This window comes from Cannabis sativa, chromosome 2, assembly GCF_029168945.1.
Source record: "Cannabis sativa cultivar Pink pepper isolate KNU-18-1 chromosome 2, ASM2916894v1, whole genome shotgun sequence".
NCBI classification, from domain to species: domain Eukaryota; kingdom Viridiplantae; phylum Streptophyta; class Magnoliopsida; order Rosales; family Cannabaceae; genus Cannabis; species Cannabis sativa.
In genome coordinates, this window is record NC_083602.1 from 54752624 (window position 1) to 54824712 (window position 72089).

General features: G+C 36.1%; 4 protein-coding genes and 2 long non-coding RNA genes across 8 annotated transcripts in view; 4 read left to right on the forward strand and 2 right to left on the reverse strand.

The window, feature by feature from the left end:
• The window catches only part of LOC115719161 (uncharacterized), a 1079-nt gene extending 807 nt beyond the window's left edge, over positions 1–272 (reverse strand). Inside the window, exon 1 of the mRNA XM_030648091.2 lies at positions 90–272. Coding sequence (XP_030503951.2) covers positions 90–129 — 40 coding nt within the window. The 5' untranslated portion in view covers positions 130–272. The remainder of the gene's footprint in view (positions 1–89) is intronic.
• Positions 273–25449: 25177 nt separating this feature from the next.
• LOC133033993 (uncharacterized) lies at positions 25450–30883 on the forward strand. The gene is made up of 4 exons (XR_009685981.1): positions 25450–25775; positions 25895–25936; positions 26353–26400; positions 30740–30883. It is a non-coding gene; the product is annotated as an uncharacterized LOC133033993 (long non-coding RNA).
• A 380-nt stretch (positions 30884–31263) lies between these two features.
• Positions 31264–31496, forward strand: LOC133033994 (uncharacterized). The gene is made up of 2 exons (XR_009685982.1): positions 31264–31325; positions 31404–31496. It is a non-coding gene; the product is annotated as an uncharacterized LOC133033994 (long non-coding RNA).
• Positions 31497–33239: 1743 nt separating this feature from the next.
• Positions 33240–34168, forward strand: LOC133033995 (uncharacterized). The gene is made up of 4 exons (XM_061109029.1): positions 33240–33366; positions 33468–33569; positions 33649–33826; positions 33926–34168. The coding sequence occupies exons 1-4, from the start codon at positions 33323–33325 to the stop codon at positions 34022–34024; spliced, it is 423 nt and encodes a 140-aa protein (XP_060965012.1). The 5' UTR covers positions 33240–33322; the 3' UTR covers positions 34025–34168.
• Positions 34169–38581: 4413 nt separating this feature from the next.
• Positions 38582–52535, forward strand: LOC115718490 (probable protein phosphatase 2C 26). Of its 3 annotated transcripts, XM_030647288.2 has the most exons (11): positions 38582–38875; positions 39178–39229; positions 39322–39401; positions 50589–50670; positions 50868–50938; positions 51032–51111; positions 51214–51311; positions 51636–51759; positions 51851–51933; positions 52042–52090; positions 52180–52535. In XM_030647288.2, the coding sequence occupies exons 1-11, from the start codon at positions 38727–38729 to the stop codon at positions 52230–52232; spliced, it is 921 nt and encodes a 306-aa protein (XP_030503148.2). In that variant the 5' UTR covers positions 38582–38726; the 3' UTR covers positions 52233–52535. The 3 variants fall into 3 exon arrangements, 2 of the variants coding, with proteins under 2 accessions (XP_030503148.2, XP_060966615.1); XR_004011938.2 differs by lacking the exon at positions 52180–52535 and having other exon boundaries at positions 51856–51933; XM_061110632.1 differs by lacking the exons at positions 38582–38875; positions 39178–39229 and adding an exon at positions 50408–50437 and having other exon boundaries at positions 39323–39401.
• Positions 52536–52665: 130 nt separating this feature from the next.
• LOC133035005 (uncharacterized) lies at positions 52666–55127 on the reverse strand. Its single transcript, XM_061110631.1, has 2 exons — positions 53935–55127; positions 52666–53293 (listed from the first exon to the last, which is right to left on the reverse strand). Exons 1-2 carry the CDS (start codon positions 54706–54708, stop codon positions 53078–53080), a joined length of 990 nt encoding a protein of 329 aa, XP_060966614.1. The 5' UTR covers positions 54709–55127; the 3' UTR covers positions 52666–53077.
• Between the last annotated feature and the right edge of the window lie 16962 nt (positions 55128–72089).

Consider the following 72089-nt stretch of genomic DNA (forward strand, 5'->3'; position numbering starts at 1 on the left):
AAAATCTGAACGAAGTAAAATGCAATTATCTTGCTCTCATACGGAAGAAAAGAGTAATGATGAAGTTTAAGAAGAAGAAAAGGAAAAACCTTGTAGTAGATCAGCTGGAGAAATGGGCACGGCGTTCATGGCTGGATCACCAAAGGAAGTTAAGAACAAAGAAGTCACAAAATTATTAAATATGAATTTTTAATGGTCATTGCTCACCGGAGAGAAAATAGATAGCAGTAGGGTCCCTATTCCTATTAATTTATCTTTTAGGTGCCCAAATTAATTTCTCCAGCATATAAGGAATAGATAGCACCAGGGTCCCTATTCCTATTAATTTATCTTTTAGGTACCCAAATTAATTTATCTTGTCAATGGAGCTTGGCTCGAGTTATTTCCTAAAGCTATCCTTTGTTCCTCTCAGACTAGCACCGCGGATCATAGACCTTTATGTCTACTCTCTGAAGGGCAGGAGGTCAAGTTTAAGAGATGTTTCAAGTTTGAAGAGAAGTGGACGAGGGATGATAGAAGCAATTTGGTGGTTGCCAATGCTTGGGGCTCCGTTGATCATCCTTGGGCCCCTTCTAGAATCTTCAAGAAACTTGGTGCGACTCGAGTGGCCCTACTGCATTGGAATAGAACTCAATTTGGTAAGTTAGATTGGGCCATTAAGGAGCTGGAGACTAAGCTTGACAATATACAGAAGCTACCTGTTGGTGTCCGAGATTGGAACGTGGAATGTGATATTCGCCGTTCCCTAAATGAAAATTTGGCCAGGAAAGCGATTTATTGGAAACAACGGGCTAGAATCTCCTGCCTGAAGGATGGTGATAAATGCTCTAAATTTTTTTTTCTCTCGGCTGCAATAAGAGGAAGAAGAAATGCCATTGAAAGTATTTTGAGCAAGGATAACGCCTGGGTTAATGATAGAGAATTAATTGGTCTTGAATTCTTAGACTTTTTCAAGAGTACATTTACAGGTTCTGATTGTGAAAGGGCAATTGATTGCACCCAGTTGTTCCATAAGAGGATCTCTCAGGAGGATTATGAGGGGGTCATTTTATGCCCCTCTCGAGACGAAATCAGATCCACTCTTTTTTTCCATGAATAATCATAAGGCTCCTGGACCGGATGGAATGTCAGTGCGCTTTTTCAAGCACTATTGGGAGTCTGTTGGAGATGACTTTTGTGATGCAATGTCTGATTTTTTTGTTCAAGGCAATATGCACAAGGGTATAAACACTACGAACATTGTACTAATCCCTAAAGGCCAGAACCCAAAAAGACCTAATAACTTCAGGCCCATTTCTCTCTGCAATGTGATGTATAAAGTCATATCCAAAATAGTAGCAAATAGAATTAAACCCGCCCTCCCCTCTCTTATTTTCCCTACGCAGGCTGCTTTTTTCGTGGGTAGGAATATCCAAGATAATAATGTGATTATGCAAGAGATTATCCACTCATTCAACCGGAAAAAAGGGAAGGAGGGGTACTTTGCCATTAAAATTGATCTCGTCAAAGCTTATGATAGATTGAGTTGGAAGTGCATAGATCATAATCTTGACTGTTTTGGGTTCCCTCAGAAGTTCCGCCATTGGGTTTCTCAGTGCATCTCCACCACCACTCTCAACATTTGCCTAAATGGGGGTCAGGTTGGTAAGATTATGCCTTCTTGTGGGATTATGCAGGGTGACCCTCTCTCCCCCTATCTCTTCATATGTGCTGCTGAAGTTTTATCTAGACTATTAGAAGAGGCCCTTGGAAAGGGGAATATTCAAGGCATTCGGCTGAGTAGGGGTGGTCCGATCCTTTCCTATATTTTCTTTGCTGACGATCTTATTCTAGTAGGGCGTGCCAATTTGAGAGAAGCTCAAAGTTACTGGAGCTGCCTTGAGAAATTTTGTGATTGGTCAGGCCAAAAAGTTAATAAACTCAAAACGTCTATCTTCTTCGGCAAGAATACCCTGGAGGGCATGAGAAGGGGTATTAAGGACACCTTGGGAATTAACTCTCCGGATGGGGTCGTTAAGTATCTAGGTCTTCCCCTATTTAGATCTAAACAAAAGGATGCTGATTTCAACTTTATTCTGGACAATCTTACCTCTAAAATGCAAGGATGGAAGGCAAAAACTTTATCCAAGGAGGGCCAGGCGACCCTTATCAAGTCTGTGGGCTTGGCTTTGCCAATCTATGCCATGCAGACTACTAAGCTCTCTAACCGGCTTGTTAATAGGATTGATGGTCTTATCCGAGATTTTTGGTGGGGATTTGAGAAAGGGAACCATGGTCTTCACCTAAGAGCGTGGGATAAGCTTTGTCTCCCCAAGTCCTTGGGGGGTCTTGGTTTTCAGAAAACTAAGGAAATGAACATTGCTTTCTTAGCCAAGTGGGGATGGAAAATTTTGAATGGGTGCCAATCTCTGTGCTGCAAGATCTTGGAGGCTAAGTATCTCAAGGGAAAGGATTTTCTCAGTTGTAACTACAAGGACTCTGATTCTTTGTTTTGGAAAAATATTGTAAAAGCCAACACAATTATGAGAAAATGGGCATGTAAAGTGGTCGCTAATGGGAGAGATATTTGTATCTGGAGGGATCCTTGGATTCCTCATTGCAAAGGTTTCGTTCCAAAACCAAAGGATGTGGTGTTTATGGATAACACTAGGGTGACTGAACTCTTGTTATCTAGAGGAGAGTGGGACTTACAGAAGCTAAACAGTCTGTTTGACCAAGAGACTGTTTCAGCCATCTTAAAAGGAGGCAATCCATCGGGCCACGGTACGGATAGATGGATTTGGACTTTGGAAAGTAACGGGAAATTCTCGTACAAATCAGCTTTGTAACACCCTAACTAAACATAGGCGTATTACGTGATTTTTAAACATACTGTGCAGCTCGTTGCTAATCAACGAGGTTTATGGAAAAACGTGATTAATTAAAATTTTGCTTTTTAATTAAACTTATAAAACAATATTACAAAAGACTCGGGATCCCGATTATAAAATCATTTACAAAAAGATTTAACTGTTTAACTGATACATAAAATAACTAATGTCGCCTAGCGACCAGTTACAAAAATCAGCCTTGCTGTCCCGATGATCGTACGCTCCAGGCCTAACCGCCCCGACATGTACAACCTTCATAAGCTCGCTCACGGTCCATCAGCTTTAGCCTTGCCTTTACCTACACATAAACGTAGAACTGTGAGTCGACAGACTCAGTAAGAAAAGCATAATAATACTCATACATAAATCCCGGTCATGATCAGACGCCCATACCCCTGATCACAACCCTAACTGCCGTGTCCAACACGATACTGAGTCCCGCTACTGCCGTGTCCAACACGGTACTGAGCCACTACTGCCATGTCCAACATGGTACCGAGTTCTGAACGTTCATAGGGACGGTACTATTGACACGTAACAACCTGATCGGTCGAACCGGTCATACTCCGGCTGCTGGTCATACTCCAGCCTGTACCGACGTGTTACTATATCCTCCTGATCGGTCGAACCGGTCATACTCCGGCTGCTGGTCATACTCCAGCCTGTACCGACGGGATACGTCAATAGTACGGAACCACCAACCAAGTGTCAGCCTGATCGGTCGAAACCGGTCATACTCCGGCTGCTGGTCATACTCCAGCCTGTACCGACGTGACAGGGTTGGATGGTTCGAAGCCAACATACATAACTAATGTAATCTAACAGGCTTCCTACATGCACGCTAAACATGTAATCTACATATGCATACTGTTATACTAATCTTACCTGGATTCCGAATTCAGGTGTGCCGGTCAACCTGAGTGGAACTAACAGCTCGGCGGATCACATGCTCCTAAACCGTAAAAATCACAACAGCGATAAGTGACACGCTAAATCACAACGGGGACCAAGGTTTTAAAGCCAAACTTAACCTACTGCCACTTAATACAAAAATACCCCCAAACTAGCAGAGAACAAACTGTCTGAAAACCCGAAACTAGCAGGAAACGACAAGTTGAGAAAAACTGATTTCTCACCCTGCTGCAAAATCCGGGTAACCGGTTTTACACGCAGTGTAAAACCGGTTAGCCGGTTTTACCCAGAAAAACCACAAAATTCAATTCTCCAACCAAAACGTTTCCAAACTCAACCAAACTTTCCAGACCTGCTAATTAGACCCTAATAAATATTTTCCAAGTGATAAAACAAAGCTTCATGCACAAAATCAAAATCCACCATTAAAGCTCCAAGCTTTGAGTTCAAAACTCAAACTTGGTTAAATCTAACAAACAAGCATCCAAACCAACTCAAATCTACTTAAACATGCATAAAATCACCTCTGAAAACTACAGTAAACATCACAAAACAGCAGCAACAGATTTCAACAATTTTCTTCAAAAATCACATTTTTGCATAGAAAAAGCTATAGCTTGCTCAACCTAACTAACATGCTTCCAAAACAATTTAAATAACCCTAATCTAACAAGCTTACACCTCTGAAAACAAGGACAATTTCACAGCAGCAACAACAACTATAACTCATGCATTTCACTCAATATTTCACCATTTTTTTCAAGAAAATAAAGAGGAACAATTAGGAAATACATACCACAATCAAGAGTTCCCAAAGTTATGAAGAATCTAGCTTGAAATTTGATGAAAAACCAGCCTTTGAATCACATGCACCCAGCCGAAAAAGAGAAGGAAAAGAGAGAGGTTTTCTTTTTCAAATTTTTTCTATTTTCTTACTAAGTGTTGAAAATGAAAGGAAAAAGAATTAAAAGCCAATTATACCATTTTACTTCAGCCAATAATTAAACAAATAAACCTTTATTTTCAAATAAACAAATCACTAAAAGACAAAACACTAATGGGGCAAAAAGACCATTTTGCCCCTCCACCATAAAACCACATAAATCATACTAAAGGGGTATTTTTGGGAAATTCTAAATTCCCGGCCATTCCCGACATTCCCAATGTCTAATAAACCGTCCCAAACTACTAACATACTAAGTTGTGATTTCTACTGAGCCAAACGTCGGGTTCCAAAATACCGGGCACCGAAAATGCAAAATATGAAAACTACTGAATGACATAGCAATGCATTTCTGAATTCCATAAATAACATCATAATAAATTATTTAAATAGCTATAAATAATTTTCATAATTAATCATGATTAACTGCTAATTTCCAAATTAACTAAGCGGGCTTTACAACTATTCCCCCTTAAAAGGATTTCGTCCTCGAAATCTAACCTTAATAACTCTGGATATTGAGCTCTCATATCTGACTCTAGCTCCCAGGTGGCTTCTTCCACCTTACTGTTTCTCCAGAGAACCTTGACCAATGCTATGGTCTTATTCCGAAGGACTTTATCCTTTCTATCCAGGATCTGCACTGGCTGTTCCTCATAAGTCATGTCTGGCTGTAGCTCAAGACTCTCATAACTGAGTATATGAGAGGGATCTGAAACGTATTTTCTCAACATCGAGACATGGAATACGTTGTGAACTGCTGATAAGGCTGGAGGCAATGCTAACCGATATGCCACTTGACCTATCTTCTCGAGAATCTCGAAAGGTCCTGTAAATCTAGGGCATAACTTGCCTCTTTTCCCGAAACGTTTAATCCCCTTCATCGGAGATACCCGTAAAAACACATGGTCCCCTACTTGGAACTCAACATCTCTGCATTTCGGATCTGCGTAACTCTTCTGTCTGCTCTGTGAGGCAAGCATTCTAGCTTTTATCTTCTCTATTGCCTCATTGGTCCGCTGCACTGACTCTGGACCTAGATATTTCCTCTCCCCTGTCTCATCCCAGTGGATAGGGATCTACATTTCCTACCGTATAACAGTTCATAGGGAGCCATCCCTATCGTACTCTGATAACTGTTGTTGTACGAAAATTCTATCAACGGTAGATACTTATTCCATGAGCCTTCAAAATCCATAACACAGGCTCTCAACATGTCCTCCAATATCTGAATTGTCCTTTCGGACTGACCATCTGTCTGAGGATGGAATGCTGTACTAAATTTCAGCTTTGTACCCATTGCCCGTTGCAAACTTTGCCAAAATTTGGAGGTGAACTTCGGATCCCTGTCCGAAACTATAGACTTCGGTACCCCGTGAAGTCTTACTATCTCTCTGACATACAGTTCTGCCAACTGATCCACTGAAAATGTTGTTCTAACCGGCAGAAAATGAGCAGATTTCGTAAATCGATCCACCACTACCCAAATAGAATCAAATAAACCCGTGGTCCTAGGTAACCCGACCACAAAATCCATCGTAATATCCTCCCATTTCCATTCTGGTAGGGTTAGAGGCTGCAACAACCCTGCTGGTCTCTGATGTTCAGCCTTAATCTGCTGACAAGTGAGGCATCTCGATACGAATTCTACCAAATTCTTCTTCATACCGCCCCACCAGAAGTACGGTTTCAAATCTTGGTACATCTTAGTGGTGCCGGGATGTAGAGAATACGGGGTAGAATGAGCCTCCTCAAAGATCTCATTTCTAAGTTCCACACTATTCGGAACACAAACCCTGGCTTTATACAAAAGCATCCCACTGTCTGACACTGAAAAGTCCTTGGCTTGACCAGCCAACACCTCATCTCGGGCCTTTACTAACTCTGGATCTGCCATCTGAGCGGCTTTTATTCTTTCCAACAGATCAGATTGCAGCGTTAAGTTGTGAAGCTGACCTACCACAAACTCAATGCTGGATCTAACCATATCCTCTGCTAGCTGAGGTGAGATCTGAACCATACTAGCTACTTGCCCGGGACCCTTTCTGCTCAGGGCATCGGCCACTACATTGGCTTTTCCGGGGTGATAGAGGATCTCACAATCGTAATCCTTCACTAATTCCAACCAACGCCTTTGTCTCATATTCAAATCCTTCTGAGTAAAGAAATACTTGAGACTTTTATGGTCGGTATAGATCTCACACTTCTCTCCGTAAAGGTAATGCCGCCAAATCTTCAATGCGAAAACCACCGCGGCCAACTCTAGGTCATGAGTCGGGTATCGCTGTTCATAATCCTTTAACTGACGGGAGGCATAAGCGATGACCCGATCGGCTTGCATCAATACACACCCCAAACCCTGTTTGGATGCGTCACAATAAACTACGAATTTCTCTTTATCCGAAGGCAAAGCTAGCACTGGAGCGGTAATCAACCTCTGCTTTAGCTCCTGAAAACTAGCTTCGCACTTGTCTGACCAAATAAATCGCTGATTTTTCTTTGTAAGTTCGGTTAGGGGCATTGAAATTTTAGAGAACCCTTCGACGAACCTACGGTAGTACCCAGCTAAACCTAAGAAGCTTCTGATCTCTGTCACTGTCTTCGGTCTCGGCCAATCCCTGACGGATTCAATCTTCCCGGGATCCACCTTGATCCCATCTTTGCTCACAATGTGCCCTAGGAAGGACACCTGAGATAGCCAGAACTCACATTTCTTGAACTTGGCATAAAGCTTATGTTCTCGAAGTCGTTGCAGTACCATCTGAAGATGTAACTCATGCTCCTCTTCTGATTGAGAGTACACGAGGATGTCGTCGATGAACACAATCACACAGATATCAAGGAAATCCTTAAATACTCTATTCATCAAGTCCATGAATGCTGCAGGAGCATTGGTTAATCCGAATGACATAACCAGAAATTCGTAATGTCCATACCTAGTGCGGAAAGCCGTCTTCGGAATGTCCTCCTCTCGGATTCTCAACTGATGATAACCCGAACGGAGATCAATCTTAGAAAAGACCGTCTTCCCCTGAGGCTGATCGAACAAATCATCGATCCTAGGTAATGGATATTTATTCTTCACCGTCAGCTTGTTCAATTCCCTGTAGTCGATGCACATCCTCATAGATCCATCTTTCTTCTTGACGAATAAAACCGGGGCTACCCAGGGTGACACACTGGGCCGAAAGAACCCTATGTCAAGCAACCCTTGGAGCTGAATCTTTAATTCCTCAAGTTCAGCTGGAGCCATTCTATACGGGGCTTTGGAAACCGGTTCCACCCCTGGTGCCAAATCTATCACGAAGTCAATCTCCCGCTGAGGTGGTAACCCTGGAAGTTCTTCGGGAAAAACATCCAAAAATTCCCGAACCACTTTAATGTCCTCTGGCCGAATGGTATCTGGCCGAGTGGTGTCCACCACCACGGCCAGAAACCCTAAACCACTGCCATGCAATAATTCTCTAGCTGACATGGCCGAAATCATCGGGATCCGAGATCCCTGAACTGAACCAACAAACACAAATGGTTCTTCACTTTCCGGTTGGAAGATCACCATCTTCCTTTTACAATCAATGCTCGCCGAATATTTAGATAGGAAATCCATTCCTAAAATAATGTCGAACTCTACTGAACTCATCTCTATCAAGTCAGCACTTAACTCTCTACCATCTATCCTGATCGGCATAGACCTAATCCACCTATTGGAGATAACCAATTCTCCGCCAGGTAATAGGGTTCCAAACCCTGATTCATAACTATCATACGGCCTACCAAATTTACTAAAGATTCTGGCAGTCACACAAAAAGGAACCTTGACCCAAGCACTCACCCGAAGGATGCCTCTTACTAATGAGACACTCCAGTAAGAATAACGGGTCTCCACACTACCTTGACGACCACCTTGATTCTGGTTCCCTCGGAACCTCTTGTTCTGCTCTGAGCCACCAGATGCAGTGGATGATTTCCTCCTCTAGTCCATGGCCGAACCACTACCTCCCCTGCTGAAACCTGATGCAGGAGGGGTAGGAGCCCCGCCACATACTGGAGTCCTAACTGATTCCACGTACATCTAACTGCGTCCTCAGCTTGCACTGCCTTCTCCACTATCACAGCATAGGTGGTCTTGTCGTCGGTAGTAACCATAAGGTCATACTTGATCTTCACATTAATTCCATCAAGATATTTTCTTTCTTACTGAAATCGGTTGGCATAAATCCCGAGGCCAACCTCGCCGACCGATCGAACTGAGTAGTATACTCGGTCACGCTCATATTCTCTCGCTGGGTCAGGTGGGCGAACTCTTTCCTCTTGGCGCTTCTGACCGCCTCGTTATAATACTTGGCGTTGAAGAGTTCCTGGAACCTTTCCCATGTCATGGTGGTGACGTCGTGAATCTGAAACACCATGTCCCACCAGACAAGAGCGTTTTCCTGGAACTGGAAAGTGGCACACACCACTCTGTCGTTCCCGGTGACACCCATAAAGTTCAGGATTTTGGTGATCACCGCTAGCCACTGCTCGACCTTCATCCCATCCGGACACCGCCGGAAAGACGGGGAGGTGCTTGCTTCCGAACCGTTCATACAAGGGTTCCATTCACCTTGCCGCTACCACTACCTCGGCACGAGCGGCAGGGCGGGTGCCACTTTGGAACTTCGGCACCGGCTGCGAAGCACCTGCTGTCTCAATCTCTAAATCTCATTATCTTGCTCCTCTATTCTGGCTTGCATTTCAGCAAACCTAACTTCCCAATTCTGGGCTTCCTGATTGACTTGGGCAGCTTGAGGCGAGTTAACATCACCCCGACCGCGAGCCACCGCCCAGGACCTCTACCTCGGCCCATAACACTTGAGGGGTGCGAGCTCCTCGACCTTGATCTGACCCGACTGAGATGCCCTGACTCCTAATATTTCGTCTGGCGTCCATCTAGTCTGAACCGCCTCGAAATCCCGAGTTGGCACTTCAGGTCACGATCATCGAGAGCTTACTAATGCCGCTTAATTTGGAAATTAAAAACAAAACATGCGCCTATTCTACTATCAGGCTACTAACATGCTTCCTATCAGGCTTTTCTTATTTCATAATAAATAAATAAACTACTAAAGCAATAAAAGCTTACTGAACCGTAGAACGAGCTAACTGCTGATGATGATTGTACATGTCGTGACGATCTTCGGAAGACAACCTGGCGGCTTTGATACCAAATTGTAACACCCTAACTAAACATAGGCGTATTACGTGATTTTTAAACATACTGTGCAGCTCGTTGCTAATCAACGAGGTTTATGGAAAAACGTGATTAATTAAAATTTTGCTTTTTAATTAAACTTATAAAACAATATTACAAAAGACTCGGGATCCCGATTATAAAATCATTTACAAAAAGATTTAACTGTTTAACTGATACATAAAATAACTAATGTCGCCTAGCGACCAGTTACAAAAATCAGCCTTGCTGTCCCGATGATCGTACGCTCCAGGCCTAACCGCCCCGACATGTACAACCTTCATAAGCTCGCTCACGGTCCATCAGCTTTAGCCTTGCCTTTACCTACACATAAACGTAGAACTGTGAGTCGACAGACTCAGTAAGAAAAGCATAATAATACTCATACATAAATCCCGGTCATGATCAGACGCCCATACCCCTGATCACAACCCTAACTGCCGTGTCCAACACGATACTGAGTCCCGCTACTGCCGTGTCCAACACGGTACTGAGCCAATACTGCCATGTCCAACATGGTACCGAGTTCTGAACGTTCATAGGGACGGTACTATTGACACGTAACAACCTGATCGGTCGAACCGGTCATACTCCGGCTGCTTGGTCATACTCCGGCACATGCAGGAACGTGTTACTATATCCTCTGATCGGTCGAACCGGTCATACTCCGGATTCTTTGGTCATACTCCAGCCTGTACCGACGGGATACGTCAATAGTACGGAACCATCAACCAAGTGTCAGCCTGATCGGTCGAACCGGTCATACTCCGGCTGCTGGTCATACTCCAGCCTGTACCGACGTGACAGGGTTGGATGGTTCGAAGCCAACATACATAACTAATGTAATCTAACAGGCTTCCTACATGCACGCTAAACATGTAATCTACATATGCATACTGTTATACTAATCTTACCTGGATTCCGAATTCAGGTGTGCCGGTCAACCTGAGTGGAACTAACAGCTCGGCGGATTACAGGCTCCTAAACCGTAAAAATCACAACACCGATAAGTGACACGCTAAATCACAACGGGGACAAAGGTTTTAAAACCAAACTTAACCTACTGCCACTTAATACAAAAATACCCCCAAACTAGCAGAGAACAAACTGTCTGAAAACCCGAAACTAGCACGAAACGACAAGTTGAGAAAAACCGGTTTCTCACCCTACTGCAAAATCCGGGTAACCGGTTTTACCCAGAAAAACCACAAAATTCAATTCTCCAACCAAAACGTTTCCAAACTCAACCAAACTTTCCAGACCTGCTAATTAGACCCTAATAAACATTTTCCAAGTGATAAAACAAAGCTTCATGCACAAAATCAAAATCCACCATTAAAGCTCCAAGCTTTGAGTTCAAAACTCAAACTTGGTTAAATCTAACAAACAAGCATCCAAACCAACTCAAATCTACTTAAACATGCATAAAATCACCTCTGAAAACTACAGTAAACATCACAAAACAGCAGCAACAGATTTCAACAATTTTCTTCAAAAATCACATTTTTGCATAGAAAAAGCTATAGCTTGCTCAACCTAATTAACATGCTTCCAAAACAATTTAAATAACCCTAATCTAACAAGCTTACACCTCTGAAAACAAGGACAATTTCACAGCAGCAACAACAACTATAACTCATGCATTTCACTCAATATTTCACCATTTTTTTCAAGAAAACAAAGAGGAACAATTAGGAAATACATACCACAATCAAGAGTTCCCAAAGTTATGAAGAATCTAGCTTGAAATTTGATGAAAAACCAGCCTTTGAATCACATGCACCCAGCCGAAAAAGAGAAGGAAAAGAGAGAGGTTTTCTTTTTCAAATTTTTTCTATTTTCTTACTAAGTGTTGAAAATGAAAGGAAAAAGAATTAAAAGCCAATTATACCATTTTACTTCAGCCAATAATTAAACAAATAAACCTTTATTTTCAAATAAACAAATCACTAAAAGACAAAACACTAATGGGGCAAAAAGACCATTTTGCCCCTCCACCATAAAACCACATAAATCATACTAAAGGGGTATTTTTGGGAAATTCTAAATTCCCGGCCATTCCCGACATTCCCAATGTCTAATAAACCGTCCCAAACTACTAACATACTAAGTTGTGATTTCTACTGAGCCAAACGCCGGGTTCCAAAATACCGGGCACCGAAAATGCAAAATATGAAAACTACTGAATGACATAGCAATGCATTTCTGAATTCCATAAATAACATCATAATAAATTATTTAAATAGCTATAAATAATTTTCATAATTAATCATGATTAACTGCTAATTTCCAAATTAACTAAGCGGGCTTTACAACTATTCCCCCTTAAAAGGATTTCGTCCTCGAAATCTAACCTTAATAACTCTGGATATTGAGCTCTCATATCTGACTCTAGCTCCCAGGTGGCTTCTTCCACCTTACTGTTTCTCCAGAGAACCTTGACCAATGCTATGGTCTTATTCCGAAGGACTTTATCCTTTCTATCCAGGATCTGCACTGGCTGTTCCTCATAAGTCATGTCTGGCTGTAGCTCAAGACTCTCATAACTGAGTATATGAGAGGGATCTGAAACGTATTTTCTCAACATCGAGACATGGAATACGTTGTGAACTGCGATAAAGTGGAGGCAATGCTAACCGATATGCCACTTGACCTATCTTCTCGAGAATCTCGAAAGGTCCTGTAAATCTAGGGCATAACTTGCCTCTTTTCCTGAAACGTTTAATCCCCTTCATCGGAGATACCCGTAAAAACACATGGTCCCTTACTTGGAACTCAACATCTCTGCGTTTCGGATCTGCGTAACTCTTCTGTCTGCTCTGTGAGGCAAGCATTCTAGCTTTTATCTTCTCTATTGCCTCATTGGTCCGCTGCACTGACTCTGGACCTAGATATTTCCTCTCCCCTGTCTCATCCCAGTGGATAGGGATCTACATTTCCTACCGTATAACAGTTCATAGGGAGCCATCCCTATCGTACTCTGATAACTGTTGTTGTACGAAAATTCTATCAACGGTAGATACTTATTCCATGAGCCTTCAAAATCCATAACACAGGCTCTCAACATGTCCTCCAATATCTGAATTGTCCTTTCGGACTGACCATCTGTCTGAGGATGGAATGTTGTACTAAATTTCAACTTTGTACCCATTGCCCGTTGCAAACTTTGCCAAAATTTGGAGGTGAACTTCGGATCCCTGTCTGAAACTATAGACTTCGGTACCCCGTGAAGTCTTACTATCTCTCTGACATACAGTTCTGCCAACTGATCCACTGAAAATGTTGTTCTAACCTGCAGAAAATGAGCAGATTTCGTAAATCGATCCACCACTACCCAAATAGAATCAAATAAACCCGTGGTCCTAGGTAACCCGACCACAAAATCCATCGTAATATCCTCCCATTTCCATTTTGGTAGGGTTAGAGGCTGCAACAACCCTGCTGGTCTCTGATGTTCAGCCTTAATCTGCTGACAAGTGAGGCATCTCGATACGAATTCTACCAAATTCTTCTTCATACCGCCCCACCAGAAGTACGGTTTCAAATCTTGGTACATCTTAGTGGTGCTGGGATGTAGAGAATACGGGGTAGAATGAGCCTCCTCAAAGATCTCATTTCTAAGTTCCACACTATTCGGAACACAAACCCTGGCTTTATACAAAAGCATCCCACTGTCTGACACTGAAAAGTCCTTGGCTTGACCAGCCAACACCTCATCTTGGGCCTTTTTTAACTCTGGATCTGCCATCTGAGCGGCTTTTATTCTTTCCAACAGATCAGATTGCAGCGTTAAGTTGTGAAGCTGACCTACCACAAACTCAATGTTGGATCTAACCATATCCTCTGCTAGCTGAGGTGAGATCTGAACCATACTAGCTACTTGCCCGGGACCCTTTCTGCTCAGGGCATCGGCCACTACATCGGCTTTTCCGGGGTGATAGAGGATCTCACAATCGTAATCCTTCACTAATTCCAACCAACGCCTTTGTCTCATATTCAAATCCTTCTGAGTAAAGAAATACTTGAGACTTTTATGGTCGGTATAGATCTCACACTTCTCTCCGTAAAGGTAATGCCGCCAAATCTTCAATGCGAAAACCACCGCGGCCAACTCTAGGTCATGAGTCGGGTATCGCTGTTCATAATCCTTTAACTGACGGGAGGCATAAGCGATGACCCGATCGGCTTGCATCAATACACACCCCAAACCCTGTTTGGATGCGTCACAATAAACTACGAATTTCTCTTTATCCGAAGGCAAAGCTAGCACTGGAGCGGTAATCAACCTCTGCTTTAGCTCCTAAAAACTAGCTTCGCACTTGTCTGACCATATAAATCGCTGATTTTTCTTTGTAAGTTCGGTTAGGGGCATTGAAATTTTAGAGAACCCTTCGACGAACCTACGGTAGTACCCAGCTAAACCTAAGAAGCTTCTGATCTCTGTCACTGTCTTCGGTCTCGGCCAATCCCTGACGGATTCAACCTTCCCGGGATCCACCTTGATCCCATCTTTGCTCACAATGTGCCCTAGGAAGGACACCTGAGATAGCCAGAACTCACATTTCTTGAACTTGGCATAAAGCTTATGTTCTCGAAGTCGTTGCAGTACCATCTGAAGATGTAACTCATGCTCCTCTTCTGATTGAGAGTACACGAGGATGTCGTCGATGAACACAATCACACAGATATCAAGGAAATCCTTGAATACTCTATTCATCAAGTCCATGAATGCTGCAGGAGCATTGGTTAATCCGAATGACATAACCAGAAATTCGTAATGTCCATACCTAGTGCGGAAAGCCGTCTTCAGAATGTCCTCCTCTCGGATTCTCAACTGATGATAACCCGAACGGAGATCAATCTTAGAAAAGACCGTCTTCCCCTGAGGCTGATCGAACAAATCATCGATCCTAGGTAATGGATATTTATTCTTCACCGTCAGCTTGTTCAATTCCCTGTAGTCGATGCACATCCTCATAGATCCATCTTTCTTCTTGACGAATAAAACCGGGGCTACCCAGGGTGACACACTGGGCCGAAAGAACCCTATGTCAAGCAACCCTTGGAGCTGAATCTTTAATTCCTCAAGTTCAGCTGGAGCCATTCTATACGGGGCTTTGGAAACCGGTTCCACCCCTGGTGCCAAATCTATCACGAAGTCAATCTCCCGCTGAGGTGGTAACCCTGGAAGTTCTTCGGGAAAAACATCCAAAAATTCCCGAACCACTTTAATGTCCTCTGGCCGAATGGTATCTGGCCGAGTGGTGTCCACCACCACGGCCAGAAACCCTAAACCACTGCCATGCAATAATTCTCTAGCTGACATGGCCGAAATCATCGGGATCCGAGATCCCTGAACTGAACCAACAAACACAAATGGTTCTTCACTTTCCGGTTGGAAGATCACCATCTTCCTTTTACAATCAATGCTCGCCGAATATTTAGATAGGAAATCCATTCCTAAAATAATGTCGAACTCTACTGAACTCATCTCTATCAAGTCAGCACTTAACTCTCTACCATCTATCCTGATCGGTATAGACCTAATCCACCTATTGGAGATAACCAATTCTCCGCCAGGTAATAGGGTTCCAAACCCTGATTCATAACTATCATACGGCCTACCAAATTTACTAAAGATTCTGGCAGTCACACAAAAAGGAACCTTGACCCAAGCACTCACCCGAAGGATGCCTCTTACTAATGAGACACTCTAGTAAGAATAACGGGTCTCCACACTACCTTGACGACCACCTTGATTCTGGTTCCCTCGGAACCTCTTGTTCTGCTCTGAGCCACCAGATGCAGTGGATGATTTCCTCCTCTAGTCCATGGCCGAACCACTACCTCCCCTGCTGAAACCTGATGCAGGAGGGGTAGGAGCCCCGCCACATACTGGAGTCCTAACTGATTCCACGTACATCTAACTGCGTCCTCAGCTTGCACTGCCTTCTCCACTATCACAGCATAGGTGGTCTTGTCGTCGGTAGTAACCATAAGGTCATACTTGATCTTCACATTAAGTCCATCAAGATATTTTTCTTTCTTACTGAAATCGGTTGGCACAAATCCCGAGGCTAACCTCGCCGACCGATCGAACTGAGTAGTATACTCGGTCACGCTCATATTCTCTCGCTGGGTTAGGTGGGCGAACTCTTTCCTTTTGGCGCTTCTGACCGCCTTGTTATAATACTTGGCGTTGAAGAGTTCCTGGAACCTTTCCCAGGTCATGGTGGTGACGTCGTGAATCTGAAACACCATGTCCCACCAGACAAGAGCGTTTTCCTGGAACTGGAAAGTGGCACACACCACTCTGTCGTTCCCGGTGACACCCATAAAGTTCAGGATTTTGGTGATCACCGCTAGCCACTGCTCGACCTTCATCCCATCTGGACCTGCCAGAAAGACAGGAGGTGCTTGCTTCCGGAACCGTTCATACAAGGGTTCCATTCACCTTGCCGCTACCACTACCTCGGCCTGAGCAGCAGGGGCGGGTGCCACTGGAACTTCTGGCACCGGCTCTGCAGAAGCACCCTGCTGCCTCAATCTCTGCATCTCATTATCTTGCTCCTCTATTCTGGCTTGCATTTCAGCAAACCTAACTTCCCAATTCTGGGCTTCCTGATTGACTTGGGCAGCTTGAGGCGAGTTAACATCACCCCGACCGCGAGCCCTGCCCCTGGGACCTCTACCTCGGCCCATAACACTTGAGGGGTACTGAGCTCCTCGACCTTGATCTGACCCGACTGAGATGCCCTAACTCCTAATATTTCGTCTGGCGTCCATCTAGTCTGAACCGCCTCAAAATCCCGAGTTGGCACTTCAGGTCACGATCATCGAGAGCTTACTAATGCCGCTTAATTTGGAAATTAAAAACCAAACATGCGCCTATTCTACTATCAGGCTACTAACATGCTTCCTATCAGGCTTTTCTTATTTCATAATAAATAAATAAACTACTAAAGCAATAAAAGCTTACTGAACCGTAGAACGAGCTAACTGCTGATGATGATTGTACATGTCGTGACGATCTTCGGAAGACAACCTGGCGGCTTTGATACCAAATTGTAACACCCTAACTAAACATAGGCGTATTACGTGATTTTTAAACATACTGTGCAGCTCGTTGCTAATCAACGAGGTTTATGGAAAAACGTGATTAATTAAAATTTTGCTTTTTAATTAAACTTATAAAACAATATTACAAAAGACTCGGGATCCCGATTATAAAATCATTTACAAAAAGATTTAACTGTTTAACTGATACATAAAATAACTAATGTCGCCTAGCGACCAGTTACAAAAATCAGCCTTGCTGTCCCGATGATCGTACGCTCCAGGCCTAACCGCCCCGACATGTACAACCTTCATAAGCTCGCTCACGGTCCATCAGCTTTAGCCTTGCCTTTACCTACACATAAACGTAGAACTGTGAGTCGACAGACTCAGTAAGAAAAGCATAATAATACTCATACATAAATCCCGGTCATGATCAGACGCCCATACCCCTGATCACAACCCTAACTGCCGTGTCCAACACGATACTGAGTCCCGCTACTGCCGTGTCCAACACGGTACTGAGCCAATACTGCCATGTCCAACATGGTACCGAGTTCTGAACGTTCATAGGGACGGTACTATTGACACGTAACAACCTGATCGGTCGAACCGGTCATACTCCGGCTGCTGGTCATACTCCAGCCTGTACCGACGTGTTACTATATCCTCCTGATCGGTCGAACCGGTCATACTCCGGCTGCTGGTCATACTCCAGCCTGTACCGACGGGATACGTCAATAGTACGGAACCACCAACCAAGTGTCAGCCTGATCGGTCGAACCGGTCATACTCCGGCTGCTGGTCATACTCCAGCCTGTACCGACGTGACAGGGTTGGATGGTTCGAAGCCAACATACATAACTAATGTAATCTAACAGGCTTCCTACATGCACGCTAAACATGTAATCTACATATGCATACTGTTATACTAATCTTACCTGGATTCCGAATTCAGGTGTGCCGGTCAACCTGAGTGGAACTAACAGCTCGGCGGATTACAGGCTCCTAAACCGTAAAAATCACAACACCGATAAGTGACACGCTAAATCACAACGGGGACAAAGGTTTTAAAACCAAACTTAACCTACTGCCACTTAATACAAAAATACCCCCAAACTAGCAGAGAACAAACTGTCTGAAAACCCGAAACTAGTAGGAAACGACAAGTTGAGAAAAACCGGTTTCTCACCCTGCTGCAAAATCCGGGTAACCGGTTTTACCCAGAAAAACCACAAAATTCAATTCTCCAACCAAAACGTTTCCAAACTCAACCAAACTTTCCAGACCTGCTAATTAGACCCTAATAAACATTTTCCAAGTGATAAAACAAAGCTTCATGCACAAAATCAAAATCCACCATTAAAGCTCCAAGCTTTGAGTTCAAAACTCAAACTTGGTTAAATCTAACAAACAAGCATCCAAACCAACTCAAATCTACTTAAACATGCATAAAATCACCTCTGAAAACTACAGTAAACATCACAAAACAGCAGCAACAGATTTCAACAATTTTCTTCAAAAATCACATTTTTGCATAGAAAAAGCTATAGCTTGCTCAACCTAATTAACATGCTTCCAAAACAATTTAAATAACCCTAATCTAACAAGCTTACACCTCTGAAAACAAGGACAATTTCACAGCAGCAACAACAACTATAACTCATGCATTTCACTCAATATTTCACCATTTTTTTCAAGAAAACAAAGAGGAACAATTAGGAAATACATACCACAATCAAGAGTTCCCAAAGTTATGAAGAATCTAGCTTGAAATTTGATGAAAAACCAGCCTTTGAATCACATGCACCCAGCCGAAAAAGAGAAGGAAAAGAGAGAGGTTTTCTTTTTCAAATTTTTTCTATTTTCTTACTAAGTGTTGAAAATGAAAGGAAAAAGAATTAAAAGCCAATTATACCATTTTACTTCAGCCAATAATTAAACAAATAAACCTTTATTTTCAAATAAACAAATCACTAAAAGACAAAACACTAATGGGGCAAAAAGACCATTTTGCCCCTCCACCATAAAACCACATAAATCATACTAAAGGGGTATTTTTGGGAAATTCTAAATTCCCGGCCATTCCCGACATTCCCAATGTCTAATAAACCGTCCCAAACTACTAACATACTAAGTTGTGATTTCTACTGAGCCAAACGCTGGGTTCCAAAATACCGGGCACCGGAAATGCAAAATATGAAAACTACTGAATGACATAGCAATGCATTTCTGAATTCCATAAATAACAGCATAATAAATTATTTAAATAGCTATAAATAATTTTCATAATTAATCATGATTAACTGCTAATTTCCAAATTAACTAAGCGGGCTTTACAAGCTTACTTATCTCAGGCTCTAGAGAGAGCCCCACACTGTGAGGTTGCCCCGTCGCTGTGGAATAAGCTTTGGAATACCAATATTTTGGAGCGACATAAGGTTCTTTGGTGGTGTATCCTTTCAAATGCGCTCCCTGTTAGAAATGAGATTAGCAAACGTTTTCAGATCGTAGATTCTAGTTGTCCTTTGTGTGGTTTGAGGGAAGAATCTATTGAACACTTATTCCTCTCGTGTGAGGTGGCGATGCATTTGTGGCGATCCTCACCTTAGGGAATTTACCCCGTTTGTGATGCTGGTATTCGTGTCTGGGACTGGGTTAAATTCATTTGGGATCTTAGAAATAGGGGGATCCGGGTTGAGGAACTCTTCCTTTATGCTTCAATTGTTGTTGACACTTTATGGAGGGTGCAAAATGAAAAGGTTCACAATAATTCTCCCCCTGATATGTTGAAATGTATTGACAATGTTTGCACCTCTTTTGCAGAGTTACATGCTTCTCTTATTCCCAACCCTTCGCCGATCCTACGAGAGTCCTGGACTCCTCCTCCCCAGGATTGGATAAAAGTAAATTGTGATGTTAGAGTGGGCTTAGAGAGTATGTGCATAGCGATTGTCACAAGGAATTATCTGGGTAAGGTGATTTGGATTCATTCTGCTCGGTTGGATTTCTCAGATGCTTTATGCGGAGAAGCTGCGGCTTGTTGTTTGGCTGTGTCGTCAGCTGCGGAATTAGGATATAAGTATGTTATTGTGGAGAGTGATTCGAGACTAGTGATCAATGCACTCAATAAGAAAGTGTCACATTGGGCCCTTGATAACTATGTCTCCTTTTGTATTAGATCATCTCCCTCTTTTTCTAGTTGTAACTTTTCTAATGTTAGCAGGAATTGTAATTTTGTTGCCCATAATGTGGCTGGGCGTTTACCCACCAACTGTACGGTTCTATTTTGTTATCCCCTGTTCCGGAGGAACTACTGTGTAATGACCGTGAGGTCTAACAACTCTTGTTTTATTGAATGAAAACGCTTATTTAAAAAAAATAAGCTTTTAATTGGTTAAATAAATTTTGTGCTTGGTATTACTAATGAAAGTTTATTTAATATACTTAAAAAAAAATCGCAATTTTAAAAAAATACTCTTTTAAATATATTATACAATACCATCCTATTAATTTCTCACTTTATCCAAATAAACCCTTACTATTTATTTTTTTTCAAAACCTAAAAGAACCTTAAAAAAAATCTAATCTCTCTCTCTACATCACCATCAGTCGCCCCCATACCTTCTAGCCCACTTCGCCCACCCGAGCGAAGAACGACCACCGTCTGACCCCACTCCACCCACCCGCGCGAAGAACGAAGGACCCATTTGTGCGAAGGTCCTGTCTGTCGAAGATTCTCTCTCCTTCTCCTTCGAAGATCCTTCTTCGTCCTTCGCTGATCCTTCTCCGTCCTTCACTGATCCTTCTCCTTGTACGAAGGACTCATCCACCCGCGCGAAGGACCCATCTGTGCCCGTTCCTCAACCATCAGAGTCTGTCTTCTGTCCGATTCGCCTCCCATCTTGTTGGATCTGCCTCATTCTTTAAAAGAAAGGTATTGTTCAAAAAAAGAAAGTTTGTTGTTAGTTAATTTTTTTGTAGTTGATTTAGAGCAATTATATATTGTTTGTGCTAAAATACACTTAGTTTTGATGATTTTTTTTTTTTTAATTTTTAGTCGATTTTATATGGTGTTTATGGTATTTTCTGATCTAGTGTGGTGGTGGTTGAGGAAAATGAAAATGGTGTATGTTCTCGATTATTTGTCAAAAAAATCTCGATAGGTTATCGATAAGATTTAGCTTTTGGTGATGGTCGTTGAAGATAGCTATTGTCAATAGGTTATCGATATGTTGTAGACAGGTTCTCCATCGATAAAGGATTGAAAAAAATTTGTAATTATATCTTTTTAATTAATTCTCGCTTGAATATCGATTAATTATCGATAGGTTGTCGATAAGAGTGATAATCATTAAGTTTAGCTTTTATCGAAATATTCTCGACAATTGAATCATTGCAAAGAAAATATAAATTTATTTTTTATTGATTCTCACTTAAATATCGATTAATTATTGACGAGTTGTCGATAGGCTTTCGATATGATTGAGAATTTTTTTTCGCTAAGTTGGTTATCATTGCGATTATCGATGGATTATCGACAGAATATCAATATGTTCTTGACAAGTTATAGTTTTTAACTAGTTTTGCAAAAAGTTAGAATTTTTAATATTATTTATAGATTATCGACGGGATTGTTGATATGAATAAATGCTCATCAACTAAAGCAATTTTGTTTTTGATCTTGTTGTTTTTATAGGTATGCTTAATATTTGGTGATTCAAGAACCCAAATCAACTTAATTGGATTAGGTAGGTATTATTCTATAATTTTAATTTATTTAATATATAATCAAAATTAAAAGAGTTTGAATATCTTAGATATTCATCTGTATTGAAGTAAGTTTTGCGATTACTTATACTGCGGTTGGATGGGTGGAACAATATGTCTGTTACATGAGTTTGAATATCTTAAATATTCATCCATATCGAAATAGGTTTTGTGATTATTTACACTGTGGTCAGATGGATGATTATTTTTTTATTGTAATGTATTGTTTCTTTTTTTATATAGTAAGTTTAAAATTTTTGGGAGCATTAAATTATAGTTGTGATGCTGCCGAAATTTCGGTAGGAGAACAACTATAATTTTTTTGTCATGCTGGTTATTGTTGCTTGATTATCGACATATTCTCGATAGGATTAATTAGTTTTTTAGTTTTCATGTTTGGTGATTGTTTAGTGATTATCAATGGGTTCTCAGTAGATTCTCGATAGGATTTAGTGTTTTTTTTTTATCATGTTTGCTCTTACGTGTTTTTTTTATTATTGTATTCTTTATCTTTTAAAGATGGCTTCAAAACTTATTGTTCCCACTTCAGCCCACTTTTAGGCCTTGTGACATATAGAGAGAGTGGAATATTCACTTCAATCGTTCAAAAGTTTAAAAACATGAATGATTAATTGATAGGATTAATGGAACCCCTTTCGACCAATTTTGAAAGGCTAAAACTTTCGCTTTCTCTTCAATTTTGGTGCACCAATTAATTATGTACAAAATGAAGGTTCAAGTTGAGAAGGCGGAGTGGCGGATGAAGTATATGGTTTTACATTGGCAGAAACGAGGCAAGATTTGGCGTGGCTGAGTTCGCTCTCATAACCAAGTTGAATTTCGTGCAAGGTCCATCCATTGAGGAGAAGGATGCTCACTTGGGAAATGACCGATTGTTGAACCTTTATTTCAATAAATTTGGGAACGTGAGATTGCCGAGGATGTTTACAAGCTAGGGTTCTGCTTGTTCATGGAGGGAGTCCTCATAGGTCGTGAGAGGAATACAAATATTACGAGTGGTATACTAAGTTTTGTTGAGGATATTAACTTCTTTTTTCAGATTTCTTGAGGTGTGCTTCTTTTAGTCGACTTATGTATTCTGTTCAGAAAGACATGATGAAAATGAAGGCTACGTTAAATAAGAATGAAGTCACTAAATCAACGGGGTACACAATTTATGGCTACGCACCAACATTACAATATTGGACCTACGAGGCAATTTTAAAAATTCACTTTTAATCATTGGATACAAGTACCCAGAATGCTTAGCTGAAGCAGTAAAGAAATTAATGGAAGTTATTGTTGGAATTTATTTTACCAGGATCTTAGATCTACTCACAAGTATGTTTATTAACATCCTAAATAAGAACTTTCTAAAACGATAAATTAAACACGTATAAAGTTTAAGAAACCTTACATTGGGTGCAGCGGAATATAATGACTCCTTCCGTTCAGATATCTAGCCCTTGATTCCTTTATGTAGCAGAGCATTATCAATATCTGAACCTGGATCTCTTTCTCTGAATCTTTGATGCTGAAACCTCCTTCTTGTTGAAAGTCTTTCTTCACGATCTTCCTCACTATGATTGAGGTATCACTTGCTGTGTGTGGGCACTACTCATACACTAAAGATTTCGAAATTTGAGAGGGAAGAAAGAGAGAGTGGGTTCGGCCAAAGATAGGGAGAGAGAAGGCTCAGTTTTTTCTGAATCAGAAGTGTCAGAAGAAAAGTGTAAATTTCCTGAAGCCTTCACTATCTATTTATAGCATTCCACTAGGGTTAGGTTTGAATTATTTGGCCTTAAAATAATGAAAATATCAGAGGGAAAACCCTACTAAAGTGGCCGGCCATGCAAGGTGGATTTGGGCCTCACTTTTTGCAATTTTGCAGTTTTATCTTTTCTGCATCTGATTTTCTCAAAAACGTCAATTTTCAAATTCAACCATTTAAATGACAATTCTAACTATTTAATAACTATAAATAATTATTAAATAATATTGTCATTTATTATATTTATTAATTGAACCATAAAAAGTATCATAATTAACAAATATGCCCCTAAAACTCTTTCTTTACAATTTCGCCCTTACTTAGTGAAAAATTCACAAATAGACATAGTCTAATTTGAGAATTATAATTGATTAATCAAAACCAATTACATGAGTCTTACAAGCAATATTATCTCAACTAGTGCGGGGACCATGGGTCTATATAACCGAGCTTCCAATAAGTAGATCAAGAATTTAGCACTAAAATTCACTAACTTATTAATTCTTCGTTGAATCCATGCATAGAACTTAGAATTGCACTCTCAGTATATAGAATGCTCTATATGTTCCACCATATAGACACATCATTAGTTATCCATTGTTATAATCCTAATTTGATCACTGATCCTCTATATGAATGATCTACACTGTAAAGGGATTAAATTACCGTTACACCCTACAATGTATTTATTTCTTAAAACACTTGACCCCGTATAAATGGTATTTCAGCTTATGTGAAATGAGTACTCCACCATTTATGTTCGTTTGGTCAAGCTCGAAGGAGATCATCCTTTGCTTACTATTCGCCAGATAGAAGCTATAGATTCCATGTTTATGATAGCACTCCCACTCAATTGCACTACCGTGTTCCCAAAATGTATGTTTCACCCTGACCTAAAAGTAGGCTTAACTAACAAATCAAAGAACACGAATAGCCTTTCAAGATTGAGCCTAATCATATCAGGATTAAGATCATTTGATCTAGGATCAACTAGGTGATATTGACTTGAATAGATATTACGGTAAGTTTAATAAATCTAAGTCAAAGTTCAATATCGGTCCCTTCCGATGCATACTCCATGCATCCAACCTGAGCTTTACTTTAACCAATGCTCTGGAAAGAACATAGCACTTCTCCAAATGCAAGTAAACTCTGTTGTAGATTATCATATCAGTAAAACCCTATGTCTGATAAATCTAGGAAACTTTATTCACATAGTCATGTTTACTTTCCAATGTGTTGACAGCACAATAAACAGGATCAAGTATGTGAAAAGGGTTTCAGATGAATTTATACATTATGTACATATAATCATGAAATAAATCATGTGAACCATGCAACATTAAATGTTATTTCTGATCTATATTAATAAGTAAATCTGATTATATTGAAATGAGTTTTATTTAGGGCATAAAACCCAACAGTTATGACATTCTAAAAGAAATACTTGCTCCAATATTTTCTAAAAGGGTATGATTTTTTTTTTCTGTTATTATTGTATTGTTTATCTTTTATTGATATCATTGATAAGTTGTGTTTTTTTTTTTTCTCTGTTGCATTTAGTCTAGTTTTGATAGGTTTGCGAAAGGATTCTACTACTACAATGTTAGCCTTTAGAGGCAGTTTTTTCAACCCCATTTATAAAAAGGGAAGCTAAAGGGTGTGAAAATACCCGCTATGTTCGAAATTGACATTTAGAGGCGGTTTTTTGATAAAAACCGTAGGTATAAAATTGCATTATACCATTTAGAGACGGTTGGAAATTAATTTTTTTTTTTTTTTCTGAATTACCCTATGCCGTCGGTTCCTTCATAGGAACCGACGGCATAGGGTACTACGTAAACGACACGTGTACCACATGCGTCGCGTCGGTTCTATGGAAAGGCCGACGCCATAGGGTCGATCAGACTATAACCCTTTTGCTCGACCTTCCTTCTTCCTCCCCACTTCACTCAGCAACCCAGAAAAACCAGAGACCCATTTCTCTCAGCCAAAACCCTCGCCTCCACCACCTTCTCCCCACCCTATCTCCCTCATTTCTCAACCATTTCAGCCCATTTTTTTTTTAAAATCCTCCATTTTCGATACTTAATAACATACACCTAAAAAGTTCTGATTTTTTAGCCTCTAAAAGTGTCATCCGAACCCAAATAGTAAACTTTGGGTGTGAAATCCGGCCACCCATTTTTGTTGAGAAATTGTTCAATCTCAACCTCGTTTAAGGTATAAATATTGCTTATTCTTATTGTATTATGTATATTGTTTTATTTTATGTTTTTGTAAATTATTATTTGAGTTTTTTTTTATTTTATTAGTAATATTATTGTGTTTTATGTGTATAGTGTCGGGATTTTTTACGGTGGTCGTCGGATTGCGGTTATTAGGTAATAATTTATACCACAATGTATAGTATATATATGTATTTGTATATTTTATTGAATATTTGTATATAATGTGTGTATATATTGTGTGTGTATATAGTGTGTGTATATTTTTTATGAAAATAAATTTTGTAATTGTATTTTATATATTTTTTGCAATGTATATTTATTGTGAATAAAATGACATTGGAGGGATTTTATTAGTTTCAAAAAAAAAAATTAGTTTAGAAATAAAAATTTTAAAATGGAATTAGTGTGTGATATAATTTTATTTTTTGAGATAATAGTGTGAGATATAATTGATTATATATATGTATGTATAATTTAGTAACTAAGTAACTTGTTACAATTTTTTATAACTAGTTATAAGTTATGAAATAATTAATTTTGTAATTTCGTTGTATTTCTTTATATTATAGGGGTTCGGCATAATTTTGTGTGTAGCGTATTTGGGCTTGCAATTATAGGTATATACTTTTACTAACTTTTTCTTAATATATAATTAATTATCAATGCATGTTAGTTGAGTTTGAATATCTTAAATATTCATCCGTAGTGAAGTAGGTTACGCGAATACATGTCTTGCGGTCGGAGGGGTGGATTAATTTTGTAGTGTTTATCTGTGTTGTTTGTTATTTTAGGCACTTGTAAAATTTTTGGGAACGTCCAATTACGGTAGTTATCTTCCGAAATTTCGGTAGAATTAGGATAAATCTTACTAAAACCATTCATAATATAGTTAATTATAACATAGTAATAAGAAGTTAGGTCACATAAAAAATAATAATATTCACATTTATGAAAACTTTTTAATTTTACCAACATTATAATCAACTAAACAACCTAATAACATGAACTAATGTAAAACGAAAATTTGAGTAATTTTTAGATTAATATGAATAAATTGTGTGAGAGACTTAGTTAGTTACATTGTGTAATTAGTAACTAGATATAATTAGTTACTAAATAAATTAACAAAATAAACATATAAAATCCTTCTTTTTTTATTTTTTTCTTTCATTTGAGAGGTTCAATGTGGATTTTTATTTTTCAAAGAAAATAAAGAGCAAAAGTTAATTAAAAGGGGAAAATATTAGTTAATACCTTTATTGCTTTACCAAAAATTTTTCCCCTCAATTTTATTTATTAAAAATATTTAACATTTTAATAACATTCTAATCAACAAAACAACCTAATAATATGAACTAATCTAAAACGAGAATTTAAGTAATTTATAAATTAATATGAATAAATTGTGAGAAACTTAGTTAGTTACATTGTGTAATTAGTAACTAGTTATAATTAGTTACTACATACTGAGATTTTTTTCTTAGGATTTTCGTTATGGATAAATCATGGATGCGTGAGGAGAGAGACACACTGCAATTTCAAGTAGGGTTTGATGCATTTATAGAGTTTGCCCTAAAAAATTCTAAAAATCTCGAACGTATTCATTGTCCATGTGTAGATTATTGTAATGTATCTAAAGGGAATATTACAATGATTAAGGACCATGTGTATTTACGAGGTTTCAATAGAAGTTATACTAATTGGTATTACCATGGCGAACATTTACCTAATGATCCATATCCATTAGGAAAGCGTGGAGTAGATGATATTGAGGGTAATAATTTCGATGATCATCCATTGGACTTGCTTGACAAAGCACATGGGGAATTTCTTAATGATCCTGAAAAATTCGATAATTCTCTTAGTGATGTACATAAACCGTTGTTCGATGGTTGTAAAAAACTAAGATTACCAATAGTGGTAAAGTTATACAACATCAAAGCAGAAAATAGAGTGGGCGATAAATGTTTAACTCAATTTTCTACTACTTTTAAAGATATCTTTCTATTTGACAATAATCTACAAATGAAGTGAAAAAGACTTTAAATTCCATAGGATTGAATTATGAAAAAATTCATGCATGTCCGAACGATTGCATTTTATATCGTAAGGAATATGCAGACATGAATTATTGCCCGACTTGCGGTTTATCCCGCCATAAAGTAAACAAGAGTAAGGAGAATAGGAAACTTATCCCCAAAAAAGTGATGTGGTACATGCCTTTGATTCGCGGCGAAACGATTATATCGTAGTGCGAGAACATTCGAAAATTTGATTTGGCATGAGATCAAAAGAGTGAAAGATAGAAAACTTAAACATCCTACAGATTCCCAAGCTTGGAAAAAAGTAAACTACATAAACCACGAATTCAAATGCGAACCAAGACACATTCGTCTCGGTACGTACGCGGATGGAGTAAATCCATATAGATCTCTAAGTAGTCGTCATAGTTCATGGCTTTGTCTTCCTAGTTATGTACAATCTTCCTCCCTGGTTAGTGATGAAGAGGAAATTTAACATGCTTTCTTTAATGATATCAGGCCCGCAACAACCTGGACATAATATCGATGTATATTTGGAACCATTGATTGACGATTTAATAGAATTGTATGAGAACGGGGTTCAGGTCTATGATGGTTTTAAAAAGAATTTTTTAATCGAAAATTTGTGTTGTTGTGGTGTCGGTGATTTCCCTGCTTATAGTAATTTATCGAGGCTTAAGCACAAAAGGTTACGAAGGTTGTCCGATTTGTTGCACTAACACATCGGCTCGTCGCTTGGCAAATGGACACAAGATGTGTTATATGGGTCACGGACGGTACTTGCACTCGCAAATCATCACGATAGACGGAAGAAGAAAGCATTCGATGAGTACCGAAGAGGGTGATATGGCTCCTTTGCCACTGTACGGGAACAAATTCTCCAACAAGTTCAACTTGTAGATTTTAAGTATGGAAAGACGCAAAAAAATAAAAAAACTAATGGTTGTTTTCAAAGAAAGTCAATCTTCTTTCGTCTTCCATATTGGAAAAGTCTACTAGTTCGACATTGTTTGGATGTCATGCATATTGAAAAAAATGTGTGTGAGAGTATTATTGGTACCTTACTTGATATTCCCGGCAAAACTAAGGACGGTCTAAATAGTCGTTTAGATCTCGTTGAAATGGGTATACGACAATCTACGGCACCCGAGAAGAAAGGTGATCGTTTATATTTGCCTCCTGCTTGTTTCACTTTATCCAAAAAAGAGAAACAAACGGTTTGCAAATCACTTGCAAATATGAAAGTACCGATGGTTACTCGTCTAACATCAAAAACTTGGTGAATGAGGCCGAATTGAAACTAATGGGTACGAAATCACATGATTGTCATGCCTTAATGCAACAGCTAGTTCCAATTGCCATTAGATCAGTCTTGCCAAAAAATGTTCGAGAGTGTTTGACACATGTTTGCATTTTCTTTAATAGCTGTGCGGGAAGGAATTAGAATTGGATAAGTTAGATGCATTACATGAAAATGTAGTCAAAACATTGTGCAACCTGGAAAAGTTTTTTCCGCCATCTTTTTCGACATCATGATCCATTTAATGGTTCATCTAGTGAGAGAAGCAAGGCTGTGTGGGCGGTGTGGGCGAGATGGATGTATCCATTTGAAAGAAATATGAAGGTACTTAAAAGTTATGTGCGTAACCACTATCGGCCGAAGCATGTATGGTTGAGTGCTACATATACGAAGAGGCTGTGGAATTTTGTTCGAGTACATGGCCGGAGTTGAGGCAATAGGAATTAGCAAACCAAGAACGGCCAGATGATGTTGATAGAGGATTAAGGGGCAAAGGGACAATGGTGACGAGTGTCCAAGCTTGAACTAGATCAAGCTCAAGTAGTCGTGATGAACAATAACGCGAGGTTCAATCATATATAACGTAAGTACCTTTTGTTTGATTAACATTACTTAAGTCACGATGAACAATAACTTGATTTATCTTACTTGTTTTACGGTGACCATATGGAGTACTGTTACAATCAATGGTTCCAAGAAATCAAAAAAATAAACAAAAATGGGTTGCAGACCAACAGCGTCAAACGTTCATTGGGTGGTTAAGGAATACCATTATAGCAAAGTTGAACGAACCGAGATCATGGAGTATCTGATGTGTTGAGTCGTATTGCCCTTGGACCAACTTTTGCGGTTGCAAAGCATGAAGCGTACATTGTAAGGGGTAAACGTTTTCATACAAAGTCAAGAGATGATGCTCGAGAGGTTCAAAATAGTGGTATACGTATCGTCGCAGAAACTATGCACTTTGCAAGTGCAAAAGATAGAAACCATGTTTTAGGTACTATGACGTATTACGGGGTCATTGAAGAAATATGGGAGCTCAATTATTTTGCGTTCAGAATTCCACTTTTTAAGTGTTCTTGGGTTGACAACAACGTTGGAGTAAAAACTGACGAGCTTGGTTTTACTTTGGTTGATTTAAGTAAGAGAGGAAGCAAGAATGATCCATTCATCATGGCTAGCCAAGCAACTCAAGTTTTTTACATTTACGATCCGGCTAATGATAAATGGTCTATTGTTTTATCGACACCGAGAGAGGAGGTTCTTAGAGGCGAAGAGGATGAGGAGAATGCTGACTTATGTTACGATGACTTCATTGTTGGACAACCAATTCATGAGCAACTCATGGGAATTGATCGTAACATTGAGGAAGACGACGCTGAATACATTAGAAACGATATCAATGAGGGAATATGGGTCAATTGTGATTCAGGCAAACATAAACAAAAAAAGAAAAGAAAACGTGTCTAATTGGTAACTTGATATATAGCTTACTTTATATTGTGGTTGTGAATGGTCCTGAATACTTAACAATTTGTTTATGCTTTTAATATTTCATATACACTACTTGTTATATATGTAGCTAACTTTGAAGTTTGTTTGTTAATGGTGTAGACATGGCGAACTCAGAATCAGGATCTGATTCGGGAGCAGAAAATGAGTGTCCAACCACAATACCTACACGAGGGCCGACGCAAATGAATGAAATATCCAAACTAATGGATCAGGGCAAAAGAGTGGCCCTCGAAGTTAATGATAAAGGTCAATGCGTGGAAAAAGCTACGCGAAGCTCGTATCCACTACGGGAGTCGGATGTCGGCGGACAATAGGGTTGGCTTATAAAAATTGGAAAGAAGTCAACCAGACTCTGAAAAATAAAGTTTGGAAAGACATTCAGGTAAGCTATTATTTGTTAGAATTTTGATTTGTTTTTCTATTACTCCAAATGTTGACTCTAACCGTGTTTGTTTTCCTTCAAAATAGACGGGGTTCATTGTGCGGACACCTTCAAACATGATTGTCTCATCCTAGGCAGGAAGTTAATGAAAGACTTCAAGAATAGGATGACAAAAGACATCATAATGCCCGCGTTGAAAGAGAATGATGCGGGACGACCGGCACAAGTCCACGAAAAGCACCGGAGATCGACGCTGCTGATTGGTGCAAATTTGTTGAAAGTAGACTAACTCCTGAATTTCTGGTACGCTAATTATATTAACACTAAGATAAACTCTTAAATACAAGTACATGTATCTAATGTATTTTTTTGGCATTGTAGGAATTGAGTAAGGTGCAACGTGAACGTTCCTCAAAAATTCAATCCAGACATCGAAGTGGTCGGAGTGGGATGGTGAACGTACGGGAAGCTGTGGTAAGTAATACTAAAAATTTAATGTGCTATAATGTGCTATACAATTTAATTGGTACTCATTTCATTGTTATAACGTTATGTAGAAAAAGGACCTCGAAGTTGCGAGATCCTCCCCGCCACCGTGTTTGGATTAAATCTCGCACCAAGAGTAGAAAACTTGTCACTGATTACGACAAGGAAATTGCCGAGAAGATAGTAAGTATATATTAATTCATATACTAATTGCTTGAATATATAATTCAATTAGAGTTAGTGTATATAATTCATATACTAATTGCTTGAATATATGCGTGCATTAGGCTCGATTAGAGGAGAAGCTTAGTCGGGGACAAATTCGGGTCCGGGGCCAAAACGATATCCTCACGCGGGCGCTCGGGACACCGCAGCATCCTGGACGTGTCAGGGCTGCTGGGTATGCTATTACTTCAAATGTTATTTATTTAGTTACACAAATGAAATCGTTGCTAATTTGCATTTTATGATTTGTAGGTTCCTGACCAGGGCATCTCAACTGTTCGGCAGGAAGAAAAGGGAAGTGTCCGATGTTGTGGCTCGGCAAGCGAAGGAGATTGAACAATTAAAAGCCGAAGTCCAATCCCTTAAGCGGCGGAGGAACGCTGCCGAACAAGAGGAAGAAGGAGAGGTGGCTGGTGAGGCGTATGTTCCACAACCATACGCTCCTCGGGATGAGGTACAACCACAAATTTATCTTTGAGGAGTTCATTTCCCTCAACGACCAAGGTATCCTATACAATTTTGATGACCATGCGGCCCTTAATCAGCAAGTACATCTCTGCTCTGACAACATCGACAATATTGTGGCCCGAGGGTATTTGTACGAGCATGTGGGTGAGATCAAAGTTCACTGCCAGGATTACGATGATTCACATGCTCGGATCATGGTTTCGGAAATCCCGCAAGAGGACGGCGAAATCCCGGTCCCACTTGAAGAGTTCGGATATGTTAGGGACGTGTACCGGATGTTCCTTCCTTGGCCTAAACACTTAATTTTAACAACCGAGGTAACTTCTCATTTGAAATTAATTATTAATGATTAGTGGAGTTTGAATATCTTCAATATTCATCCGTAGTGAAGTAGGTTACGCGAATATATGTCTTTGCGGTGGGATGGATGAACAAACTACGTTATATATGTGTTATTTGTCGTTATACGGCCATGTTCAAAATTTTTGGGATCATTCAATTACAACCGTTAGTTATCTTTAGAAATTTCGGTAGAAATTAGATAAAATTTGATATATATATATATATTATGTTCTGTTTTGTTTAGGGTCCACTCGCTCAACCGCCCTCAAGACGTGATGCGTCAAAGGGGAAAGCTCCGATGCTTTCTCCACAAAGCCGTGGTGCACGGGAAGATGAGTTGTTCACGGAAGAGAAGATGGCGTTGATCCCTAATTCGCTGAAATGGATGATTCATGAATTCCTAAGGCTCAAAGATAAACGTGATATAATCACAATTTCTGTCCCCCGAGGATTCATTGCACCGCGTACCCAGATCATTTTATCTGGAGAGGATTTGCGACGAGGTTGCTACGTGTAACTACATCGGCAACCGGGGAATCTTGTTTGGAATGATGTATACTCTTCTTTAATCTAATTAACCTTATATCAAATTATAGTTAAATTATTATAAGGCACTAACACTTTTTTTGGCGAGCACATATGGGAGAGCATCAACGGTACGAGAAAAATTTTCAAGTTTTACGACCCGGAAGCTTCTCACAGTGCATGGGATCAGCGATGAAGAACAGAGTCAGTCTTTTGACGATGCGGCAAGACGATTGGCTAATTGGTTATCATTAATGAACAGCAACCACCAAATGTTCTTTATTCCTTGGAATATCGGGTAAACTTTATTAAATTCTTTAGTGCTAATTGTTCATTTCTATATTATGTCTTCAAATTATTTTTATACTATCTTACTTATATTCCAATATAATTTTCTAGGATGCATTGGACGCTAGTGGTGGTTGCGCCAAAGAAAATTATCCATTTAAACCCTCTAAAAGGCCGCCCAATTCCCGAAGAAATAGAACAAATGATCGGAAGGTAATTATTTAATGACTTCTTATGTAACGAATTTAAATTAACTAACGAATTGAAATGCTAATATAATTTTTCCAAACAGGGCATTCATGTATATAGGGGACGCACATCAGTATCTTGGCCCGTGGCAAGGAATTGCACAAGCAAACTGTCCAAGACAACCTAAAAGCCAAGAATGCGGTTTTTATGTTTTGAAATATATGACTGACATCGTCGCACGTGCCAACCCCAACCGTTACATAATAGAAGATCAAAAAGCTGTAAGTTTTAATTATTGATCATCGTATATAAATTTTATAATAACAAATATATAATATACATATACATAAACTAATATAAATTTTTAATTTTTTTAACAGTTTGGGGGTAAGAAGCAATACGATCCAAAAACAGAAATTTTACCACTACAGCGAAAGTGGATCGAACAATTGATGGCGGTGATTCACGGTGACGATTGAGGTTCAAAGGTCGAAGAATTTTTCTTCATTATGTAATTTTTATAGATTAACTTGTAATTAGATTTATTAACTTATTAATATTTTTAACTAATTTTACATGTTTGTGTAATATTTAATTATTTTTATGAAATCAAATTATGTTTTTACCCAAATTTAATTACTATTTAATTTAAAATGTAATTAATATATAATTAAATTAAATAAATATGTAATTTAAAATTTAAATAAATATGTAATTTAAATTAAATAAATATGTATATAAATTAATAAATATAAAATTAAAATAATATAATTAAATTAAAAAAAAAATGAAAAAAACTGAAATCTGAGGAGTTTTGGCGTCGGTTCCTACGCCACATATGGCGTCGGTTATTGGCTAGGAACCGACGCCATATGTACCCCTATGGCGTCGGTTCTTAGCTAAGAACCGACGCCATAGGGGTATATATGGCGTCGGTTCAAATAAACCCTTTAGCGTCGCCCTGATAGGCGTCGGTTGCGAATTTCGCGAAAACCGACGCCTAAAGGGCTTAAAAACCGCCTCTAAAGGGTGTTTTTGTAGTAGTCGATCTAACATGTTTCTTTTTTCAACAGGTTGTTTTGAGAAGGTTATTGTCTCGCCCTGATGAAGAAGTGTATGCCGGGACAATTATTTATAATAATGTTGAGATAGTGATTGAGATGGGTGTCAACGAGATCCATCTTGAATATGATGTATGGGACCTTGTTGTTTTTAAAAGCCAAGCAAAAAAGTCACACAACATATCAAATCTGCTACTGTTGCATCTTCTTCAGGTCTCGATCGTGTAGAATTCTAAGATTTGGTACAAAGGTTAGATTAGATCGAGATTGAACATAAGTATCTTTTTTCTCCAGTTTTTAAATAATTACCTTTTTATTAAATATAGTTATTTTTTTCGAAAACATAATATTAGTTTGTTTGAAAAAATTTATTCGATTATTTAATTTATATTAAACAATCACTCCTCATTTTTAACCCAGACCAATCACATATTACATTTTTGCTTATGGCTTGACTCTTTATTGTTATTGTTGAATCTACTTATATAGTTTTCAAGTTGAAACTTTTCTTCCGATTCGTAGTTTATCAAGATTTGATAACAAATGGTAACAAATTAAAATATTTTTATTATCTTTTAGATATGCTTCGGGTTCACATTGTAATTATGTCTTAATCGAATTTGATATCTTTAATTTTTCCTTGCTAATTAGCTTATACTATTTCTAAAATACTTAACTTTCAGTTAACAACAAATTGAAACACAAAATCGTGCTTTTCCAAAAAAAAAAAAAAAAAAAAAGAACTGTGCATTACGACTTTCATGGATTGAGAAAGTAGTATTTTTTTTTCCTTTTTAAATGCATAAGTATTGTTGATATACCACATCATTACTAAAAAAAAATTAATATTAATAGATTAAAAATCATAGATTATAAAAATACTTTTAAGAACAAAAGTAGTGCTCTCAATTAAAGAATACCATATATATAAATACTAGTATCATGTTAGGGATATGATTTTGTCTCGTGATATACTTCCACGAAATGTATTCTGTGGTACATTAGATGAGTCTCAGGGTACATTAAATGAGTGTCAGGGTACGTTTCTACTTTTTAACCTTAATTATCCCTAGATTAATCTCAGCCGTCAAATCAAATAACTCCCTCATCTGACGACTGCCGTACATCACGAATTACAATCTGTGAAAGTACACTAATGTGACAAAATCATATCCCTATCATGTTAAAACATGTAGGTTCATAATCTTATTTTAATCAATTTCGTTCAAATAAGAACATTGTGATACATGTTCTTAAATATAAGGTGTAATCTTTTATCACGTTGTTTAAATGTATGCCTATAATTTTTTCTACCATTATGTACTAATAAAATAATATAGAAATATTAATATAATATATAAGGTCATGTTCAGTTTAATATAATGGAGATTGTAATAGAATCAAAAGTATTATTTTTTTTAGAGAAAAAATTGTTATTATAAATTAATGAAAAAGTTCATTTACAACAATAGAATGAATAGAAGCAGGGAAATCTGCTCGCCAAACAATATCAGAATCCATCCTAAGAGCAAATCTAGCTAAATCAGGCGTCGCTTCATTAGCAGAATGACATACACGCGTCAAAGAAGCTTCAGGAAAGAAGGACAATTGATAAATAATATTTCGAATCGTGGAAGCAACTATAATGCTCTTGATAGGCATTGATACTTTGTGAGACAACATGAGCATCCGTTTCAATAAGGTGAATAACACAAGCAGAATGATGCAACCATTGTAAGCAAAAAGAAACGGATTGGGCTTCAATCTCTTTGACTTGAAAATAGCCACAAATATGCTTAGAAATGGTAGTCACAACATTACCACAAGAGTCTCTAACAATAACACCAATTCCCATAATCTCGTTAGTTGAGTCAAGGGCAGCATGCATCAACATTAAGTTTCAATTGTCCCAGAGGAAGAGGCTGCCAAGCTTGACCATGTTTTGAGAGAATGAGAGCTTCTTTGTTGCCGACTGGTATGAGACTGAAATTCAGCAAGAAAGTTGAGAGCATTTTCACAGATGATTGAAGGCGGATGTAATGAGATAACAATGTAATGTTAATTACATTACCCAATGAATTGAATTATTTTATTAATTGAAGAAGCTAATGAGAATTACATCACATATATTAAATAAAATAAATGTAAAATGACTCAAATACTCTTTTTATATAAGAATAAAAATTAATAGATAATTTTATGAATGTATCACTTATTTAAATATGAGTTAATTGCAGCATAACTCCTAAAATTTTTACTTTGCTTACATTTAATCTCCCAAACTAAAATTTTGACAAGAAAACCCTCAAAACTATATTACTGTTAGCAAAAACACACTTCTGTTTCCCTAATCCTGTTATTTTCCAACGTGGCTTAGTTCAGTTCAGCCAACGTGGACACAGTGTACACGTGACACAATATTATTGATTTATGTAAATGTTTTTTTAAGAAAAATAAAATTTAAATACCAAATTAATTTATAATTAAAAATAAATAATTTTAAAAAAAATAAAAGGAACAATTTTCTTTTCTACTCCTTTTTTTCGTGTTTTTATTTCTTATTCTTCATTCTTTCTACCAACAACACCGCCACCACCGCCACCACCTTTATCCACCATCAATCATCAGTAAAACCACCACAAAAACAACATTACCCTACCATCGCAACCATAAGGAAGCCTCTAGTTTGGAGTTTGGATTAATGGTAGTGGAAGGCGGAAAAGGACAAAAGATGATGAAGAAAAAGGAGACTTGGTTCGGGATGAACAATGAGCTTGTTCTTGGGTCTCGAAGAAGAAGAAGAAGAAGAAGTAAAACTCAAGAGAAAAACAAATAAAAAATATTAATTTTTATTTATTATTTACAATAAATTTTTATAAAATTATGATTTGGACTAATAAACTTTCAACATGTGGTCTTCTTATCACCGTCAAACGAATATGTTAAATTGAGTACCGATGGACGTACAAAAATAATGACCTTGATAACTATTAATGATAATTTTCAAAATTGTGAACTTATCTGTCTCAAGCATAAGTTTTGAAGACTTATTTCATAATTTTCTCAAAATTTACAGATAAAATTTAATTACCACACTCTTTAATAATAAAACTAAATTAAAATAGCAATTTTTATTTAGAAAAAAATTTATCTTTGTCAGTGGACAAGTCTTGTCCATATGCTACCATCAAATTTGGGCCTGATTTGAAGACTCATTAAGGAGAAAAATTCTTCTTAATGAAGGAAGATATACCCCAAAGATGCCACCTTTAGGACGACTTTTGGCAAAGGCTTTTATTTTGCAAATAGGAGCATTATACTCATTGTAAAGAGATCAAGAATTTTGGTATTAAGCAAAATCACTGCCAAACTCTATAAGATATCTGTTATTGTTGTAATTTTAAATACCAATACAATACAAGTGATTCGTAGAGTAAGACTAATTACTGTTTGAACCACGCAAAAGTCTCATTCTTTACAAATATTTTATCACTTTTAATCGTACATTTAATTAATTGTCGAAAATTTCAGTCAACAAACCTAAAACAACGATCCATAAGAAAAAAAAAATGTAAGAAAAAAGTATTTTATAAAAATGTAAACTTTTTGTTATTTTTAAAATAATAAAAAAAGGAAAGAAATAATTTTATAAATACATAAAAACAAACAAAAAAAAAATTACCAAAATACAATCATACAAAATCTTAAATATGTTTATAGTTTTTAAAATTTATTTATATAAAATAAGTTTTTTAATATATTTTTATATTGTACTTTTATTATTTCGTTATTAATTTTTTATTATTTATATATTATTTTTTTTTTATGTTATTTTGATGTTGTTTTAATTCTAATTTTATAAAATAACAGTAAAAATATATATATATAAGAAAATTAAATGTAAAAATGTAAAATGTTTTTTTTTTTTAAAAAAAAAATAACCATTTATAATTTTTTAAGAAGAAAAATCACTTGGGTTGGGTAGCCTCGGATATTGAGACTGAAAAAGCCTAAAATAAAACTCCAAGAAATCTGAAACTCGTGGCCACACACTCTCCCTCTGCAAATATTTGTACGAACCAATAGGCTGGTTAAGGTTAGGAGGAGTTGAAGCGGGAATATGGCAGTTCCCATATTCAGGGCTTCTGTACCTCACTCTCGTCCAGCTATCACTATCCATTCCCTTGGTCCTTCTCTCCCCACCTTACATGAAACTTCAAAGAACAGAAGGTTGCTCTTTTGCGCTCCTTCGGAACATAATCCAGTCCGGTGAGTGAGCAACCAAATGGTCAACTATTACTACGGATTTTTTGTTTCAACAATTGCTCAAAGTATAACAGATAGAGCTTGTGGATATCTGGGTTTTGGTCAAAATCATAATTTAGTTGCTTTTAAAGTATCCAGTTTAGTAGTTTAGGTTCGTTGTATTTGTTGTGGCATTTTCGGTTAGAATGATCATGAATAGTTCTGCATTTTGGTATAAGTAAAAATATTTTTCTAATAAAAAATTCTTCTTATATTATGAAGGTATTATTAAACTTGTTTGTTTATCCATTTTGCCGTTGTTGTAGGCCTACTTTGTCATTTTGTGTTGGTGTACACCTTATTCCACACCCCAGCAAGGTATTACTCTGAAAATGTATGTGATTTCTTATTTTCCATGTTTATGTTGCTTTTACATTTATAATGTGTTCAATTGTTGTTAATCTAAATAGGTTGACCGAGGTGGGGAAGATGCTTTCTTTGTGAGTAGCTACAAAGGAGGAGCTCTTGCTGTTGCTGATGGTGTTTCTGGGTATGTGAAATTCCGTATTTTAATATTCCCAGTTTGATTATTTAATTAAATGATTAATTAAATGCGGAATAATAAAGCGTGCGAAAACGGTTTTACGTAGTTACAGAATGCAACTCCGTAACTCCAGAGAAACCCAGAAAAACAAACAGTGCATAAAAGTAAAAACACACAAGATTTTTGTACGTGGTTTCAACAATCCTTTCAGATTGTTACTAGTCCACGGGGCCACGCCCAGAGATAAGATTCATTAGATCGGTATCAAAAATACAAAGTAATTGACTTATGCATAAATAGACTCCCTCTTATTGTATGCCGCAAGCTTGATGTATTCCACCTACTAACCGAATCTTGATAAAACTCCAAGTGCTCGAACTCCCTTCGATCACCTTGAAGAGTGCTTGAATCCTCCCGATTCAAGGCTTAAAGGCTATCTCCCGAAAGCCTATACAACCATCTCCCGAAGGTTGTGTGCTTGTATCCTCCCGATGCAAGACTTCAAAAGCAATCTCCCGAAAGCTTGTAAATACCCTTCTCCCGAAGGTGCACTGATGTTCTTCTTCGTTGTAGACTTGAATACAGACTCAAGACAATACAAACAACAAATAAACAGAGTAAGAGTAGAACAACTCTTCTCTACAAATCAAAGACTCTCTTTTCTAAAGATATGAATGAAATTCAAAGATACAAGAGAGGTACCAAGAGAGGTACTAAACAAAGACACTCTTTCCTTAAGATATGAAAGCAATTCTAAGTGTATGAAAGAGATACAAAACCTAGCGGTATAGGATGTATTTATAATGAATATACATCTCATAGACGGCTTACATTCGGTACGAACAAGACCTCGACCCACTAGAAACTTCCACTAAAATAATTCTTCAATCGATCCGGGAATTTCGTTTCGTACATACGGAATCGTGGGCGATAACTACAACTTTCCTTTTATAGAAAAGGAAAGTCTAGCTCCGGTTTTCTCTTCAAGAAACTGATCTAAGAAAATGGGAAACTCGACACAAGATCGGAATAACGGTGGTTAGATAAAAAACGAAATGGGTAACCAAACTTACCATTTTTACCTTTTTTCCAAAAATAGGAAAGCTAGACAACTTTCCTTTCAAGTTTGATTTACACAAATATGGAAACCAAATCAATATATGCCAGCCGAAATATACATTAAATAATAAAATATTTTTGTCAATTAAATATGCCAAAAATGGAATTAACAATCTCCCCCTTTGGCACTTTGATTGACAAAACATTTTATTATGAGAAAACCTGCATCAAGTGTTAGAAACCAAAGCAAATAGCTTTTTAAAGATACAAGAGTATAGAAAATACTCCCCATTTTGCATGAAAGCTCTACAACACATAAAACATAGAACTTTTTTTTTGGACGGAAAAGCTTGCAAACCGAAGAACACAACTTTTTAAATGGAAAAGTGTTAAACCACAAACAACTTTTTAAACGGAAAAGTGTTAAACCACAAACAAGCAACTCCCCCTAAAACCAAGGGTCCAGAGTTGTAACAAAAAGTTCAAGGAATCCAAAAAAAATAATACTACTCCCCCTTTTTGTCTATCAAGGAGCCAAAGATAACAAAAACAAACATGGACAAGGTCATAAGTTCAAATAAACATTAATAAAAAGCAAAAGATAAAAGATTGAACCACCTATTCATCATCATTGGGTCGGAAGTATTTCATGATGCTGTCCATCGTCCTAAGAAGCAAGGCCTGACTGGTCTCCATTCTTCCCAAACGCAAGTTGAATTCTGCCATTTCTGTAGGAGCAGAAGTGGAAGCAGATCCGACGAGGATCATGTGTAAGACCGGGGAAGCGGACCGAGCCTTTCTTTGAGCGACTTTTCCTTGAGGAGGCTTCTCGGGAATTTTGAAAGTGGTTCCAACGACGGGCATCTCAATTGATTCATTCTCAAGAATCAATTCCTCTTGATCAGATAAAATTTTATAGATTAAGTGAGGAAAAATGAGATTGAGCCTAGGTTTCTTACCCTTTCGAAGAGAGACAATTTGCTCCCAAATCATGTCAGCCAAATCAATTTTAGCACCAATTGAAACTTTATATAAAAAGAAAGCAAGTTCATTTGAAACATTTACCGGATTGGAGCAAGGAAACCAATTGGATAGGGCAAACCTCATGAGAGCAGCATGTTGATAGGTGAGTTGAGACATATGCATGGTGTCGGAGAGTTCAATTTCATTATCACCAGAGAGATAACCGAACACCTTTTGACGATCAAACTCCACATCAGTTGGCTCAATTCCCATAGGCAAATTGAGAGCCTCAGCAACATCCTTCACAGTGAAGGAATACCAGTGTCCTCTGACAAAAACTTTGCCAAACATGAAAGAGTCCTCATCGAGAAACTCTTCAGTGATGTTAGCATAAAATTCTTTCACAATTCTATCCACATACCCATCAAAACCGATCAAGGTATCTACCCATTGTCTTTCTTTCAACATGTTATACACTCCAAAAGGTTTATGAGCAATAACATTAAAATTTTTCTCCACAGTAAAATTCCTATTCTCATAGAATTTCATATCTCTAGCATGATCATTATAACAAAAATAATGAGAGTGAGGCTTGAAGTTATCAAGAGAAATACCAGAGGGCCTCTTTCTTTTCTGTGGAAGAACAGGATTAGAGACAATGGGCCTTTTTCCTTTGTCCTTCTTTGGAACAGCAGGAGGCACTGGAGCAGATTCTGTAGTGACAGGTTCAGTTTCTGGTTCTTCACTCTCGGATCCAGAATCATCAACAACAGGAAGATCTTTGGGCACAAATTCTTCACTTGAATCGGACAAGCCCTCTGAATCATGATCCTCCTCACTTTCTTCTGGTTCAGAATCCGAGGAAGAGACCGAAGGGGGATTCTCCTTGAGATTTTTGCCCTTTGAAGATGAAGAAACCACCTTTTTCCCTTTGGAAGAAATTTTAGGTTTAACCACTTGAGGCTTTGAAGGAGTGGAAACCTTGGACCTTGTTCGAGAACTCACCGTGGGCAAAGCCACCAAAGCTTGATCGACATTAGGAGCACCATTCGAAGAAGAGGACTTCGACAATGTGTGATCGGATGAATGGGATTCATCATGATCACCCAACCCAGGTGTTGGAGAAGCAATAGGAGAGGCACCAACAAGAGGAGATGAAAATTTTGCCACTGATTTTCGAGCTTGGGTCTTCGATTTCTTGGCAGACTTCGTCGGAGCAGAGGACGAACCAGAAGCTCCGGTTGCTGGAGCAGGCGGCGCAGGCGGAGACACCGGTGAAGCAGAAGCAGAGCCACGAGTGGGCTTCTTGGATGGTTGGGCATTTTTAGTTTTGGCCATTTTTCTTTGAAACCCTAGAACACAAACCCTCTTACTTTGAACAATGTTAGACCTTTGAGAGAAAAACAATAAAAAGAGAAGAGAGAGATGTGATCGTGGGATAATGGGGAGTTGAGAATATATAACTTCCAATTCAAAATGCCCAAATTTAAAAAAGAAAAAACTGAAAAGGAAAGTAACTTCCTTACCTTTGACCCACGTGTGGAGGGGAAAAAAAGGAAACCAAAAAACATTTTTCAAAATTTTGGTCAATGTTTCCTTAAATGAAAAAAGGAAACCAACAATCCCCACAAAATCTAAGAATTTAAAGGCCCTTACCAAAACCGAAATTGCCACCAAAAAGGAAACCAACAAATAATTAATTATTTAATTACAAGTTTCCTATACACACCAAAAAGACCAAATCTCCACAAATAAAGGAAACATTCTAAAATAAATACAATTAAAACATGTTTCCATAAAATAAAAAAAATAAAAGAAAAATATATATAAGGATTCGAAAATGAATTCGAAAAAATATGCCCCCCTTTGTCTTTTATTTTTTCAACAAATGCCCCCCAAAGAAAAAAAATGCAAAAAATAAACAAGAGAACACACCAAGACACAAAAAGCACTAATCACCACTTAAGAGCAAAAATTGTGTCTAAGAATATAATGAAACATAACAAAAAAATAACAAAAATTTTTAACAAAGCTCACTTGACAACTCGATCACGAACCTCCTTTTTTTTTATTATTTTTTTTTATTTTTTTTATTATTTTTTTGATTAAAAGACAGAAAAATAAAATAACCTTGATATTTTTGCAACTAGAATTCACAATGTCCATTTGTCTTTGTCCCTGATGAAAAAATCAAACTCATAAGAATAATCAGAAATTATTTTATCAAACTAATGAAGTAATAGAATGAGGTCATACCGGTTCACAGGAAAATTGACTCCATCACCAAGAATATTAAAGCACATCAAACAGTATGTAATAGCTTTATAACACCATTTTCGAGAATAAACACATTTTACCACAAACTGTGTCAAGCATTAGTGTGTGAAAGTGTAAGCAGGGAACATTGCCCAATTTGTCAAAAAGACTTTTTCTGATAAATTGTACCCATAGGAGACGCTGTCACACTACCTCAATGGTAGCCCTTTTCAATGGTAGCGTATCTTCTACATAACTCCAAATTACATAGTTCCAACTTACTCAGAGATGGCTTTCACACATTGAGATAGGTAGCTCTATTCATCCAATGGAGCTTGAACACACAGTTTTTGAACAACAACATTCGAAAATGGTAGCTTACATAACACTGTTTGATGAACCTGAATATTCCTGTGAGGAGTGGACAATTTTCCTGACAAACCTATATGACATCATAATATTACAACATTAGCAATAAAATAATGACTGAAATTCTTATAAGGTTGAAATTTTCTTCTAGGACAAAGACAAGACATTATGAACTCTAAGACAACTCAAATATCAAGGATTATGGAAAAATAAAAGCATTAAACAGTACAAACCCCTAAGGATTTCCTTAGAGAAATAAATCGGACCGAGTCAAGAGCTTTAGTAAAAATATCTGCAATTTGTTTGCTAGTTTCAACATATTCTAAGACAAGAATTTTATTTTCCACAAGCTCTCTAATAAAGTGATGACGAATGTCTATGTGCTTAGTGCGAGAGTGTTGAACAGGATTCTTAGAAATGTTTATAGCAACTAGTGTTATCACAAAAAATGGTTAAAGTTTTCAAATAAAACCCATAATCTGCAATCATTTGTTTCATCAATAACAATTGGGTACAACAACTACATGACAATGTACTCGGCCTCTGCCGTGGACGGAGAGATTGAGTTTTGCTTCTTGCTATGCCATGAAACCAAATTGTTTCCAAGATAGAAACATCCACCACTAGTACTTTTTCTATCATCAGCATTACCTTGTCCAATCGGCATCACTAAAGCAAACAAGGTTAGAATTAGTGTCTTTTGAAAACCAAATCCCAAAATCAATAGTGCTATTTACATAGCGAATGATTCTTTTCACAGCAGAAAGATGGGATTCCATGGGATTAGCCTGATAACGTGCACAAACACCAACACTATAGCAAATATCAGGACGACTAGCAGTAAGATAAAGCAAACTTCCTATCATACTTCGATACAAAGTTTGCTCTACCTTTACTCCTTGTTCATCTTTGCTTAATTTCAAAGTTGTGCTCATGGGAGTGTTGGTATGTTTGGCTTTTTCAAGGCCAAATTTTTTCACCAAATTCTTCGCATACTTACTTTGAGTGACAAAAGTTCCCTCATCTGATTGCTTCAACTTGAAGGCAGAAAATAAGTGAGTTCACCTACCATACTCATTTCGAACTCCTTTTGCATTTGGGAAACAAAAACCCGCACTTCGAGTTAGAAGTAGAGCCAAACACAATATCATCAACATATATTTGAGCAACAATCACATCGAATTAATGTTTTTGATGAAAAGTGTTTTATCAACATTTCCTCTCTTGTAATCATGAGAAAGCAAGAATTCGATTAGACGCTCATACCAAGCACGTGGTGCTTGTTTTAGACCATACAAAGCCTTGTCTAACTTATAAACATGATCAGGAAAATGTGGATCCTCAAACCCTTTAGGTTGTTCCACAAACACTTCTTCTTTTAACAGCCCATTCAAAAAAGCGGATTTGACATCCATTTGATACAATTTAATACCAAGAATGCAAGCTATGGAAAGAAGTAACTTTGATCGATTCCGGTCCAGCTGCGGAGCAAATGTTTCATCAAAGTCAACACCCTCAACTTGAGTGTATCCTTGGGCAACCAACCTTGCCTTGTTTCGAATGATAGTGCCAAACTCATCACTCTTATTTTTGAAGATCCACTTGGTTCCAATGATGTTCACAAACGGTGGTCTTGGAATCATTTTCCAGACTTTGTTTCGAACAAACTGATGAAGCTCATCCTGCATAGCTAAAAACCAATCTTCATCCATTAAAGCTTCTTTTACAGATTTAGGTTCTAAAGAAGAAATAAAACATAAAAATTGAATTATATTGGCATATTTTCTTCTTGTAACCATGCTCTCATCCAAGTTTCCAAGGATGAGATGCGAAGGATGATTCTTTTTAACCACTGGAGGATGGTTCCCTCTGTATTGGATCGGTGATTGAATTTAAAGGATACTCGGATTCTTTTGTTGTTGGATTTTCTGTAGCAACGGATTCACCGCACGGTAACCTCGACGATCGCTTCGAAGCTTCGTCGGGTTCCTTTTCCTCGGCGACGGGTTTTTCAAGCAAATCTTCAATCTGTTCTTCGTGGAAAACTCGAAAAATCTTTTAGATCATCAACAACAACATTAGCGAGATTCCATAACGATTTGGGTTCTCATGTTATACACACGATATGCCCTACTATTTGTGGAATATCCTAAGAAAACACCTTCATCACTTTTAGAATCAAATTTACCAATGTAATCACGATCTCGTAAAATATAACACTTACATCCGAACACATGAAAGTGACTTACATTTGGTTTCTTACCTTTCCAGATTTCATATGGTGTTTTGTGAGTACACAGGCGCAAGAATACTCGTTGATGGTATAGCAAGCAGTGTTAATGGCTTCGGCCCAAAGGCGCTTTGTGAGCTTCTTGCTATTCAACATTACTCTAGCCATTTCTGCTAGAGTACGATTCTTTCTTTCAACCACTCCATTTTGTGGAGGAGTTTTAGGAGCAGAAAATTCATGAGAAATACCGTTAGCTTTACAAAATTCATCATATACGGTATTTTCAAATTCCTTACCATGATCACTCCTAATCCTAACAATTTTGCCAATGTTACAATCTTTTTCAACTCGTAATTTCAAACACGAGTTTGGAAAGCTTCAAAAGTATCGATTTTTCTCTCGAAAAATCCACCCATGAGAATCGAGAGAAATCATCAACACGAACAAAAATATATCTTTTACCATTTAAGCTTTCTACCTGGATTGGACCCATTAAGTCCATGTGCAAGAGTTCGAGAACTGCGGAAGTATTCACATCTGGGACACTCTTGTGAGAAATTTTCAGTTGCTTACCTAAGCGGCATGGACCACATTTTCCCAATGACTCTTTACCTAATTTAGGTAATCCTCGAACAATCCACTGAAACGAGATAATTTTTTCGGATTTTTAAAGTGAATGTGACCAAGTTTTTCATGCCATAGGTCGGTAACATTTTCAATGACGGAATGACAAGTGGCATGCGTAGTGAGAGTATAACAATTATCAACTAGATCGCAGCCCTTGTAACACAATTTCATCAAGAATATTATATACATAGCAATGATTGCTATCAAAGCTCACAGTATAACCACGATCACAATCGACTAATGCTAAGTAGATTAGCTTTTAGTCCTTCAACCAACATGACATTCTTTAGTTTAGGAAGCCACTTCGAACTTGAGAGTTCCCATTCCTATGACTTTACCGGTAAGGCAGTTACCAAATGTAACTTCTCCACGATCCATTGGTCTTATGTTCACAAGAAATTCTTTTTCACTTTTGTCATGTGTTTGGAACAACCATTATCAAAATACCACATGTTAGACGCAACAGTTTTAAAACAAGTAGAACCTACCAAGCATTTGTTTTTGACAACCCATTTTTGTTTTTGTAAAACATGTTTATTTCCAATGTAATTAGATTTAAACATGTTATGCATGGTTATGCATTTAGGTCGAATGTGACCTTTTACTCCACAAAAATGGCAAATAGGAATGAAACGTCTTCCTTTCCCTTTGAAGTTGTCAAACTTACCGTGATGCTTCTTTTCTGTAACAACAGAGTGCTTTCTTTGTCGAGACGAGACCTGCGAGGTAGAAACAAGTTCTTCCGAAACAAAACTATTAGTGGTATTAGACACAGGTTGATTTGGAACATAACCCAGCCCAGCATGATTGGTTTGGCCAGATTTTTGAATTTTTTCAAAGATGGTGGAACCTGGATTTAACATTTTAACATTCTTTTTAATGTTATCAATTTCCTTGGTTAAAGAAATAATTTTTGACTCTTTTAAGGACAATTCAGATTCTGACATTTGAGTTTATCTTCCAACTCATTAATGTTGTTACACAAAATTTTATTATCTTTAACCGGGGAGCGATTTTCGGCACTAGTTTCCAACCACTTACCAAACATTACCTTGTAGGATTCAATCATGGAATCCTCATCAATTTCTGACTCATCTGATTCGGATCTGGATTCTTCCTTGTTGTCATTGATCAGGATATTGTTCAAGCAAATGCTTTTTCCTTTTTCCTGCAAATTTCTTGACAAAACACTTGTTAGGACAACTTTTTCTTTTTCATCCTCACTACTCTCAGAATCATCACTCCAAGTAACATTCAATCCCTTTTTATTTTTCTTTAAGGTATTAGCACATTCAGATTGAGTGTGACCAAAACCTTCACATTCTCTGCATTTAATACCTTTATTGTTAGATGGAAAAGGTTTAGAGGGAATGTTACCAGAAATGTTACCTTTTGGGTTCTTTGAAAAGAACTTTTTATTTCCACGATTTCAAGAATTTTTGGAAATTTTTTGCCAATAGAACCATTTCATCATTATTTTCATCATCAGAAACAATATTTTCAGAAGCATTAAAGGCAATACCTTTGCTTTTCTCATTCGAGAGATTTTGCTTACTCTTTTTCTTGATTTGTTGATTCAACTCAAAGGTTCTTAAAGATCCCATGAGTTCCTCAACCTTCATTTTGCCAAAATCTTTTGCCTCTTCCATTGCAAGCAATTTTGTATCAAACATGTCAGGAAGAACTCGAACAATTTTTCGAACCAAGACAGATTCATCTAGTTTTTCTCCCAAGGCAAAAAACTCATTAGAAAATATCAGATAATCTTTCATAGAAATCATTTAAAGTTTCGGATATCGACATTCTCAATTCATCAAATCTAGTTTGAAGCATGGTAAATCGTGATCTCTTTACATCAGCAGTACCTTCAAATTGAATTTGAAGGATTTCCCATGCTTCTTTTGCAGATTCACAAGATGATATTAATTTAATAAAACCTTCACCAACACCATTAAAAATAGCATGTAAAGCCTTATTATTATAACCAGACAGTTTTTCATCTTCAGTGGTCCAGGCGAGTTCGGATTTTACACGAGTATTACCTTTTTCATCATTTTCGGTAGGTTGAGACCACCACTGTAAGAATAGCTCTCCATGCTTTCTCATCTTGCGATTTGATGAAAGCTCTCATCCTGACCTTCCAATAAGGATAATTCGACTCATTCAATAGAGGAGGTCTAGAGATGGAACTTCCTTCTGCAAACAAAGACATCTCACACAAAACAAGTTAAACGGAATAACCTCGAGATCTCACTAAGAATTTAGTGACTTGCTCGATACCAATTGAAATTCCGTATTTTAATATTCCCGGTTGATTATTTAATTAAATGATTAATTAAATGCGGAATAATAAAGCTAGTATCGAAAACAGTTTTACGTAGTTACGGAATGCAACTCCGTAACTCCGGAGAAACCAAGAAAAACAAACAGTGCATAAAAGAAAAAATACACAAGATTTTTGTACGTGGTTTCAACAATCCTTTCAGATTGTTACTAGTCCACGGGGCCACGCCCGGAGATAAAAATCATTAGATCGGTATCAAAAATACAAAGTAATTAACTTATGCATAAAAAGACTCCCTCTTATTGTATGCTGCAAGCTTGATGTATTCCACCTACTAACCGAATCTTGATAAAACTCCAAGAGCTCGAACTCCCTTCGATCACCTTGAAGAGTGCTTGAATCCTCCCGATTCAAGGCTTAAAGGCTATCTCCCGAAAGCCTATACAACCATCTCCCGAAGGTTGTGTGCTTGTATCCTCCCGATGCAAGACTTCAAAAGCAATCTCCCGAAAGCTTGTAAATACCCTTCTCCCGAAGGTGCACTGATGTTCTTCTTCGTTGTAGACTTGAATACAGACTCAAGACAATACAAACAACAAATAAACAGAGTAAGAGTAGAACAACTCTTCTCTACAAATCAAAGACTCTCTTTTCTAAAGATATGAATGAAATTCAAAGATACAAGAGAGGTACCAAGAGAGGTACTAAACAAAGACACTCTTTCCTTAAGATATGAAAGCAATTCTAAGTGTATGAAAGAGATACAAAACCTAGCAGCTATAGGATGTATTTATAATGAATATACATCTCATAGACAGCTTACATTCGGTCTGAACAAGACCTCAACCCACTAGAAACTTCCCTAAAATAATTCTTCAATCGATCCAGAATTTAGTTTCTGTACATACAGAATCGTGGGCAGTAACTACAACTTTCCTTTTATAGAAAAGGAAAGTCTAGTTCCGGTTTTCTCTTCAAGAAACCTGATCTAAGAAAATGGGAAACTCAACACAAGATCAGAATAACAGCTGGTTAGATAAAAAACGAAATGGGTAACCAAACTTACCATTTTTACCTTTTTTCCAAAAATAGGAAAGCTAGACAACTTTCCTTTCAAGTTTGATTTACACAAATATGGAAACCAAATCAATATATGCCAGCCGAAATATACATTAAATAATAAAATATTTTTGTCAATTAAATATGCCAAAAATGGAATTAACAGTATGGAATTGGACAAGGCTAAGTGTTTATGTATGACTATATCTATAGCTAAGCTTTCTGGAATAGAAAGCATAAACATGTAGAATTTGTTTAAGGAGTTGAAGTTAAGTTATCATGCATTAATGAGCTAGAATTATGACTCTTGAAGTTTTAATATGTATTTATTCATTTCTTTTTCCAGTTGGGCAGAACAGAATGTAGATCCATCAATGTTCCCGCAGGAACTAATGACTAATTTTTCGGATTTAGTGGAGGATGAAGAGGTAGTATTTTCAAATAATTGATAGCCTATGAGATGTTCTTCAAACTGTGTTTTAATCCAACCATATCTGATTAGCTAATAGTCTTTTATATATTATTACTCACAGAGCAATGGTTAAGATGGACATAGTATTTGTTTACTGCATACACATTGATGTTGCCTGACAAACCCAAGGATTTTACCTGTCTTTCTTTCCAGGTTAACAGTGATCCACAAATTCTCATTAGGAAAGCACATGCTGCTACCTCCTCTATAGGTTCTGCAACAGTGTAAGTAACCTTCAATATGCATTTTCATTTTCTGAGGTTTCTGCTTCCGTCCTAGTTCGCCTAATTGATTCAGCTTTCCACTTATCTGAGCAGCATTGTCGCCATATTGGAGAGGAATGGAATTTTGAAGATTGCCAATGTTGGGGATTGTGGGCTAAGGGTTATCCGTGCAGGTAAACACCTTTCAATTGTCATTCTTCAAATTCTTAGCTTTCCATTGTTCCCTTAGTATTTTCTTCTCCTTTATCCTGCATATTTTTTCTTCTACTCTTCAGGTCGAGTAGTTTTTTCTTCCATTCCACAAGAACATTATTTTGACTGTCCCTATCAACTGAGCTCAGAGGTCATTAGTCAAACATACCTTGACGCCAAGGTATGATGAGGCACCCTTTTAGTGTATGAGCAGTATGTTCTTTTCTTTTTCTTACTCTTGCGATCCTCACGTTAAATGAACTACTTTAGCTGCTTGTAATTTGAAGATGTGATAGAACTAAGCTGTAATAATAAGGTCAATATATGGCTCACAACCAAGATGACCATTCTGGTCTGCGTTCAACATGTTCTAAAAAGTTTGATTGCCAGTATTGCTTGGATGAGATGTGCATATAAACGATTCCTATGTGAAAATTTTGGAGAAAACCATAATTGTCTGAGTTTTGATTTATATTTGGAAATTTATAAATCTCCTCAACAACAGGTTAGTAGCATGGAGTTAATAGAAGGAGACACCATAATAATGGGTTCCGATGGACTTTTCGATAATGTCTTTGATCATGAAATGATTTCAACATTGGCCCAATTCAAAGATGTCGTCGAGGCTGGTATGTTTTTCCTGTGTTAACTTCATATGGTGGAAGATTTAGATTAAGCAACTCATTCACAATCTTAACCGATACACGATTTTAATGCTAGCAAAGGCATTAGCTAATCTGGCAAGCGTTCATGCAAAGGACTCTGACTTTGATTCTCCATACGCATTGGAGGCCAGATCCAGGGTAAAATTACTAAATATATGGTCGTTGTTAATATGTTTTGGCAAAACATATCTACTTTTGATTTGGAATCGAAAATATGGCTTTTGTAATATGGTTGTTAATTTTCAGGGATTTGATATTCCCTGGTGGAAGAAAATTCTTGGGAGGAAACTTACAGGTATGGACTTGTGATGTCTATCATTGTAATGAAACAGTGTTTGTGGATGCCATGGCCTATGACTGACCTGAAATTTTCTTTTTGTACAGGTGGAAAGCTTGATGACATTACTGTGATTGTTGGGCAAGTCGTGAGCTCTTGAAACTTCAAAAGTTGAAAAATGGTATATGGAGACAAGTGACAAATAACACTAGTACTTGATAAACCTCAAAAGTTGTTAATCTACAGGATCACTACGCCAAAAAGCTCAACAATGAATTCTTTTTCAAACTGCCCTACATAAACTCCTAAAGATTCTGTAAAGAAATTACAATATACATCACCTATTTGACCATCCTTTTCCATACTGTCTCTAGCGTTGTACCAATTAATACATGTTTATCATAGGTAAATTGTGTTTCTATAAACTCAATCAAGTAGTCACAACAAAAGTACTTTGCCTTAAGTATTCATATTTCACATCCTTAAGTGGATTTTATATGATTCATTTTTAAGCAGGGAAACGATAACAGAACTACTGTTTATACTGGTGCATATTACATTCATGGCTATGAAAAGAAACGAAATTGTGCAAATGCAGATAAGAACTATAATATGATACATTGTGTATCAATTTTAATTTACTGCCAATAATAATAATAATAATAGTAACAAATCATCAAAAATGACAAAAAGAGAAGGGGTGTTGTAATTTGTAATAAGGCAGTAAATGAAACCTCGTTGGTGCTTATTTGAGCATACAGTAAGGCAAAAAAGGATAACTAACAAAGTGTCTACGGTACAAACAAAATTTAAGCCTCAATATCTAATTTGACTAGCACCGCCGATTAAATTAGACAGCGATTATGTATGAAAATCTTTGAAAAAATTGATGATCCTCTGCTTCCTCCACGCCCATGAGATGGTTCATGTATCTCTCAATTATGATATCTGCAATGCAATGCAATGCAATGCAAGAATGTCCTTCGTCTTCATAGGTTAAATAATTCAAGTTACATTGCCGCTGCTGGAGCCATCGTTTAATTCATAAAAGAAGTTTTTTGAGGCTTCATAAGTAGACCAGCATATTGCAGCAGCGGGAGCATGGAAAAGAATCCTAGGACACCATCCCCTTAACAACCCTCTATAACCATCTTTTTTCAATATTGTTTTGACAACATCTCCAATTGAGCCACTTTTGAATCTATCGCATCCGCATATACCCTGAACAACAAATGAACGTAAATGAACATTAATATTTCAGACGCGAGATTAAAAGCTTTTACAAGTTGCTAACAAGGTTAAAAAGTCATATAAGAATTCTCTAGGAGAATCTCCCTACTTTTGACTATTTAGGATACATTAAACATTTAATGTTACAATGATAGTTCATTATTTCTTATGATTTGGTTGATCATTATTAGCTGAAAATGATCCAGCATTCTAAGATATATTTCTTAAAAGCCAGAATGACAATAATAAGGCTTCATCTTCTTTCAATAAATCTTCACCATAGCAATAATTCTGTCTATCATATAAATGAAAGCAACGGTTCAAGAAGATCTACAAAAAAATTGTACTCACAAACAATACATAACAGAGTCAGTCAATCAGTTCTATCATCAAATTTAACACTTGTAAAGTGAACTTTTTTGCCCCATTACTAGCTAAAGGAGAAGCCTTATGTTTAAAGTACTCTAATTAAATCACATAAAGAATTACTAACAATTTGAACTATATTTCCAAGCTTTTTCTGTAGAATTAAGTTTCAAATACTTATAAGCCAGCGGCATCAGAATTATATCACAAGTTTGAGTCTTCAAAGTCTTCAAACCAAACATAAATATATTTATAGTTGGATATACCTGACACTGCAACTGAGTTTTGACCACATCGAGAGGTGTAGTAACAGCAGAAGCCAAAGCCCCGGCAACAGCCCCAGCAGTGGCATGAACAACCAAACGCTCGTCGCTGACACTCTCTGGCGAAATTTCCATCAAACCTTTCTTTGCAGCCTCATAAGTCGCAAAGTGCACGGCTGTAAACGGCGCATTCATAAGCACTGTGGTCCTATACGAAGCGTAGAATGCTCTAAACCCATCTTCCCTCAACACCCTCTTCATACAATCCCAAACCCCCTTGTACGGACTGTTACTCAACTGCAATCTCTGCTTCACCATGTCCATTGGGGTAAAAACTGCGTCGCTAGCTACGGTGGCGAACACCCCTGAGGTTGCGTGTGCAAGTGAGTTATTTGGGTTCCCACCGGAGAAGAACTCCTTACAAATCTCATAAACCGAAAAATAAACGGCGTGGGCTGGCCCGGCACCGAGACCCATTGCCCCAATGCCGCGGTAAAGGCCAATTGGACCCTCGGTCTTCAAGATGGATTTAAGGGCCTGTCTGACTCCGACTGACTTAATCGGGCAGGACCCGAGAGCCTGCATATGGGTCTTAACCGTGTCGACTGGGAACATAGCCATGTGCTCGACAGAGCCAGCGATGGAGCCTGCAATCATGAACTGCCAGAAGTGAAGACCGTCATGGGCCCTGACCACAATTTCCGGGTGAAAGTCTGGTGGCTGAGGGACTGGCCGGAAGTCTGGGTTTTGGAACTTGGGCGAAGCGTCTGTAGCCATAGATAGATACGGAGAATCAGTGAAAATCCTCCTATTTAGGGATTTGACGAATATATCTGAAAATTTGGAGTTTTCTTATTAGGGGTTTATGGTTTTGGTGTTAGAGAGAAAGAAGTTAGGCTTTCCACCATGAATGAAAAGCTAACAAAGGGGACGAGAATTTGTGTACCAACAAAGGATTAGGAATTGCAGAGTTGAAAACAAGAATTGAAGAGTTGAAGGATAAAAATTGGATTTTGGTTTTGACTAGTCTTTCTTTTAGGGTTCCACAAATTAGGGATTTACGGCTCTATACAGTATTTTAGTAATTTATTTTTCAGGGTCAAGTGAGAAAGATAACAGCTGAGCAATTCAGTTTCTAATTTTTAATTTTTTATTTATTTTATATTTAGGATATTCCTTATCTACCTATTATTCTTGATTAAAATGTTAGTGGTTTTCAGTCTCAAAAAAAAAAAAAAGTCAGTGGTTTTAAATTTCGTTTCAGAGCCTTACAAAAAAATATCGTTTCTGAGCAAAAAAGTAATTGAGATTTGCACCTCTTAAAATTTTAGTTATTTTAAAATCCTAAATTAAATAGGATATAAAAATAAGAGGAAAAAAAAATTAAAAAGTAAAAAAAAATTATAATCCGAACTTTCATTAACATGTTAAATTTTTAAAATTTTATTTTAAATAATTATAATATACACCATCATAAGAGTTTGAGATTTTTACACTAAGTGACTTTTTTTTACTAATATTTAACATTTATACTTGCTTTCTCTATTTTTTTTTACATTTTTATATTTTAAAATTTTCTCTAATACTATTATAAAGTTTACTAATTACAATTATACGAAAATTGTTATTTTTCTTTCTTCCTCCTCTATTCACATATATCTATTTGAAGTGGTAGCCATCTCCACCCTTCCATCTCACATCCAGCCCCTCTTGTCTCCATCCCTCTCGTCTCTAGCCCTTCTTGCCATGTAGAAACTCTTCTTAACCTTCCTATGCCGCAATCTAGGGAGAAAGAGACACTCTCTGAGTTTATTCATCTCTTGGTCAAATCATCTCCATCTCTTTCAAACTTCTTTTTGCTGCTATTAATATAGTTTCAAGCTCTGATTTGTAAGTTGTTCTTTTCTTCTTCTTCTCCTTCTTTTTTTTCTTTTCAAATTACATCAATATAAAAATTTAGATTTGAAAGTTTATAAGAATATTGTTGTAGTGTGATTCTTTATTGTTTATTCCACCAATTTGCCCACAAATTTTGTGAAATTTTTTCTTTTTCTGTAAGTTGAGTTTTTTTTTTTATTTATATGTATATAAGGTCATATCTTCCACGTGTTTGACAAAATGTCTAACATAGTTAATATTCTTTATTAGCCTAAAGAAAGAGGGCATCTTCAATTGTACTATTTTTTTTTTGTTAAGCTTCTTCATGATATTATTATTGTTTTTATTTTGTAGAACTGAATTTAATGAATTAGTAATTTTATCTTCAGATCTTAAATAAATATATTGATTTATTGTTATTTATAAGTTGTTTTGTATTTGCTTTCATCTTTCTATTTATATTGCTGCTATTGTTCTTGTTGTTGTTGTTGCTGCAGCATTTCAGTTAATTTATTTTTGTTGGCGAAACTTAAATCCAAATGTTAGGTATAAAACTCAAATTTAGAGTTTTATTATTCAATAATCTCATTTGGATTTGATTTTAATTTTTTTTTTCAAATGATCTCAACTTCAAAATTTAATGTTTATTGATGTCCATTTATCTCACAAGTTGGCAAAGTTATTTTTCTAAATTTTATAATTTTATGAATCAGAGATTTTATCTAAAGACTTTAAATAACTATATTGATCCTTTCAAAAAAAAAAAAAAACTATATTGATTTAACGTTGTGTATAAGTTGTTTTATTGTTGTTTCATCTTTTAATTTATTTTGTTGTTGTTGTTTCATCAAATCATCCATTGAAGAGGCTTTCAGGGCAAAAAGCGAGATAATGATGACGAGGTTGCAAATTAAAAGATTAGTGTATTAGTTTTGGTTATCTTTGTTTGGGTTCAAAAACTTACTTTGTTATATTTTTTTTTCTGATGTATTCAGTTAGAAGAATTGTTCAACCTTAAATGGTTTATGTCTCTCACTTATTCTGTTTCTAATTAGTTTTTTTTTTTTAGTTTTAATATAGTTATTATACGGTTCTTATTCTAGGGTTCTTAATTTTTTTTTAAAAAAAAAGTTTAAATCATTGGGTTAGGTCTTACATTTATCAATTGTATTTGAATTTTAATTTGGAGTTGTTTTAGTTGCATATTTATTAAGTTTTATAATTATTTTATTTTTTTAGTTGTTATATTGTTGCTTTTATGTTGTTCAGTACATGATATACTTACAGTTTTTTTATAACTATTAATTGTATTTTTATCAGTTCATTGTTTTATTAACTTTGTCATCCTAATATTTTCAGGTAGGTGATAAGACCTCTGATGTTGTTGATAAGTTGAAGCTTCCAAAAAAAAATATTGTCAAGGTTTATAATTTGTTTTTTTTATTTTGTCTTGTTTGAAATATTCTCTTACTGTAGTTCATTCATTTAAAAAATATATATATTTTATAGTAGAAAGTTGTTTTATAGTTTGTTTAATGTTGTTTTGATGTTGTTTTAATTACTACATTACTTGATTTCTAGTGATGATGAACTTCAAAGTTGATCAGAATGAAGTTAGTTGCATACATTAAAAGTGTACAAGAAAATGTTCCAAAGTTTTTCAAGAAGGGTGAAGTTATTGTGCATGAATTAATGATTGAGAAGTGTGTTTCGTTGTATGTGCACAAGAGCAATATTTTTTAAGAAACTTTGCTTTCATATTTTTTTTTTAAACTTTTCTCTAGTTAACTTCATATATATCTTGTACGAGATATTAAACACTGTAATTATTTTAAGTTGTTTATATATTTTAGTATATTAAAAAATATCTAATATTATATTTTCAATTTATAGATGAAGTATTTGTATCATTATATTTTTTTTTAAAATACAATAGTTGTTAGTTTTTTTTAAAACTATTAACAACGATGTAAAAAACAATAAAAATAACTGATAATTTAAAGAATCTACAAATCTTTACAATTGAAATTCAACGTACAAACAATGTGAAAGCAACATGTTCAAAAAGTAATAAAATTAAACAACGTGTTTACAACTTTAAAATAACTACAAAACAACAAACAATGTTACTACTAAATATAAGTAATTTTTCTTCATATCTACAATCTCTTCCTATCAATACCCCCACTTGATTCAAAATTAACATAACATGTTCTCTTATTATTTTTCATGTCTGGATGTAAGAGATAAAGATAAGTTTTTGTTTTAACATGTAAAACTATATTCTTTTTAAATTGTTGAACAACTAGTGTAGTGTATGAACAATTCATAACAAACTTTACAACAACATGAAAACAACTTGATATTATACATTATTTTCAAGTTGAAATAAGATGTTGCGAAAAAAACACAAAAGAAACTTCACACTAACATGAAAATAACTTAATTATTCTTTTGTAGATATTGTGTAGTTTTTATTTTTGTTGTTTTCAATCAAAACAATATTAATTGATGAACAAATAATTATAGCAAACACACAAAACAACTCAAAATTAACTACTGATATTTTTATTGCATGAGTATTTGTAATTTTTCTTCATATTTATAATATCTTCCTGTCACATTGATCGTTATATTTGTGTTGTTATTCTGTCGCTTGTACATTTTACTTTTATTTTCAGGAGGATGAAAAAACAACGTAAATGAAACTTAAAAACAACGTGAAAGCAACATATTTTTGTATTGAAATTTTAACACATACTCAGTTCTTATTATATTTCCCAGAAATTCAGTGCAGTAATTTTCTTCAAGATTTTTCAAAAATTATAAAAAAAAAATACTGAAAATATATGTAAATCAACCAAATAACAAAAAATAATTGAAGAAAACACACTAAACAACATCAAATTTATTTATTTTATTCCAAAAACTACATAAAAATCAGATTTTTTTTAAAAGAAAATCCAAAATGTGTGGGTATGAAAATTCAAGGAGACCTCTTTGAGTCGCATAATATTTGATGATTCCACTAGATCTTCCCCTTAGATTGTTGATTCTTTCTCGTTGGCTTCATGGATGTCTCCCCACGGTGATCCCGTTGCCATGGCAGAACATCTAACCAAAACTTCTTACCGGCTTTAGTGGAGATCAGCCCAAAGTTCCTAGTCGGTGCTCATGGAGATTGCAAAAAGTTTCTACATTGTTGGTTGTTGATGATTTCAGATCTCCATCCCTTAATATTCTGGTGAAGTGTAGCCAACGATTGAGATCAACTCACTTGTTTTGCTCTGCAAGAAGGAGAAGTTCTTTTGGGGAAGAAGTCTCTCTATTGTATTTTTGAAAAACAAAAACTTGAATTTTCCTAATTTTGTTTATTTTGTCATATGGTAATAAAATAGTAAATTTTGAATCAAATATAGCTATATATGAAAAACCCATAAGAGTTTCTGCTATAAACTAAGCATTATCAAATATAAAGATAACTAAAGCAATATTCTCAGAAAAATTTACTTGACTTACGACTCTGCATTGTGACTTACGATTATGAAAGATAGATTGCTTAGCTACCTTTACACTTGAGTGATACCTAACTCATAACATGAATATCTTCGGTATGACCCATAATGCACACTATCACTACTTCAGAAATCTTTTAAGAAAATTTAGAAGAACATTTTGAGAGTAGGATACTAGAAATTTTATTAGTTGAATGCTTCTTTGATGCCTCTTACAATGAAAATGATGGCTCTATATATAGCCATTTACATGGGGTATGATACAAAATAGAAAACTTCCTAAAAATTTCCTACAAACAAACAAACATAGAAAAGGATAAACTGACAACAAATGGACAAACCAACAAAATGACAAACAGAGAAAAGGACAATCTGACAACAAATAGACCAACTGACAAACATAAAAAACAAAAAATCAACAAACAAACGATTAAAAAAATTCCTACAAACATCATGACTATCGGGAATTTTTTCCACTTATTGTTATCTTACCAAAGTAAGAGATATGGAATATGTAAACTACTTATGAGCGATCTATAATTGGCTCGTTGTCAGTATTCTAGTCTGAGTCATAATTTGGGTCCTCTTGAAGTGGGTGCCAACCTGATGGTTCATCATCTTCATCACTTCCAGCTGGTGGACATGCATCATATTCAGAATAAACAATCTCTCATTCTAGTCCATTGTACTGAAAGAGATAGGGATCCTAGTTGATTTCTTGGTCCATGTATGGATCTTATGAATCCTCAAAAATACTTGTCTTTTAGAGTAGGACCCTACAATGTTTGTTTGTTTGAATAGTGATGAATGTTTCTTCTTTGCTTCAGGGACTTGGACCTGATTGTCACTATTCTCAAAAATTTGGAATTTTTCTAGAGCTTTTGCTATGAGTAGTGAATGATATGAGGGAAACATTTCCCATGGAGCATCTTCTTCCATTTTTGGCCAAATTTCTAGTAGAATAGTCTAGTTTTTCTCAAAAATAATCTTTTGGAGATCACTGTACATTGAACTTTCTCTAAAAGGTGCTTCTTGGAAGCCATATAGTTCAAAGGTGGGGTTGCAAACTATTTTCTTGTTCTCTTCTAATTTTTTATTAAGATTGATAAGGAAGATAGTGTAGCAACATATCATGTTGGCTACATGTGGTTCTGATATATAAATAAAGATTTGCCTATTGTTGCGAACCTTTTCCCATTCATCCCAAAGTATTTTTCTCCACTCTTCTGAAGGAGCGTACCAAGACAAAATATCCATTTGGATTTGGTAGGCTGGCTTAATTTTTTCTTGTTCAAGGAAAGACTGTATAGTAGTGTGAAGAGCCATAGTTTGGACTTTGACATCAATCGTACAGATGCGTGTTAGGTACCAGAAAAGATGGCTATAGATTTTGGAGTGAAAGGTGCAGTCCAGAGGGGGACCAGATTGGCAAAATGATACTTTGAGTGAATTAGGAAATTATGTTAAAAATAGGGTCCGAGTTTAGAGAGGATTTGGTTGTGAGTATAAACAACCCCTGTGAGAGGCTCTTTCTTTTTGCTGACTTTTTGAATTTGGAAATGATGAGTTATGCATCTCGAGAAAATGAGCAGGGAAATGAGAAATTATTTTGTGATGATGATGATGCCATTATATATATGTGTGAAATGGTATGAGAAAATTCGTAGATGATTAAGTGGATGGTTTGGAGTGGATGTGAAGAGACCATATTTATACACGTAGGTCCAGATAGAAGGTCGACCAAAATATTTTTTTTGGGAAGTGTTTGATTTCAAAAGAGTAATGATCAAACCATGTTTCTAGTCTCAAAAGTTGAGCATTCGTTGTCTTGTTCTTTCTCAAATTTATCATTCCTTTTGATGCAGCAAAATCAGTTTCCACTAAGAAATGATGGCCTATGAGGTGGAACTCAAATTTTGTGATTCCCATCTTGATTGCAATTAACTCTTTAAGTGTTGAATGATAATGGAGCTGGAAATCTTTAAAGTGTACACTATAATATCCAGATATTCGTCTTTTCCCCTGCTCATCTTGCTCGAGAAGGATAGCACCCCAATGTTGGTCACTGACGTCTGTTTGAAGAATACGTTTTCTGTGAGAGGGAATTTGTAAGAAAATCTGTAGCTTTTTGATTGCTACAGTTTGGTTATGTGACCATTCTGGGCTATTCTTCTTCAGCATATTACTGAGTGGCCTTGTCAGTACAAACAGTCGGGGAACAAAGTTTTGCAAATAATTAATGATGCCCAAGAATTGTTGGACCTAAACTTTCGCGAGATTTTCATCTAGGAATTTAAGTAGTTCATGGGCTATATGTGGTTGAGCTTCATATTGTCCTTTGGATAATTTCATCACAAGGAATTCTATTTCCATCTGTCCAATAATCATTTTCTTTTCAAACAACATGATACCATGGGCTTTGATGATAGAAGCAAGTTGGGTCAATAACAATTGATGGGCTTCTTCATCAGGAGAAAAAAGTAAAATATCGTCAATATAGATGAGAGCCTTTCCAATATTGGGCCATGTACCTTGGTCATAGCCTTTTGGAATAAAGAAAAGGCCATTTTGAGCTAAAAAGGTAGGACAGTCCATTGAAAAAGATGATTTAGAATGCAAAAGATTGTTTTGGGCTGGTCATCAAGTTTGATGCCTAATTTCCAAAAATCTCGCTTTTAGATCAGATTTCAAAAAATATGGGCTTTGGATAAATTGGCAAACAATGAATTCTTATTTGGTATAGGAAATTTATCATTTGCTAAGAACTCATTTAGGGGCTTGTAGTTGATGACCAACCTTTTCTTTTCTCAAACTTGCTCTGATCGTTTATTGACATAAAGTGCATGACATGCCCTTGGAGAGGAAGTTGACTCTATTAAACCCTGCTACTGTAACTCTTTGCATTCAGCAGACGCCATTTGTTGATGTTTTGGATTCATGCCTAGGTGACTAGCCTTTGTAGGGTTTATATCTTCATTAAGCTTAAAAGGAAGACTTATGAAGAACTATTTATTTTTCCCTAAAGGATGGACACATTTCTCCAGGAACTCGGCATGATTATTGGCACATGAGACTTCTATGAGCTCTTTCTTAATTTGATGAAATTGGTCATGTGGCATTAAGAAATAGTTTGGTATGGCTTTCAATAGAGCAAAATATTGTTTGTAACTAAGTACACTAGGAAGAATACACAAACCCTTCTTCTTTGTGTAAAGATAAAAGCTGACAATTAAATCTTTTTTGGGTAATTTTGATCCAATAACTCTGTGAGTAACAAAACATCCTCGGAAGAACTACAACAGAATCAATTTGCTGATGAGTTCTGTGCGAAAAATACTCCCAATTGCAGCATGAAAGTATTGTTTCTCTTTTCTCCAATATTCTTTAGGAAGAATATTGGAGTTCATTATCGTATATGACACTCCCGTGTCGAAAAATACTGCCACTTTTATTGGCTTGACATATTTTGTTAGAAGAACTTGCATAATGATGACATGGGATGGTTGCATTGTGTGAATAGTGAACATTTGATAACATTCTAGAGTTTCTGAATCACTCCATTGTTTCGATGCACAAAGAGATTCTGAGTTGAATTCATCATTTGTGGAGAAGATTTACTCTATGTCATTTTCCTTAAGAGACATCCCAGTCGTTTATTGGATACGTAAGAGAAGCTTGACTGTTTTTCCTTTAGGCCATTGTTTTGCATAATGCCTATTTTTTTCCACACACATAGCATCAATCAGAATTTTTCTAAAAATCGCGCTTCGTTCGCAAAAGTTTTATTTTGCGTCCTTTGTGCTTCGAGAACTTGAATGCCTTGAACTTATTTTTGTTCTTTGGGTTTTTCCAGGAACACGAAGATTCAGAAGGGTATTTGATGAGTAAATCTCGTCTGCTACAAACTTTGCCTAGTTTTTTGGATTGCTTAGGTTTTTTCCCGATCCTGAGAGTTGCTTTAAAGTTTCTTCGCCAAGTGGCTCTGGAATAGAGGAAAGGAAGGCTTGCTTTGGATTTGGATCATCAATGCCACTTATTTGGCAAATCATTGAGTCATTCTCTTATAATGTTTTTTCAAGTCTCTTTTGTCCATTGAACAACACTTGAGCTTGAAAAACTCTGCTCTAAGTCTTTCAGTTACTTGTGCGTCTTGGCCTCAAAACTCGATATATATATCACAGATCTAAACATATTCCTAAAAGTGCTTTGATATAAAAAATTTTAAATCATAAATCTATAGAACCTTTGCTAAATTAAAGAAGAAGAATATGATAAAAGATAAGCGAAAGCACTAACCTAAAGCCATTGTTAGAGATTGCACAGAAGATTATGATCTTCTAAGAATACAATATCTTTATAAAGTATTTTCTCTGATGGGGAAGAAGATAATACAGAAATCTTAGTGTTTCTTGGGAACCACTACCTATAGCTTCATTATATAATGAGTTTTAGTATTTATAATATGACCCCTCAACAAATTATAAATTAACTTATGGTATCTACACATTATTTTCATGACAATTTAATACTTTTTTGATACTCATAACATAATTGGTCACTTAATTTTGTATCACACTTTATAATAGCATATATATTATACATATGTGCCCACAATAGGATTTTAATCCAGCATAACAAAGTTCAAGCATTGCTTGAACGTGTTAAGAATAGGTAATGGAGAGTAGTCCATTACCAATGATTCTCAAGAAGATCGATTATGCACTATTTTTCTTATGAGAAAATTTAAGGTGGAATTGTTAGTTTAAATAAGCTCATTAGCAAATACAAGAATCATATTGTTGACTCTACCACAACAAATCATAAAAACTCTTAGCAGACTCAACTAAACACTTATCCTAGCTGACACTATACAACTATGAGTCTTAATTAAGACTTCAAACTAACTAACCGAAATAACTAGAAGCTACAAAGATCTATTTATACCTCATATTTGGATCATTTCCTGTAGAGAAAAAGCTTCAGAGCCCCAAGACTTTAGAGAGAGTTCTTCATCGTAAGAAAGTGAGAGAGAAAGAAAGTGTTAGAGAGTTTCATAGAGAGAGAAAGAGAGAAATCAATAGAAACAAGTAGTATTAGAAGATCATAGGGATTACCAGTCAAAGTGTGACTTGGAATTTCCTTCATTAATGTACCTTGATCAGACTTTTCATAGTGCAAGAGAGTTTGCTTCTTGAGGTGAGCTCACGGGGATGTAGCCCAAGATCTTTGGGGTGAACTGTTGGGTTTTGTGCCCTAAATAAAACCCATTACAATCTAATTAGTTATCAATTTAGAAGTTTGAAGTGATTTATGATTACATGTATGTTACATGTTTATGGCTTAATATATATATTTAATATATGCACAAAATCAGTTAAATCCAGAACATATAGTTATTCACAATTACAGTATTGTCAATACAGTGGAATGTGATTGTGATTATATGATTCAAAAGATTTGGTCCCTGTTCATCAGTGTTTTGGATTTACACTGATGTGATAATCAGCGATGAAGTATACTTACACTTGGAGTGAGTGTTATGTTCTTCCCAGGACATTGACAAAGTATACTAGTTTCGAATGTATGGAGTATGCATTGGACTGGACCGATATTGAACTTGGTCAAAAGATATTGTAAACTTACCGTTGTATCTTTCCAAGTCAATGTCAGAAGTTGATCTTAGATTAAGAGAATCTAAATCCTGATATGCTTAGGCTCAATCTCAGGAGTGCTATTCATGTTCTTTGATTTATTAGTTAAGCCTACTTTTGGGTCAGGGTGATACGTATATTTTGGGAACATGATAGCATAACTGAGTGGGAGTGCTGAACATAAATATGGAAATCTATAGCTTCTACTGGTGTATAGAAGTAAAGTGATGATTCCTTTCGAGCTTAGTTAAATAGAAGTAAATGGATGAGCTCTTGTTTCAGTGACTATATATTAGATCACTAAAACATCATTTACAGGCAACTAAGTGTTCAAAGGGGCAAAATACATTGAGGGGTGTAAACGGTAAATTGGTCCCATCTCGATGTAAATCATCTATATAGAGGATCTCTAAATCACATTAAGATTATAACAATGGTTAAATGAGATAGCATATTGATATCGTGAAACATATGATATGCTCAATATAAGTCTGAGAGTACAATTCCAAGTTCTAAGAGTGGATTCAACAAGGAATTAATAAGTTAGGGATTTACTTGGTAAATCGGTTCAACTTATTGGAAGCTCAGCATATAGATCCATGGTCCCCATTCTAGTTGAGACTATCTTTTGTTTGTAAGACTCTATAATTGATTTATGATTAATCAATTATAATTCTAAAAGTTAGACTATGTCTAATTTGTGAATTCTCACAGTTTAAGGATAAAATTGTAAATAAAAGGGTTTCTAGGTTTAATTATTAATTAAGAGACTTTGCATTTCTAATTAATAATTATTTTAAATGACAACATTATTTAATAATCTATTTTAGTTATTAAATAATTAGTTTTGGCATTTAAATGATTAGAATTGGAAAAATGACATTTTTGAAGAAATAGAAATAAAAATTGAGGAAACTGCAAAATCCAAGTGAGACCCATACACACCATGGCCGGCCACATGCTTGCATGTTTCCCAATTATTATTTTCAATTTAAATTGCCATATAATTGCTAATCAAAGCCTAGCAAAAATAGGAAAGTGGTGGATCACACTAAATAAGGCAGTTATTCAATTACACAGTAAAAGAGGAAACTGTTTATTTAGAAAGTTGTGCTCTCCCTTTTCCTATTTATAGCCGCCCCTCTCTTCTCTTGATGCAAGTCTTTGTTTTGCAACATTATACACGAAATCAAGAGAGAAAACAAGAGAGAATTTCGAAAATCCTAGTGAGAGAGAAGTGCCCACACACATCACTCAGTGCCTCAATCATAGTTTGGAAGACTGTGAAAGATCAAATCCAACTGAAGAACTTTCGGGCTCAGATCTTGATTATACTCTGCTACAGACAGGAATCAAGGGTTAGAGATCTAAGTGGAAGGAGACACTTAATTCCGCTGCCATCACTGTAAGTTATTCTTAACTTTTATGTGTTTAGTTCATCGTTTTAGAAGTTCAATTTTAGGTTGTTAAATCAACATACTTGTGAGTAGATCTAAGTTCCTGGTAAAATATAATTCCAACATGAACCTCGATAAATTTTAGTGTCTGTGTTTTTAATCTCTTCTCCCTCTTCTTTAAATGTTTTTCTTGTTCTTCCTCTAAATTGTCTTTCTTTTATCAAGAACTGTTGCCCTGATTTTTGTTCCTGATCAAACAAAAATAAGACATTATAATAATAAAATAATTCAATAAATAACAATGTAAGGTCCTTTTTTGGTAATTTAGTTGTCAAAATATTTTTTGATTAATGTGCATTTTTATTGAGCATTTAAATTATTTTTATTACATTGATTTTGTGCCTCTAGTTACTCTTTTCTTCTAAGGAAAGATTTCTTCTCAGCTGGTCTCTTTTTGGTTTAGGAAATTTCTTGTAAGAGAAGGAATTCTCTTATGGAAAGTTGTCTAACTTTAGGAAACTTGACTTTTCTTTTTTCTAATTGATGATTTCAGTTTTGCTTTTATTATAACAAATCAAATAAACTTTATTTGGTAGGTTTGAAGTCCAAATTAGGAAATTAGGAATTTTTTAAGAAAGTATTGTATTGTTGGGAAATCATTTTTGTGTATGTCTATAGGGTTTCTATGTTCTTCAAATAGGGCCTAGAGAGCAGCCAAATGATTTTTATGTCTTCTAGTCTCATATTTTCATATCTTCTTTGTGAGAAGAGTGTTTCATTTATGAAAACCTAGAGTGTTCAACTAGGTTTTGGTTTTCTTATTATGATCTCATACTATTCATAGAATAGATTGAAGAGAAGCTTTGAACAAGTTTGGGTCTTCGGGAGGAATTGAGCATATATCTTCGGGAGAAGATTTGTTTAAGCCTTAGTTCGGGAGGAAGTAAGCACACATCAATAGCTAAAGGGAGTTCACTACTTGGTATGTTTCAAAGATCAGATTAGCAAGGTAAATTACAAAGGGTTGCGACAAATCACTAGAGGGAGTCTAAATTTGTTTAAGTCAATTGCTTTTGTAATCTTTGATACTTTAATAATTGATTTCATTCTCTGGGTGTGGCCCCATGGACTAGTAGTGTTTGAAAGAACATTGATACCACATACAATTCTCTTGTGTCAAGTTTTTAAATTCTGTACTATTTATTTCTTGTTTGTTTCTGCAAAACTGTGTTCTATAGTGACAGAATTACATTCTACTACTGCAGACTATGACAATTAAATATTTTACTATTTTTTTGTTATAATTATTGGCATTTGTAAAAACTCAGTTTTTCAATTGGTATCAGAGCAAGACACTAAACTCTTAGTGTGATCCTTTTAACGTTTTCTTGTGTTTTTGCAATATGTTTCCCCTTGCAGAAGGAAGTTCTATTGTTCGCCCGCCACTCCTTAATGATTCTAACTATTCTTATTGGAAGATTAGAATGAGAGCCTTTATCAAGTCTCAAGATGAAAAAGTATGGAGGATGGTCTCCTCCTATTGTAGTAGATTCTGAAGGTAATTCTAAATTAAAATCTAATCTTGAATGGTCTACTGAAGATGATAAATTGTCTACTTATAATAGCAAAGCTTTACATGCTATATTTAATGGAGTAGGTGAAGGCTATATTAAGCTTATATCTTCTTGTGAATCTGCTAAGGATGCTTGGCAGATCCTTCAAACTCAGTTTTAAGGAACATCTGATGTTAAGCGTTCTAGGTTTATTATGCTTCAGACAAAATTTGATGATCTTAGAATGTCTAAATCTGAAATCTTGTTTGAGTTTTATGAAAGATTATCTGATATAGCTAATGAATATTTTACTCTTGGTGAAAATCTTGATGAATCTATTCTTGTTAGAAAAAGTGGCAGAGTTCTTCCAAACAGATTTGACACTAAACTCTTGGCTATGGAGGAAGCAAAAGATTTTAGCAAGATGAAGGTAGAGGAGTTAATGGGCTTTTTGTGTACTTTTGAATTGAATCAACAAATCAAGCAGAAGGATAAACCCAGGTCCATTGCTAATAGAGGTAAATGTATTGCTTTTAATGTTGCTGAAAAAGAAATTTCAGATGATGAGATGGATGTTTTAACTAAAAACTTTTAGAAATACATGAAAAAGATAAGTGACAAAAATAATTTTTCAAAATTCTCCAAAGGTAATACTTTTTTAAAACCTTCAATGACTAACATTCAAAAGAGAATTCAATGTAGAGAATGTGAAGGTTAGGAACATATTCGATCTGAATGTGCAAATACACTAAAAAAGAATAAGAAATGTTTCAATGTCACATGGAGTGACGATGAAACTGATAGTGATGAAGATATTTGCACTAGCCTCAGCTTCTTCTAAGTTTATTTGTGATTCATAGGTGAAAGAAAGATTGTTATGTTTGAATAATACCATTGAAAAAGAAAATTCTGATTCTGATTCTGATGAATCTAACATCTGTGAGGAGTCCTTGGCTGAGTCTTACAAGGTTATGTATGAAAAGGGGATACAAGTTACTTCTGAAAATAGATAATTGTCAAAAATAAATAAACAATTGTCTCATCAAACTGAATCTCTTGAATTGAAAATTAAAGAATATGATACTGATTTTTGTTTAAAAGATGAAGAAATTATTCTATTAAAGAAGGAACTTAAAAATTTCAAGAAAAATATTCAAATGCTTAACCTGGATCATCTATTTTTGAGGAAGTTGAGAATGCAGGTTAAAGAGGCTTTGTTGGTCTTGGATCAAATGGTACAGAAAGTTCTAGAAAAATAAAATTTGTAAAATCTAGTGTTTCAGCAAATTTACCTGCTGCTGCAAATTTAAGATCTGCTGCTACAAAAATATTGTCTGCTGCAGCAAAGTCTCCAGTAAGTTCAAAAAAGATAAGATCTCAGGTAAGAAGGTTTGTTCCAATCTGTCATTTTTATGGTATTAAAGGGCATATTCGACCTAAATGTTTTTACCATGCAAAATTTGTACAAAACAAATTATTTTGGTGATTTAAAATTTTTTCAAAAGAAACATAGTGCTTTAAAATAAAAATGGATTGAAAAAGAAAAATGTCTGGCTAGTTTTTCTAATAAAAGTGCTGCTTCTCAAATGTGGTATTTTGATAGTGGTTATTCTAGACATATGACAGATGACAAGGATTTTTTTAGTAAATATCAAACCAATGTAATGTGGTGAGGTCACCTTTGGCAATGGTTTAGCAAGAAATGTCATTGGTATGGGAACTTTCAATTTTGAAGGGTTACCAAGGTTGAAAAATATTATGCTTGTTGAGAAACTAAAAGCTAATTTACTTAGCATTAATCAGATTTGTGATCAAGGTTATATCGCTAATTTTGACAATGATCATTGTTTTGTTCTTAACAGTGATAAACAATGCATTTTACAAGGGTTTAGATCTATTGATAATTGCTATACTCTCACATCTGTTCTTACTTATCATTCTGCATGTGAAAATACTAGTATTATAAATATTTTTAAAAATCTTGATCAGCATTCTCGTACAAAACATATTGATATAGGACATCATTTTATTAGAGAACTTGTTGACAACCAAACATTACAGTTAGAATATGTTGATACTGAAAATAAATTGGCTGATATTTTCACTAAGGCCCTAGATTCAAGTCGGTTTGACTCCCACAGAAAATCATTGGGGGTCCGCATTGTCTAACTCTTTTCTTTTTGTTCTCTATTTTGTATAAATTTTTTTGAGTAGCTCTTATGTTACATCTATCCTTCTTTCATTCTTAGTTGGCAAAACTTGTTTATGCTTTTGGGTGATAATTAGCTTACTGTCTTGTACTCTTTATACTTTTGAAGTTGGGTTAAAAGATTCAAGTTACTTGCATATGTGTGATATGGATAAATTAAAGTATTAATGTACAAAGTTGATCGATTTTTATTTCAATTTCTTGTCAGGCCCCTTGCTGGAATAGAGCTACCCATACTGAGGTGTGAAAGCCATCTTTTGAGTAAGCTAGAACTTTGTAATTGAGAGTTATGAAGAGGATGCACTACAATAGAAAAGGGCTACCTTCAGTATGGTGTGATAGCATCCAGTTGCAGGATCAAATTGAAAAAGGCGAAAAATAAAAATCTTGCCAACGACAATGATCCTATTTTCAGTGCACACACTAATGTTTGAAAAGTGTGTACAAGTTTGTAAGTCTCCTCTCTAAAATAAAAAAAAAATTATGGTTCACATTTTATGTAACTTGTCTATTTTTTCTCAATATCTGGTAAGTATGGTTTGTATTTGAGACACTAAATTCTTATATCTTTAAATGCATAACATAGTTATTTGTCATTTTTATGAAACTTGGAAAGATGTTTGTATTAGAATAACTTGATTTTTGTATATTTTAGTTTTTTTTTTTTTCAAAAAAAAAAGTTAACAAAAAAGGGAGTCGTGTATCTTGAATTATGAGCTAACAAAAATTGGTCATTTATCTTTCTTTTGGTAAGTATCAACATGTGTTTTTTTTTTGGTAAGTTTTTGATGAGTTTCCTCTTAAAATTTGATTTCTTATTCTTTGTATTTTATTTAATTGTTGATCATGATTGAATTTTTTTTTTATCTTTTTTTTTTTGGAAAATTTTGGTTTCTTTTTGTCTTTGGCCCTTATAGATGAATAAAAAAGGGGAGTATTTGTGATTTTAATTTTGATTGTATACTCAACTATTCAGGGGGAGTTGAGGTTTGTGTTTGTGTTTGTGTTCAACTTTGGTCAAAGTTAGCTTTTTATTTTGTTTTAATGTTGTGCTTCTCAGGGGGAGCTTATATGGTTGTTTCGCTAACTTTGTTTTGTAGGTGTTTGTTAATTAAAAATATTTTGATTATCTAAAGTGTCAAAGGGCGAGATTGTTAGGTTATTTTTTAGCAATTTAGTTGTCAAAATATTTTTTAATTAATGTGCATTTTTATTGAGCATTTAAATTATTTTTATTACATTGATTTTGTGCCTCTAGTTACTCTTTTCTTCTAAGGAAAGATTCCTTCTCACCTGATCTCTTTTTGGTTTAGAAAACTTCTTGTAAAAGAAGGAATTCTCTTATAGAAAGTTGTCTAACTTTGGGAAACTTGACTTTCCCTTTTTTTAATTGATGATTTTGGTTTTGCTTTTATTAGAACAAATCAAATAAATTTTATTTGGCAGGTTTGGAGTCCAAATTCGTGATCTTGGTTCAATTTGAAAAGTTTTCTTTCTGGTCTTGTCTGCTGCTGCAAAACCCGATTCTGATGTTGCAAATCAGAAATTTTTTTAAGAAAGTTTTGTACTCATGGGAAATCGTTTTTGTCGCTGTCTCTAAGGTTGCTATGTTCTATAAATAAACGATTTTTATCTCTTCTAGTCTCATATTTTCATATCTTTCTTTGTGAGAAGAGTGTTTCATTTGTAAAAACTTAGAGTGTTCAACTAGGTTTTGGTTTTCTTATTATGATCTCATACTATTCATAGAATAGGTTGAAGAGAAGCTTTGAACAAGTGTGGATCTTCGGGAGAAGACTTTTCCAAATCTCATTTCGAGAGGAAGTGAGCATATATCTTCGGGAAAAGATATGTTTAAGTCTTACTTCGGAAGGAAGTAAGCCACATCAATAGTTGAAGGGACTTCACTACTTGGTGTGTTTCAGAGATTAGATTAGCAAGGTGAATTACAAAGG

Bases quoted from the DNA above. Each gene is read 5' to 3' on its own strand.
- LOC133035005 (XM_061110631.1), bottom strand. From the start codon at position 54,708: ATGGCTACAGACGCTTCGCCCAAGTTCCAAAACCCAGACTTCCGGCCA. The intron at 53,294-53,934 runs GTATATCCAACT...TTTGTTGTTCAG, and splicing joins AAACTCAGTTGCAGTGTCAG to GGTATATGCGGATGCGATAG.
- LOC133033995 (XM_061109029.1), top strand. From the start codon at position 33,323: ATGAACAGCAACCACCAAATGTTCTTTATTCCTTGGAATATCGG. The intron at 33,570-33,648 runs GTAATTATTTAA...TTTTCCAAACAG, and splicing joins ATAGAACAAATGATCGGAAG to GGCATTCATGTATATAGGGG. The intron at 33,827-33,925 runs GTAAGTTTTAAT...TTTTTTTAACAG, and splicing joins TAATAGAAGATCAAAAAGCT to TTTGGGGGTAAGAAGCAATA.
- LOC115718490 (XM_030647288.2), top strand. From the start codon at position 38,727: ATGGCAGTTCCCATATTCAGGGCTTCTGTACCTCACTCTCGTCCAGCT. The intron at 50,939-51,031 runs GTAAGTAACCTT...TTATCTGAGCAG, and splicing joins TCTATAGGTTCTGCAACAGT to CATTGTCGCCATATTGGAGA. The intron at 51,934-52,041 runs GTAAAATTACTA...GTTAATTTTCAG, and splicing joins CATTGGAGGCCAGATCCAGG to GGATTTGATATTCCCTGGTG.